The 64,145-nt window shown below is 41.8% G+C and overlaps 2 protein-coding genes across 3 annotated transcripts; one reads left to right on the top strand and one right to left on the bottom strand.

Moving 5' to 3' along the window:
- Positions 1-8,155: 8,155 nt before the first annotated feature.
- On the bottom strand, positions 8,156-29,895 carry LOC117350554 (olfactory receptor 5F1-like). 2 transcript variants are annotated; one of them, XM_033924872.1, is made up of 3 exons: positions 29,805-29,895; positions 13,633-13,859; positions 8,156-9,974 (listed from the first exon to the last, which is right to left on the bottom strand). In XM_033924872.1, exon 3 carries the CDS (start codon positions 9,949-9,951, stop codon positions 8,989-8,991), a length of 963 nt encoding a protein of 320 aa, XP_033780763.1. In that variant the 5' UTR covers positions 9,952-9,974; positions 13,633-13,859; positions 29,805-29,895; the 3' UTR covers positions 8,156-8,988. The 2 variants fall into 2 exon arrangements, with proteins under 2 accessions (XP_033780763.1, XP_033780762.1); XM_033924871.1 differs by lacking the exon at positions 29,805-29,895 and adding an exon at positions 14,663-14,847.
- Positions 29,896-31,264: 1,369 nt separating this feature from the next.
- On the top strand, positions 31,265-62,707 carry LOC117349652 (olfactory receptor 6J1-like). The gene is made up of 2 exons (XM_033923246.1): positions 31,265-31,373; positions 61,760-62,707. Exon 2 carries the CDS (start codon positions 61,775-61,777, stop codon positions 62,705-62,707), a length of 933 nt encoding a protein of 310 aa, XP_033779137.1. The 5' UTR covers positions 31,265-31,373; positions 61,760-61,774.
- Positions 62,708-64,145: the final 1,438 nt, after the last annotated feature.

Raw genomic sequence — 64,145 nt, 5'->3', positions numbered from 1 at the left:
TTTTAGAAGTATCTAAGGGCCACAAAGGTACCCAAACTGACGAGATGACAATTAGAAACATGAAGGTACAACCACACACACACATGCAATCACCCACTCATCACTTATCCCTTTCTAGCTCTAAAAATTCTAAATGAAAGAGTACATACCTGTCTTTAACACAGCAGCACTTGCTATGGGAATGGCTGGAACAGCATCTCACAGTCATCTTAAGTAACCTGGTGGGTAGGGTAGTAAACCAAAGAAAGGAGAACCCAGGCCCATAAGCCACTCTAACCACTACATTTAAGATGGAAAGTGTGAGGCCACAAAATCATCAAAGCCCTACTATACTGCTATATACTGTAGATGCCACCTGCAGCCATAAGGGCTATTGGGGTGGTAAACAGGTGGGTATAATAGGTTTTGGGGAATTTTGGTGGGCTCACCATAAATTATAAGAGGGTGAAGTATATTTCTGATACCCTTCATGTGAAGTTCATAGCAGTCCCCTCTGTGACTCACTGCTCTGGTGGCATGTCTGTATGGCTAGTCTATCACAATGATCACAATCACAAATGATCAGGATTTAGGCATTTTCAACTTGAACATTTCAGTAGTCAAAAACGGTGTTTAAAGTTAGGCATCCCAAGGATCAGATACCCTGTTGGTCAAGATGTCCAGCTAGGTGAATTAAAAACCTAAAAACCAACATTCCTCATCCATTAAAAAAAACAAAACATACAAATAAGGAAGTCTTCAAAAACGTTTTGAATTGCTGTACGAGGAGCCGCTAAAAAGTTCTCAGCCCAACCAGTAATTTTCCACTTTTTTCATTCCATTGCAAAATACAGAATGAAAAAAGTGGAAACTTGCTGAATTAAGTGTACAGCCCTCAATGGAAACTGCCCCAACTTTATTGGCATGGATGAAAAGTTTTCAGCAGCCCTTCACATAGTGTTCGTACAAGATGTGTGCTCTGATCTAATCTAATCTAATGCTTGGCTTTGTATATCGAGACATCAGTCCAAGAAAGCTCGACTCGGTTTACAATAATTAACGTAACAAATAAAAAACATAAAGAATAAGACTAAGTTTCAGAAGATTAATTTTCAAAGTGTTTAGCAAATAAAATCGTTTTTAAAGATTTACAAAAAAGTTGGAGTGAACCGGAACTCCTTAAAAGGGGTGGAAGATCATTCCAAAGTTGAGAGAACCTAAAAATCAGAGTCTGAGTAAAAATCTTGACTCCTTTTATCCCTTTCTTGGAAGGAAGAGATAATTTAAATTGTTGATTACATCTTGCAAAGAAAAATGTGTAAACGTTCCAGGATAAAGGAAGAACAGGAGTAAAGACACCATATAGGATTTTAAAAACAACACAAGCACATTTGAATTGAACTCTAAAATAAACCGGGAGCCAATGGAGACTCTGGAGCAACGGAGTCACGTGATCAAATTTACATTTCCCAAAAATCAATTTCGCAGCAGTGTTTTGAATCAGTTGCAATCTTTGAAGACAAGTTTTTGTGATACTGAGGTAAATAACATTACAATAATTGAGACGAGATAATATAATTGATTGAACTAATATGGAAAATGTCAATGATGAAAGAGATGTCTAACCTTCCTCAATAAACGCAGGTTAAAGAAGCATTTTTTGACTACAGAGTTGACTTGATCCTTAAAAGAAATAGAGGAGTCAAGAAGGACTCCTAAAACTTTAGCAGAAAACTCAATCTGTAGAGAAGGTCCAGAAACGTAAGCCACAGGAGGAAGACAATCCAATTATGGGCCTAAGCATAATAATTTGGTTTTGGTTGTATTAAGCTTCATCTGGACAGACTGTGCCCAGGCTTGAAGTTTTGATATACAGAGATTTACTTTAGAAACTAATGGCCTCTTTTACAAAGCCGCAGAGAAAGCCATGAAGCTCTTTAATTTTCTATGGGCTTCGGGGCCGTTAGCACAGAGCACCCGCTAGCACGGCTTTGTAAAAGAGGCTGTAAGTCTATAGTGTCCGAATATATCTCTATCAATATGAAAATGTCATCTGCATAAGTGAGTAAAGTTTCCCAAGATGACAACTTAAGGATGTTCATGGTAGTCATGTAAAGGTTAAATAAAATTGGAGAAAGTGGGGAACCCTGAGGAACCCCACAGGGAGACTGCCAGGAGTTAATTCACTGAATAAGAGCAGTACAGAAGAAATTTAGAGAGCATCATCTTTGCTATTTTTCATATCAAGGAGTCTTTTACTTCTAATTCTGTCCTCTATCAAAGATGAAACCCTTACTCACCTCTTTACAGTATTAATACTTTGTGTTGTTTAGACTTCAATTTTCCTTTTCATCGATTCCTTCGTGTCTTCGTTTGATTGAATTTCAGGGTTATCTTCTATTTCTAACCCAGTATGTTTAAGTTACTAATGGTTTAGATTTTTCACTGAAACATCTCAGTCATGATGGTCCTGATTTTAAACATCTCTCTGAACTTTTTTTAATGTGCCATTTAAATATGTCATATAGGTAAGTGTCTTGTTGTTAATAATAACATCAATCAGTTACTGTAACACATGTCTTGTCCTCTTCCACAAGTCTCTATCCTAACTTTGAGAAAACTTTACAATAATCTAATTTGTTACAGCAAATGTTACACCTATCTTTAAAAAGGGGTCAAGAGGAGACCCGGGAAACTATAGGCCGGTAAGTTTTACATCGGTTCCAGGCAAGATGGTAGAAGCACTGATAAAGGACAGCATCTGTGAGCACATCGAAAAAAATGGGCTGATGAAAGCGAGCCAACATGGCTTCTGCAAGGGAAGATCGTGCCAAACAAACTTACTGCACTTCTTTGAGGGGGTAAACAGCCAGTTGGACAAAGGGGAACCTGTAGACATCATTTACCTTGACTTCCAAAAGGCCTTTGACAAGGTACCCCATGAGCGGTTACTTAGGAAGCTGTGGAACCACGGGGTGGAAGGGAACGTACACAGATGGGTCAAACACTGGTTGGCAGGCAGGAGACAGAGGGTTGGAGTGAAGGGTCACTACTCGGGCTGGAGGAAAGTCACGAGCGGAGTTCCGCAGGGGTCTGTACTTGGACCGCTGCTGTTCAATGTATTTATTAATGACCTGGAAACGGGGACGAAATGTGAAGTTATAAAATTTGCGGATGACACAAAACTCTGTAGAAGGGTCAGAACTACGGAAGAATGTGAGGACCTACAAAGGGACCTAAGCAAACTGGAGGAGTGGGCGAATAAATGGCAGATGAAATTCAATGTAGGGAAATGCAAGGTCATGCATATAGGGAGAAAGAACCCGATGTTCAGCTACCAAATGGGGGGATTAGTATTAGAGGGAAGTAACCTTGAAAGAGATTTGGGTGTACTGGTGGATACAACAATGAAGTCAACGGCGCAATGCGCAGCAGCCGCGAAGAAGGCAAACAGAATGTTGGGTATTATTAAAAATGGTATTACGACCAGAACAAAAGAAGTCATCCTGCCGTTGTATCGGGCAATGGTGCGCCCGCACCTGGAGTACTGTGTTCAGTATTGGTCACCGCACCTTAAGAAGGATATGGCAATACTTGAGAGGGTCCAGAGGAGAGCGACACAAATGATTAAGGGCATGGAAAACCTTTCATACACAGAAAGACTGGAGAAGCTGGAGCTCTTCTCCCTGGAAAAGCGGAGACTCAGAGGAGACATGATAGAGACCTACAAGATCATGAAGGGCATAGAGAGAGTGGAGAGAGACAGATTCTTCAAACTTTCAAAACATAAAAGAACAAGAGGGTATTCGGAAAAATTGGAAGGGGATAGATTCAAAACAAATGCTAGGAAGTTTTTCTTTACTCAGCGGGTGGTGGACACTTGGAATGCGCTTCCAGAGGATGTAATAGGGCAGAGTACGGTACTGGGGGTTTAAGAAAGGATTGGACAATTTCCTGTTGGAAAAGGGGATAGAGGGGTATAGATAGAGGATTATTATGCAGGTCCTGGACCTGTTGGGCCACCGTGTGAGCGGACTGCTGGGCACGATGGACCTCAGGTCTGACCCGGCAGAGGCATTGCTTATGTATCTTATGTAAAACAGCTATCAAAAACAGTGAGGCTTTTTCCTAAATATCCTACTGCCTATGTACCTTTGACCTTACTGGACAGCATCAGCCTGGCTGGTTTTAGTCTATTGACACCAACCTGGTTATCCAATGCTCTGCACTGTCATTGTCTCATGCATCCATTGGCCATCCTTTACTCTCCATATAAATTCTCCTCTGGCTTCTGGTTATGAGCAATGCAATAATGCAAATATTTGGCTATTAGAGATTTTCCCCTTAGATGCAGATGAGAAAATATGAGCCAACTTTTTGTAGTCAATAAAGAAGCTTCCATTTGAAGATATGCAAAATCACATTCCAAGGTCAAGCACAAGGTACTCACAGCATGGAACAATGACAACCTGAGTAAACATACTGATAGTTTTAATTCTGGAGTAATATTACCTAACAACATGAGATGAAATGCTTAGTTATCATTTATATTTTAAGCTATCAGTTTGATACTGCTTCAAAGGTCCTCAAACCAAATCGCCATAGACAAAATGCATTCTTGACACATATGTTCCCTTTCATCCAATACTCATATTTATAAGTTATATTCACTAATGAGAGAGACAAGACAAAATTTATATACAGACATACAATCATAGCCTCCACTCCACCACTCTAGTGCTTGAAATTGTGCTCCTCCTTTCCAAATAAGACACTCATTAGAGCTTTTCAACATATCTCATGAGTGTTGATCACAGATGACTATACCCTTTAGATTTACTGAACTCCTTTACCAAAACAAGGCAGCCATTAATGAAGACACCAAAAAACTTTTCAGCATTGTAAAAAACCTCACAGATACCAAACCCTTCCTCGCCACCCAAGGAACCCAGACTCCAACAGCTTCACAATTATCGGACTACTTCAAAAATAAAATCACCACAATCAGATCTACATTCAACAATTCCCAAAATATCATTGAAGAGATACCAATAAAACCCACAAATGATGAAGCCATCTCAGCAGATAGGACCTGGACCAACTTCCCAACGACACAATGGTCAGACCTGGACCTGCTGTACAAAAAATACAGCAAATCCTCCTGTGATTTGAACAACTGTCCTCCTTACCTATTAGCAACAGCATCTACCAAATTCATTACTTGTCTCACGCTATGGTTGCAAACCACTCTCAAGGAAGGCCAATTCCCTCCGGAACTTGGAGAAATAATAATCACCCCCATACTAAAAGATCCCAATATATAATGTATAATGTATTCAAAATTAATTTTCCTATGAACTGTTTTCCTACCTTCTTCTACTCTATGTTTATAACCTAACTAATTTATTTTTCTCAAGTACTTTAGCAAGAATGTGAGCCTTTGGGACAGTCAGGGAACTCTAAGTACTCTCTCTTCATCTTAATTAATCTTACTTATTGCATTTCTTCTGTTTCTACTGTAAACCACTTAGAACTTCACGGTACAGCGGTATATAAGAAATAAAATTATTATTATTATTATTATTACTGATAGCTGACAACCAGTTAGTATGAGGAACCTTTAATAAACCATGTTATGAAAAGGACTTACCCCCTCTTTTACTAAGGTGTGCTAATCGAATTAGTGCTAACGCGTCCATAGACTAACATGCACGCGTTAGCGTTCAGCGCATACTAATTCGATTAGCGCACCTTAGTAAAAGAGGACCTAAATGCACCTTAATGTGAGACTTCCCAGCACAAAGGCCAGTTCTAATGAGGTAGTATTTTAGGCATTGTTCCATTTATTTTTCTTCAGGTCATATGCAAATGGTCACTGAATGCAATCTTTTCATTCAGTGTGTGGTGCAGTGGTTGGAGCTAGAGAATGACACAAGGGACAAATTTTTCCCCGTCCCCATGGGATCTCATTTTCCCATCCCGTCGAGTTCTTTTCCTGTCCCTACCCCGTTCACGCAAGCTCTGCCCTCATCTACACAAGCCTCAAACACTTTAAAATCATAAGGGTTCGAGGCTTGTGCGGTTAAGAAGAGCTTGCAGGCATGGGACAGGGGCAGGGACAGCGACAAAACTCACGGGAACGGGACGGGAAAATTGAGTTCCTGCGGGGACGGGTAAAAATTTGTCCCCTTGTCATTCTCTAGTTAGATCCACAGCCTCAGCATCTTGAGTTTGTGAGTTCAAATCCCACACTGCTCCTTGTGACCCTGCACTTAACCACTTAACCATTAAGCCTGCACTTAACCACTTAACCATTAACCACTTAATCCCCCTTTGCCCCATGTGCATTAGATAGAGTGTGAGCCTGCCAGGCAGATAAGGAAAAATGCTTGAGTACCTGAATGTACACTACTTAGGTTATAAATGGTATATAAATAACATTTCAGTCATGGTGACCATATCTGTAGTTTGGAGAGACTGGGCTGATTCTATTCCCTTCCACTGTTGATTGCAGGTTGTCATCATATGTTCCTATATAGTCAACCAGGTCCTATCACTCCTTGGTTGAGACCAACATCAATATACACTACGGATATACAGTGTTCCCTCGGTCGTTCGCGGTCGGCAGTTCACGGTTCCGGTCATTCGTGGTATTTCCTGACCACAAACCGCTGACAAGGAGAGAGCAGCCAGAGTGCCGGTGAGTGCGGGAAATCACTCGCGGTATGCTCCGACCGCCTCTTCCTGAACTAAGTCGGGCTTTATCCAATCAGGAGCTGCTTTGACACGCAGCTCCTGATTGGATAAGGCCCGACTTAGTGCAGGAAGAGGCGGTCGGAGCATACTGTGCGTGATTTCCTCCACTTGCGGTGCTCCGGCTGCTCTCCTGCTGCCCTCTTTAATCTCCCCCATGAGAAACCATATTTGTGGTTTTACAAGATTCACAGAGGTTCCTGGAATGGAACCCCTGTGAATATCTGGGGAGCACTGTACTATATATTTGTTTAAGATGACGTGGCAGTTGTTGTTTCATCTCATTTTTTCCCAAAATGACAATAAGAAAAACTGAATTTTTATGTTTTTCTTCCCTGTTTTGTAATAGATTTTATTTATAGGGGGAATACAATTTGACGAAATCTTTAAATTTTCAATCAGGTATCTTTTCAATAAGTCAAAAGGCATTATACCCGAAATTTTAGCATGTCACAGGTTCCAGTTACAAAATCACACTTTAAAACTAGACACAGCTAGCCAAACTGATTGTAGCACGGGAATCCCTGATCAGCTGAGCCAGCAAAGGCCTGCCGGATTATCCGATCAGGGAAAAAATACCCCTGCTGCAAACCCCAGCAGAATGGATGCCCACTCCTTCCTGCCGAAATCCCCAAACCCCCCACATGAATTCCCCCAGACGAGGAATGCTAACTCCCTCCTGCCGGAACCTCTTCCCCAGAACTTCTGAACCCCACCTAACTGTCTACACCCCTCCCCCCAGTCCCCATAACACTTCTCCAAGCCTCTAGATCCCTGAGCCTGCACCCCAATGCTCCCTGACACCCCTCATCTTTGTAGGAGAAAGTCCAGCTGGAGGAATACAAATTGGAGTCTTAGGCCATGCACATTGCATCCCAGGATAGATTTTCACCTACAAAGGTACAGGGGTAGGGGGTGTTGGGAGGGGAGCTTGGAAGTTCTGGAGGGGAGGTTCTGGCAGAAAGGAGTGGGCATCACTCCTATCAGGGACATCCTTCCTGGCAGGGGACTTTGTGGGGGGCGCGTGGTGGTTGGAGGTTCTGGCAAGAGAGAGTTGTCGTTCATCCTGCTGGGGGACTTCATGAGGCAGTGGTATGTTTGTTTGTTTATTTCTTCCCCGCCCTTATCCAAGGCGAGTTACATATTAACATACAAACTAAAACATTAACATTTATCGTACAAATCAATACTAACACATTAAAACAAATTACATACTTACATATTAAACCAAATTGCATCTGACATACTGTACACGTTGCATCAACGACGAATATCATTTAAGGCAAAATCTGGTGAAACTCTAACATACATCAAAGTATAAAATTGCATAAGGCAAACAAGATTTCTTAATAACAGACATCATTTTGCCAGATAAAACAGACCAGACTGTCGAACACTCAGCACTCAACAGTCATCACCCCTTCTCCCTCAGCCTAACTCAAAACCTATATTTCATCTTACAGAACAGGTGTTCATCCTGATCAGCTGAGCCAGCAGGGCTCTGCCAGCTCAGCTGATCAGAGATTCCCTCGCCACAATCAGTTTGGCCGGCTGTGTCTAGTTTTAGTTACTTTCGTCAGTATGTGGTAGAGGACCCTTGAAAACATTTAACTTTGTTTGGAAGTATCAAATCTAAATACAGATATCCTGCACAAAACACAGCAGACCATGACCCTTGTCATAAAGACATAATATTTTTTTAGATATCCATATCTGGTTTTATAAAATCAAGATTTGAACATTCATGAAATATGGACATCTAAATGCCAGTTTTCAGACATCCAAAACAGGAATTGAGCTTCTAAAATGACTACAATAGGCATCAAAGGGTCTTGGTAAAACAGTACCTGGGCAGCCCTCTTAAACCAGGCAGTTTGTTTTAAAATTACTGATTTAAAACATATATAAGTATACAAAAGCATTTATGAATCCAAAAATTTAACTAGTCACACAAGCAAAGAACCTGGTCCAGATGGAAGTGTGGGGAAAAAATCTACAGAATTGTTTTGAGTTTATGACCAGAACTAGATGCATTATTTAGGCAAAATATCTACTTAATTTTTTTTTTTTTAATTCTTTTCAGATAATTTTTTCTCAGAGTTGAGAAAATTGAAAAATTTTTTACAGACATTTCAACCATTTGCCCATATACAAAATTATATTGTTACAAGTTGCAGGACTGGCTATAACTGATTAATTATGTGACTCTTCAATTTATTTCTACTACATCTTAATCTGATCCCTTTCGGTGAAAGACTAGTGCACTATCTGACTAGGATGCCCCATAGTGATTTTTGTTCTTGTTATCAACTTTTTAAGGGCATTCTTTACTTCCTTATTTCTGAGGCTATAGATGATGGGGTTTAACATAGGAGTCACGACACAGTAAAACACAGCTGTCACTTTGTCCACATCTAAGGAACTTTCAGCTTGTGGCCTTACATACATGAAGATAACTGTCCCATAGTAGAGAATAACCACCATGAGGTGAGAGGCACAGGTAGAAAAGGCTTTTTTGCGGCCTACAGATGAGTTAATTTTCAATATAGTTGAGACAATGTGGCCATAAGACACAGCGATCAGAAAAAATGTTCCAACAACCATTACGATTGCTGTGATCATATTGAACTTTTGAAGTTGGCGGGTATCAGAGCAGGACAGTTGTACTAGGGGAGAAACATCGCAAAAGAAATGGTTAATGATATTGGATGAACAGAAGGGCAATCTAGATATCAGTATTGTTGGTGTCAAAATACATATGAAACCACTGAACCAGCAGCCAATAATCAGCTGGAGGCAAACTCCTTTGCTCATGAGAATGGCGTAACGCAAGGGATTGCATATGGCTACATAACGATCATAAGACATGGCTGTCAAGAGAAAAGTCTCAACACCCCCCAAAGATAAAACAAAATATAACTGCACAATGCACCCAATGAAAGAGATGGTTCCTCTTTCAGATAATAAGTCTGCTAGTATTTTAGGAATAGTTGATGTTGTGTACCAGAATTCTACGAAGGAGAGGTTGCTGATGAATAAATACATGGGAGTATGAAGACGGATATCAGACCTTATGACTGTGATAATGATCACATTACCCATACAGATGACTATGTAGATGAATAAGAAGGTTATAAAGAGGATAATTCGAGTCTTCAGGGTTCCTGTGAATCCAACAATGATAAACTCCCTTACTGTAGTGATGTTTTCTCTTTCCATTTGTACTGTTTGAATTACTGTAGCTGTAAATATATAATAAAAAATATAAAAGAAAAGAAAAAAAAACGAGAACCACATGATCACTGAAATTCTATGTACATATGTGGATGAACAATAAATTAAGTCCCCTTTTACAAGGCTGCGCAACCAAGTGCCGCTCGGCAAATGCTCCAATGCCCGTTCTATTCCTATAGGCTTCGGAGCATTTGACATGCCAGGCTCTGCTCAACTACAATTATTCCAGTCTGCATTTGCGATGGAAATGTGTTGAAAAAAAAATTAAGACCAAACTGAAACACCCATTGGGATCCTTTTACTAAGGTGCGCTAGTGCATCTTTGCGCGCGCTAAAGGCTAACGCGTGGCAACGCGTCCATAGGATATAATGGATGCGTTAGCACACGTTAGCATTTAGCGTGCACTAAGACGCACTAGAGCGCCTTAGTAAAAGGAGCCCTTTATTTACAACCATGTAAAGTGGACCCTAAAAACAAACCCGACATGGACCATGTTTTGCCTGTATCAGGAGTCATGAAAAATTAAAAATATAAATTGTAATAACAATAATAAAAACATTAATCAAATATAGGACCTTAAATGTATATACATAAATATATTAAGGGCTCCTTTTTCGGAAGCCGTGTTAGCAGTTTAATGTGCCTGCTAATTTGCCGGCCGTGCTAGCCGCTACCGCCTCCTCTTGGCTAGCGTGGGCTAAAAAGGAGCCCTAGAATTATGTAATAAGAAATTCAATGCATATTTCAACATAAATATAAAAATGATCCATATCACCAATGAGGTCTATAAAATAATAAATTCCCCTCCCCCCCATTTTACAAAACCACAAAAGCATTTTTTAGCGCCAGCCGGCATGCTGAATGCTGTGCGCTGCTCTGAATTCTATGAGCGTCGGAACAGCACACGGCTGGTGCTAAAAAACACTTTTGCAGTTTTGTAAAAGGGAAGGGTGGGGGGGATTGATGAAATTTACATTTAAAAACTGCAAGGGACATACCTTAAAAAATTCACTCAACAGATAGCCAAAAAACCCAGAACCTATCTAACCTGCCGTGACGCTATCGCGGCTGGCCGGAGATAAAAAAAACTAAAAAACTAATGCAGCTAATTTTTATTGAACATGAGAAAATACAAATAATATGAAAAATGGTACACACATATATATAATTATATAAACAAACAATCAATAATAAATTGAAACAATTTCAATCTTACAAACCCATTGATCACCAGCCATTCAACCACCCACCAAATGGAGGGTTAAAATGATTGCTCATGTATGTCTGTAAGATCAATGTGCTTTTCTTAGATTATTATAGATTTGTGTTTTGCACTGTTGTTGTTTGAAAAATCAATAAAGATAAAAAAAAAAACCCCACCAAAAAAGCCTAATGCAGCTTCGTAAAAGGGGGCCTCAATTAATTAAGGAAGTACTCATGATGGAATAATAGTAAAAATATTTAGTACATAAGGCCCTCATTTTTGAGTAGTAAAACATATAAAAAATACTGCGTAGGAATAAAAACCAAACAAATGTAAAGTGATTGCCTCATAAGAAAATAGTTAAAGAAAAATATAAATCAGATGCTTATGTAGCATTGTGATTGTCAGCCTTGCTGAGAACCACCTAAATAATTTCAAAAGATATGCAAACTCATTGCGTAAAACATTCTGAAAAACTATGAGCACTGGGATTGTCAGCATGATATATTTAGCAAACTAAAGTGAAAGGTGTCAGGTCAAAAGTGCGCCGGGACAAAGGCGCGCACAGACAATTGAGTGCAGCGCGGAGGCACGCGCCGCAGAAAATTACTGTTTTTAGGGCTCCGATGGGGGTGGTGTGGGGGGGAACCCCCCACTTTACTTAATAGAGATCGCGCCGCATTGTGGGGGCGTTGTGGGGTTGTAACCCCCCACATTTTACTGAAAACTTCACTTTTTCCCTGTTTTTAGGGAAAAAGTTTAGTTTACAGTAAAATGTGGAGGGTTACAACCCCCCAAACCCCCACAACGCCGGCGCGATCTCTATTAAGTAAACTGGGGGGGCTCCCCAACAAAAACCCCCATCGGAGCTCCTAAAAACTGTAATTTTCTTCGGCGCGCGCCTCCGTCTTGCACTAAGTTGTCGGCGCGCGCCTTTGTCTTTCACAGGGTTGTCTATGAACCAAAGTGAAGGGAATGTTTCAACCATTCTTAACTAAATGTAATGCCAAGTGTGTTTCTCTGTACTGAATGAATGTGAAACCATAGAAAGAAAATCAACTACTATTTACCAACTTATAAGTTTGAGCCTTTGATTCATACATATCATCCGCTATAATAATTCCCTTAGCGCGCATGCGCACTTCAAACCTGGTGGCTCCATGGCCGGCAGAGAAATTGTATTGTAAGAAGAAGAGAAGTTGGTAAAGCGTTCGGCGCGTACATTCGATTTGCTGCGCGTGGCGGTTTACTTTACTCAGCAGCAGTTATTCTGTGCCGTTTGCCGCTTGATTAAAAAAAAAAAGATAAAAAAAGGTAGGTGGGAGAAGGGGCACAATAATTGACATCCCCCCTAACATCACCAATATTCCCCCGACATCCCGGACCTCCCCCAACATCCCTCTGACATCTGCACACACACACAGAAGGGCAGGGGCCAAACAGACGGGACATTGACAGACTGACAGAAAAGGTGACACATACACAGAAGGACAGGAGGTCAGGGAGAGAGGTTGAAAGAAAATAAAACAGAGAGTGGACAAGGAGAGAGTGACACACAGAAAAAAAAGACATACAGCGGCCAAGGAGACAGACAGCAAAAAAAGACATACAGACAGATAGTGGCCAAGTAGACAGACAGCAAAAAAAGGCAGACAGCGGTCAAGGACAGACAGCAAAAAAAGACAGACAGCGGCCAAAGAGACAGACAGCAAAAAAAAGACAGACAGACAGATAGCGGCCAAGTAGACAGACAGCAAAAAAAGACAGACAGCGGCCAAGGAGACAGACAGCAAAAAAAAGACAGACAGACAAATAACGGCCAAGTAGACAGACAGCAAAAAAATGACAGAGAGCGGCCAAGGAGACAGACAGTAAAAAAAAGATAGACAGACAGCGGCCAAGGAGACAGACAGCAAAAAAAGACAGACAGCAGCCAAGGAGATAGACAGCAAAAAAAAAAAGAAGACATACAGTAGCCAAGGAGATAGTCAGCAAATGGAGACAGACAGACATACAGTGGCCAAGGAGACAGACAGCAAAAAAAGACAGACAGCAAATAAAGACAGACAGACAGCAGCCAAGGAGACAGACAGCAAAAAAAGAAAGACAGACAGACAGCGGCAAAGGAGCGAGAGAAAGAAAGAAAGACAGACACACACATCTAATCTAGCACCCGTTAATGTAACGGGCTTAAAGACTAGTGTGTAATAATAACTGTGTGAATGAGATATAACTGTCACTCCACGATGATATCGAGACAACTGAAGTGTACTGATGGAGTTACCAGGCAAAAAAAGCCTTTCTGCTAATGCAAACTCATGTGTGATTTAATTAAATAGTTAAACTTAAGTGTGAAAACCTTTCAGTGCCAAAAAGGAAGGTGTGTAGTGCTGTGTATAACAACAGATGGAATAAGAAAAAAGTGAAACTTCATACATAATTATAAATCTAAAATGCTTACTTGTATGGCGTCTTGACAGCTGTTACCAAACTGACATGAAAGCGTCTGGATGCATTAATTTTGTCGGACTCCTGATGCAGGTTTTCCAGCCAAAACACAGTCTGTGTTGTGTGCGGTTTTAGGTTCCACTTTACATGGTTGCAATTAAAGTGTATTTCAGCTTGAAGATCTGGTCTTCTCTGGTCCTTTCACACTTGCCTTGGTTTAGTGAAGAGCTTGTTAATTTTCTTTTGTGGATTAAAGAAAAATATGAACTTTTTGAAATGTTAACCATTTACATATTCTATTTGGCAGAAAATTCTAAATTACTATCCCCCTTACCTCATCAAAACACACTTTAATTATTTTATTTAATTATTTATTTATTTTTAATTACTTTTATTTGTTATAGATTATAATTTGATTGAATATAGGTGCTATTATAGTGTAATTTGATTGTATAATATGTTGCACTTATTTTTTGCTTCAAAATGAATAAAGATTTTTTTTAAAAATTCTTAGAATATGAAAACAGTATTTCTGATGAGATGGACTGTGTTGGGAGCTATTTTCTTTCTTTAGATTTCACTTCCTTCTTGTGCTTTAGCCACATAGTTGTCCATTCCAAGCTCCTTGAAGTATGGTGGATTGTCTTTACCAAGCAGCAACACAACGGGGAAACGAAGGATCAAAACAGTCGATGGCATTCAACTCCATATCTTTATTGTGCAAGAGGACTCAACATGAACTTGCTTTGCCAACTAGGCCTGCATCAGGAGTTGAAAAATATAAAATAAATTGTATAATATCTCTAACATACATGAAAATATATAAAACCAGCCCCTGGGGTTAAAAAACAACTAAGCTGACTTTCACTTTTTAGGCACATTAAAGAAATCAACAGTATTCTCAGAAATATGTACAGCATCCATATCTGATCTAAAGTGTCCAGAATCACAAATATGCGCTCTGATCATTATTATTATTTTTCTTATCAAAGAGTCTTTTACTTCTAATTCTGTTCTCTATCAAAGAGGAAATATCTACTCACCTCTTCACAATATTAATACTTTGTGTTGTTCAGATTTCCTTTTCTTTGATTCCTTTGTGTCTTCTTTTAATTAACTTTCTGGGTTATCTTCTCTTTCTAACCCAGTATGTTTATGTTATTAATGGTTTAGATTTTTCACTTAAATATCTCTGTCATGATGCTTCATTTTGGTATCTCTCTGAGCTTTATCTGCCATATAAATTTGATTGTGAAGGATAAGAACATTAGTCAGATACTATAAAACCCTGTCCTCGTCCCCAAGCCTCTACCATTTCTTTGAAAAAGCTTTGTAATAATTTCAAACAACTACCAAAAACAGTGAGGCTGTTGCCTGATTATCCTACTGCCTATGTACCTTTGACCTTACTGGACAGCATCAACCTGGCTGGTTTTAGTCTATTGACACCAACCTGTTTATCCAATGCCCTGCACTGTCACAGTTTCATGCTTCCATTGGCAAACCACATAAATTCTTCTCTGGCTTCTGGTCATGAGCAATGCAATAATGAAAATAGTTGGCTATTAGGGTTTTTCCCCTTAAGTGCATATGAGACAATATGAACCAACTCTTTGTAGTCAATAAAGACTCTTCCATTTGAAGATAAGCTAAATCATATGGCAAGGTGAAGTCCAAGGTACTCACAGCATGGAACAATGAAAGGCTGAGTGAACACACCAATGCTGTTTTAATTCTGGAAAAATATTATCTTAACAATATTAGATGAAATGCTTACTTATTACTTATATTTTAAGCTTTCAGTTTCATACTACTTCAAATGTTCAGAAGACAAAGTTCCTGAAACCAAACCACTGTAGCCAAAATGCATTCCTGACTCATTTCCTTAACTCAATGGTACTTTCCCTTTCATCCATTATATTCAGTAATGAGAGAAAGAGAAAGAGAGAACAAAGGTTATATACAGACATGCACACAAATCACTGCTCCCAATCCACAACTCTACAATAGTTCTTCAAAATATGTTTCTCTTTTCTAAACAAGACAATTACCGTAACCATTAGATCTTTTCAACACATCTCATGAGTCTTGGTCACAGATGACTATGTATACCCTATAGATTTACTTAACTTTTTTAGCAAAACAAGACAGCCATTAATGAAGATTTACGTTGTCGTCATGTAATGATAGTTGACAACCAGTTAGTACGAGAAACCTTTACTAAACCACATTAGGAAAAGAACTTTGGATTCTGTAAATACCGCATTGTCGATGGCCACCTTAAAAGTGGCTACTGATTGTGTTTCTTTTTTTTAATTCTTTATTGATTTTTAAAACTTACAATAACTGTAACAGTATATAACATCATTTTATACTTAAATACATCACTTAATAGTCTATCAAAATCTACTTCAGAATCCATATCCCTCCCTCCCCTATATTCAACTTGCATTCATAAGAAAACCAAAATACCCCCCTACCCCCTCAATCACGCGCCAATGAAAGAGAATTGTACCTCCAGCACAGACCGGCACTGAAAATGCAGGCCAGGGTTTTCCAGACCTACATTTTCAGCACCCATCTTTGAAATGAATTGCCTCCGTTGGTGCCTACCGACACCTAATGCCACTTCCAGCGTTAGCCATGCCTATATTGGCATTTCAGATGGGAAATGTAGGTGCCCATATCGCATCTACAGAGGTGCCTAAGTACAAATTAGGTGTGATTTTAGACACTACTACACTCAATTCTCCATCAAAACCTTGGCCTATATTACCAGTGTCTATGTTTGTTGGTAGCTGCAATTTTGGTAATGGTGCCTACATGTGATTGAAGTGTGGCTAGTACTATTTCTATAGGTGACGGTTGATAGAGGTGCCGTTTCCAGAATATGACCCTTAGTTTTATCAAGGGTCTTAGTGCCTATCAAGGTTATCTAAGCAGTTTTACAATCAGGTACTCAAGCATTTTCCCTATCTGTCCTGGTAGCTTCACAACCTATCCTAACACACCTGGGGAAATGGAGGAGTGAACGACTTGCCCAGAATCACAAGGAGCAGTGTTGGGTTTGAACTCACAACCTCAGGGTGCTAAGGCTTTAGCTCTAACCACTAGGCCACTCCCTCCTCCTTCTTAATGTGGTAGTTTTTTGGAGACCATATCTGTAGTTTGGAGAGCCTGACCAAATTCTATTCCCTTTCAATGTTGTTTGCAGGTTGTCATCATCATCATTACATTACATTGGTGTCTTCTTTCCCGCCAATACCTTTCAGTTCTAGGCAGTTTACAACAAGAGTTGGCCTGGGCATTTCCAGGGAGAATACATGGTTAATAGGTGTAGTATGCGTCAGGATCTGTGGAGGGTCGATCGGGTTTAGTTAGATCATTTGGCAAATTTCTTGAATAGAAAAGTTTTAAGTTCTTTCCTGAATGTTTTGTAGTAAAACACTAAGGGGCTCATAATCGAAACAGAAAAATGTCTAAAAACCGGCCTAAATCGGCACTTGGAAGATCAGTAACAAAAGACATCCAAGTGCTGATAATCAAACAGGGTTTTAGACGTATTTATAAACGACTTAGGCTTTCACAGTGCTGCTGAAAGAACAGACCTAAAAGGAACTTTTTAGGAGGAGTGGTGAGGGCGGAATTTGGGCGGGACATGGGCCATGCTAGACTTAGTCATACTGCATGTATAACCGAAGGTTTTCCAACACTGCCTAGACAGAACTTGGACATTGTGACTTAGGCCATCTAAAACCAGGTCTAAGTCCACAAAAGGTATCCAAAGTGACCAGATACGCACTGCAGACACAAATTACAGACCTCCACACACAGCCCGAGTGATCACTGACCTACCCCCATAAAAAACTTAATAACAACTTTACATATCTGCCTCCAGAACATCAGCACCTGGGAGCCTGGCATAGGAAAGCCTAGTAGAGCTGCACAGAGGTGGCTTAAGTGGTCTTGGGGGTGGGTTAGTGAACCATGGAGAGGAGGACCCAGGACCATAAGCCACTCTAATCACTGCATTCATGTAGCAACATGTGCACCCCCCCCCAAAAAAAAAACCCTCCCTTTTGTACTGCCATTTAAGTAGCTCCTGCAGTCATAAGGGCTATTGGGGTGGTAGATAGGTGGGTCTAGTAGATTCTGGGGGTGTTTTGGGGGGCTCACTATGACCTATAAGGGAGCTGTTGTGAGATGTTTATGTGGCACCCATTTTGTGAAGTTCACAGCAGTAAGGTGCCCCACTACTCTGTTGCCATGTCAGTAGAGAATAACACAGGGAAAAAAAATCTGTTCCCGTCAATGGCCTGTCCCCAGACCACCATCACCGCCATCCCCTTCACCGCCCCATCCCCGCTGTCCCCTTCACCGCTCCATCCCTGTCCCTGCCGTCCCCTTCACCGCCCCGTCCCCATCCCCGCAGCATTCATACAATCCTCAGTACTGCCAATATTTAGCTTATTCCTTCCTTATAAATCAAAGTTCTGGCTGTTGAACTAGAGAAAGAGATGTTCTGCTGCCAGGACTTTGTTTATAAATTTAATATAAAAAAAAAGAAAAGAAAAGAAATAAATATAATTTTTTTTCTACTTTTGTTCGGTTTCTACTTTCCTCATCTTCTCATTCAATTCCTTCCATCCACTGTCTGTCTTCTCTCTGCATCTTCCATTTGCTCTGTTACTGTGCCTCTCCCTTCACCCCCTCCCCCCCAATTGGTCTGGCACCCATCTTCTTCCCTCCGATCCCCCATAGTCTGGCATCTGTGTCTTCTTCCCTGCCAGCATCTTCTCCCCACTCTCTGTTCCCTATTTCCCTTCAGCGACTGTTCCTACTCATCCCCCCTTCCACAGTTCCCTTCAGCGTCTGTTCTTCTCCACCCCACCTTTCCTCTCTTTCTCCCTCCCTGCCCCTTACCTTTGTGGTGCTTTCACCCCCCCCCCCCCTGCAGCCATAGCTCCTGCTGCCAGAGAGGTCAATCTGCCTCTGACCCTGGTATCTCATCAAAATCCATATCTAGTTCCCCAGGGGACCCAGCTTGAGCAAGAGAGAGTCCAGGGTTGTAGGTCTGTACTCCTTCCTCCTCCTCATCATCAAAAACCACCCTGTGCTGTTGGCAACAAAAGACAATGAGAAAAGAGTAAAGGGAAAAAAAAAAAAAAAGAAAGCGTTCGACAATTTTCATTTAATCATTGCTACATGATTCTCCCCCATAGCTACACAAAATTCCTCCTGCATAGACGTCACTGCTATGCAATATTGCCATATAAAATATTCCCTTGCAGAGGGAACACCTCTTGGCCGCTTCCGCCATGCACGTGGTGTGCCCGCCCCCCCGACAATTTAAATACTTTGCTATGCCCTAACATATCGCATTCAACTTCTCATATTTATTATTTCTATAATGTTACCAGATGCACACTGCACTGTATATTAAAATTAGGTAAAAAAGTCAGAGAAAAAGAATGTTTTAAGATCTATCTCTTAAAGATATTTGTAACCTGAGATATGCTGATAGAAGATTCCAGAGTGTGGTGTTCTAAGCGGAAAAGTTAGACTAACGGGTGATGTCAGAAATCATTTCACAGATGGTATGGGGCTACTAGGTGGTTCTGATCAATGGGTCTAAGAATTCGGGGGGACAGTAAGATGTCAGGTATCTCATCAAATAAAGGGGAGAATAAAGGTATGGATTTTGAAAAGGAGAAGTAGAATTTTGGAGGTGCTCTGTTGTAAAATAGGAAGCCGGTGTGCAGATTTTAGGAAGGGTGTAATGTGGCCAAATTTGTAGCGACTGGTGATGAGTTTAATTGCTATATTTTGAATGTGTTGCAGTCATTTGCAGTCTTTGACCCTAAAGTCTTTATATAAAAAAATAGACAATAGTCTAGGGCAGGGGTAGGCAATTCCGGTACCTGAGAGCCACAGGCAGATCAGGCTTTCAGGATATCCACAATAAATATGCATGAGATAGATTTGCATCTCAAGGAGGCAGTGCATGCAAATCCATCTCATATTGTGGCCTATGGCACTTGAGGTCCGGACTTGCCTATCCCTGGTTTAGGTGGTTAATCATTTAGGAGTGGACTAAAACATTTACACACATGCTTTTTTACAAAACCACGTTAGGCTTTTTTTATTACCGGCTACGGAGGTATTAGCTCATATAATTCCTTTGAGCACTGGAGCTAATTCCGCCACAGCCAGCAATAAAAAAGCCTAACATGGCTTCAGAAAAGGGGACTTTAGTGCAAAGGGATGTAGAAGGTTATGGATGGACCAAATAAAATGAGCTTTTCACAAAAGATATTATGCATTAATTTAAGTGAAAGTGTTACCATTTATTATTACTGATTTTTCATTATATCTGAGTCATTTTGGCTTTTCACAACAGAAGACATTAGAGATGTAAATCTGAGTGTGAAGTGACCCCAAGTACTCATGCATAGGTATATCACAGAACATGATGGATAAGGATAATGTTCGATTCTGGTTTTTGCTGAAGAGCAGACTGAAAACCCACCTTTTTAATATAGCTTTCAATCCTTAACACTACACCTCTGATGTCATAATGCCTCATTCCAGCAATAAGAGCCAACCTCATCAGTGATGTTACAACGTCTTGATTGTCCTGAACTCCCCTCTGCCCTCCAACCCAGCCATCAGATTACCCATTCCCCTTAACTGTATCCATGACATCCTAGATTGTAAGCTGTTTCAAGCAGGGACTTTCTTACTCTTTGTGACACTGTGCAGCACTGCGTGCATCTGGTAGCACTTTATAAATGTTTAGCAAGGCAGGCATGACCTAGGATGATGTTTTGGCCCAAGGGTCCGTGAGCGAGATCGCGCGCTGACACTTGCTACACCTCTTAAAGCCTGTAGCAGGCTGGGACATAGGCGTAAAAATAGCTGCCGCAAATTCGAAGCTTGCAGGCTGCGGCCGAGTGGCCCGTCCCGGAAAACGAACGGAAGAAGACAAAATTTTTTTATTTTTTGAACTAAAATAAAAGAAACAAAATGAAACAGCGATTCATGAATAAAAAACCACCAACCGCGGTTGAGAGAAGGCAAAAAGTGAACGACGTTAAACGCAGAGAGTCAAAGACGGACTTCTCGGCTCCGCGGAAAACTGAGAATTGAGGAGACGCGCCCTGTGCTGGGTGGGAAGGCACTCACGCATGCATGGTGTGGGCGACTCAAAACTTTGAGTTTCTTCAAGCAAGTCTGCTTGTGAGGCGTCCGCATCCGGGCTCCGTCGGATGACGTCACCCATATGTGAGAATACCTGTCTGCTTGTCCTGGGATAAAAATATTTAATAGTAGTCCTAGTAGTAGTTGAAGTGAGTTTGATTTGGCCAGGTTAAGAAGTGCTATTATTAGCAAGCCATAATATTAGGTGTATGAGTCTGTTGTTGAAGGATGAGACGTGGACCGAATTAGAAGGATCTAAGGTGCATAGAATTTGAATGTCATCAGCATAAACATAAGTAGTAAAGTCCAGCGATTGAAGAATAATGAGTAGTGGTGATAGGATGGAACCTAGTGGGACACCTGAAGGTAGGGTGAATGGTGATGAAGTAGTAGAACCAAAGTAGACTGTGAATGAATGGTTAGTTAAGTTGTTTTGACCATGCATGCTCCTAATTTCCACAAATCATCCCTTTCCCTAATAAATTTCAAGTTAAAAAAATTGAAATTATATATATATAAGATCCCTCACAAATTGAAGGTATTTTAAAATACATATCACACCATTCATTGATAACTGAGTTCCTGCTGCCTACCCAAGTGGTAACTTTCTCAAGAAAGTCAAGGAGAGACTATCATCCTTCTCTGGAGTATTTTGTTATTGTTCTTAATAAAAAACATGACTTACTGTACTTCAGTAATTCCAAGAAGCAAATGTTCTGTATCTTTCAACAGACTGAGCTGCGAGCATCTTCCCTTGGTGATTATACTAAGCCAACGTAGTGTTGCTGCTTATATCGCTATCACTCCCCGATTGCTAGGGTGTGGTTCCTTCCTCTGGGCTATTATTATTATTGCTAGCTTAAACAAAAATCTACCGTGCTTTTAGTTACAAAAGTTACAAAGCTGACACAAATCAGCATAGACATGAAGAAATAAGAAGAAGAAAGAAAATACAATTATCAACTTGTAGATTTTCTTCTGATTGGAAGATTCATGTTGACATCAGTTTGGAAAGGTTTTCCAAATGTGAATCTTTGGAAGTTATTCCTTAAAATGGTTGATGAAAAGATTCACTTTAGAAAGTTCAATTTGCTTTTGTTAATTTAACATGCAAACACACAATAAACAAAGTGCTGTCCCAAACTCATAAGGAAGTTATACAATGACAACACAAGAATAAATGGCAAAAACAATTTTACTCTTTATAGAACTCAAATTGCCCTTGAACTTTTCATGAATCACAGTTGAGTACTCCAATCACAAGACAGGACGAAGAAACCCCCAACCTGCTGTTACACCATGGTCGGCTCTCACTCTGACATCACTTCCTGGACCTGCTCCTAGGAAGTGACATCAGAGGAAAAGCCGACGCTCGTGAGACAGCAGCTTGGGGATCGCTGCTCATGCCAGGAACATTACAGAGATATGAGGGAAGGGAAGCGGTATGTGCACGGCAGGAGGGGGCTGGGAAGGAACATCTGGAGGTGGGGCCACTGTCCTGGGTGCCTCTCACCTTCACTACACCACTGGTTCTGAAGTGGGCAATTATAGTCCTCAAGGACCACAACCTAGTTGGGTTTTAAAGATTTCCCAATGGATGAGCAAGAGGCTTGCCCCATGTTTTTTCAATAGCAGACTATGGATTTTTCCTCCAGGAAATTGTATAAACCATTCTTAAAACCAGCTACACTATCTGCTCTAACGACAATATCTGGCAATGTGTTCCAGAGCTTAACTATTCTTCGAGTGAAAAAATATTTCCTCCTATTGGTTTTAAAAGTATTCCCCTGTAACTTCATCAAGTCTTTGCTATTTTTGATGGAGTGAAAAATCGATTTACTTGTAATCGTTCTACTCCACTCAGAATTTTGTAGACTTCAATTATATCTCCCCTCAGCCGTCTCTTTTCCAAGCTGAAAAGCCATAACCAGTCTTCTAATTTCCTAAGGTCTGCCTGAAATTTTTCACACTCTGCATGCGTTTTAATAACTTTGAACATAGAAACATGATGGCAGATAAAGGCCAAATGACCCATCTAGTCTGCCCATCCACAGTAACCATTACACTCTTTCTCTCTCTGAGAGATTCCATGTGCCTAACCCAGGCCTTCTTCAATTCATGACACAGTCTCTGTTTCCACCACCTCTTTCGGGAGACTGTTCCATGCATCTACCACCCTTTATGTATAAAAGTATTTCCTCAGATTACTCCGGAGCCTATCACCTCTTAACTTCATCCTATGCCCTCTCATTGCAGAGTTTCCTTTCAAATGAAAGAGACTCGACTCATGCACATTTATATTACGTAGGTATTTAAACGTCTCTATGATATCTCCCGTCTTTCCTCCAAAGTATACAGATTGAGATCTTTAAGTCTGTCCCCATATGCCTTATTAAGAAGACCACACACCATTTTAGTAGCCTTCCTCTGGACCGACTCCATCCTTTTTATATCTTTTTGAAGGTGCGGCCTCCAGAATTGAACACAATATTCTACATGAGGTCGCACCAGAGTCTTATACAGAGGCATCAATATCTTCTTTTCCTACTGACCATACCTCTCCCTATACAAGTTAGCATCCTTCTAGCTTTCACCGTCACCTTTTCAACCTGTTTGGCCACCTTAAGATCATCACATACAACCACACCCAAGTCCCGTTCTTCTGTTGTGCACATAAGCTCTTCCCCCCTAAACTGTATCGTTCCCTCAGGTTTTTGCATCCTAAATGCATGATCTTGCATTTCTTAGCATTAAACTTTAGCTGCCAAATTTCAAACCATTCTTCAAGATTTGTCAGTTCTTTCTTCATGTTATACACACCATCCGGCTTGTCTACTCTATTTCAGATTTTGGGTATCATCCGCAAAGAGGAAAATCTTACCTTTAGCAATATAATTTACATTACATTAGTGATTTCTATTCTGCCATTATCTTGCAGTTCAAGGCAAATTACATATGAGTTGTCAGGACATTTAGGAGTACATTAGGAGTTGTGTGGACATTTTCGGAGATGCTAAAGGGTGAACTGGATTGCAAATGTGGCTTAAGATGGATCTTGCTGTGTTAGCTTGTCTTTATATAGTTTTTGAAAAGCAGGGTTTTTATTTCTTTTTTTTTTTAAGGTTTTGTAGTCTGCGGTCAAGATCAGTAAATTGGAGAGTTGGTGGTCGAGTTTTGCTGCTTGGGTGGCTAGTAGGTCATCGTACATTTTTTTTTTGTTTGACATTTTTGATTGGAGGGTGCATGAATGGTGCATGGGTTCTCCTATGTCTGGTTGTGGTGGTTTGAATTAGTCGGTTGTTCCAGTAGAATGGGCTGTCTCCGTTTATGGCTTTGAATAGTAGGCAGTAGAATTTGAAGAGTATTCTTGCTTGTATTGGGAGCCAGTGTGAGTCGAGGTATTCTGCTGTGATGTGGTCGTATTTCCTCAGTGAGTAAATAAGTCTTAGAGCTGTATTTTGTACTGTTTGTAGTTGTTTTATCATGGTTGCGGAGCAAGGGAGATTGAGGATGTTGCAATAGTCTAGTAGGCCTAAGACTAGGAATTGAACCACTAGCTGGAATTGTTTTCTGTCGAAGAATTTTCAAACTTGTCAGGTTTCTCATGACTGCAAATGATTTTTGTATTTTTTTGTTGATTTATGACTGCAAGGTACAGCCTTTGTCTATCAGCATTCCCAGAAGTTTTAGAGTGGGTTGAATGGGGTATGTGATAGAGTTTATTACAAGGTTTGTTAAGGTTGGGGATTTGCTATTTTCGAGGAGGATGAATTTTGTTTTGTCAGGATTTAGTTTCAGTTTGTGCTCTTTCATCTAGTGTTCTGTGCAGCGTGTCTGTCATGGAGGGCTCTGGTTGGTCAAAAGAAAGGAGGATGGTGATGTCGTCTGCGTAGCTCTAAGAGGTCAGGCTAGTTTGTCAAGGCAGGTGCCGAGAGAAGTAATGTATAAGTCGAAGAGTGTGGGAGATAAAGGTGATCCTTGGGGTACGCCACAGGTATTGGACCATGGTTAAAAAAAACAGGCCCAAGAACAAAACCTTGAGGCACACCATTGTTAATATCCCTTTCCTCAGAGCAATCTCCATTGATCACTACCCTCTGTCACCTTCCACTCAACCAGTTCCTGACCCAGCCCATAACTTTGGGACCCATCCCAAGGGCATCAGTTTATTTATTATACGTCTGTATGGAACACTGTCAAAGGCTTTGCTAAAATCTAAATACACCCCATCTAGTGAACATCCTCTATCCAATTCTCTGGTCATCCAGTCAAAGAAATTGATCAGATTTGTCTGACAAGACCTATCTCTAGCGAATCCATCTTGCCTCCAGTCCTGTAATCCACAGAATTTCAGAAACTTCACTATTCTCTGTTTTAAAAACATTTCCATTAATTTGCTTACCACAGGGTTCAGACTTACCTGCTTGTAATTCCCTACTTCTTCCTTACTTTCACTTTTGTGGAGAGGCATCACATCTGCCCTTCTCCAATCCTCCGGTACCACTAATGACTCTAGAGACTCATTGAAAAGGTCAGTCATTGGAGCTACCAGAACTTCCCTAAGTTCCTTCAGCACCCTCGGATGTACACCATCCAGCCCCATCACTTTGTCTACCTTTATTTTAGCTAGTTCCTCACGAACACAACCCTCTGAAAATCAATCAGGGTCTATTGCTACTCCATCCCTATTCATGTTTGTCTTCTGCAGTCCTGCTCCCGGCGCTTCAGCCGTGAACACAGAACAGAAATATCTGTTAAGCAATCTGTTATCAGCTTCTACAAATTCCTCCCCTTCACCTTTTAGTCTCACAATGCCACTTTTGCACTTCTTCCTATCACTAATATATCTAAAAAATGTCTTGTCTCCTCATTTTACCATGTCAGCTATTTTTTCTTCCATTTGCATCTTTGCTTTCCTGACTACACGACCAGCTTCTATAAACTTTTCCAGATATTTTTGCCTGTCTTCCTCTTTCTACAATCTTTTTTAATTTATGAAAGCTAACTTCCTCAGCTACTACGTTTGAAAACCAAAGCAGCCTTCTTTTCCTCTTACTTTTACTCACTTGCCTAACAAAACAGTTTGCCACCCTTACAATCACTCTTTTCAGTTTTGCCCGCATCTCCACTCCTTCCAGAAGTTCCCACCCAGTAACAATTTCTTGACGTAAACCCCCATCCGAACAAAGTTAGTTTTTTTAAAGTCTAGAACCTTTGCTTTTGAATGAGCCCTTTCTATACCCATCTTAATATTAAACCATACCATGCAGTGATCACTGGATGCCAGATGATCACGCACTGTAACATCAGAAACACTTTCCCCGTTTGTAAGCACTAAGTCCAGTATGACCCCATCCTGCGTGGGTTCCATTACCAACTGCTGGAACAGTTCTCCTTGTAAAGAATCCAGGATCTGCAAATTTGATCACCTCACTTGTTATTCCAATTTCTAGATTATATATAAATAAGTTAAATAGCACCGGTCCCAGTACAGATCCCTGCAGCACTCCACTGTTTACTCTTTTCCATTGGGAAAAATGACCATTTAACCCTACCCAGTTTTCTATCCAATAATCAATTCCTAATCCACAACTGATCTTTGACACCTATCTCATGACTTTTTAATTTTCTCAGGAGCCTCTCATGAGGAACTTTGTTGAAGAAGGTGTAAGAGATCTACCTGAACCGGAAATGGTTTTCAAGGATGATGATGATGCAGAGAAACTGAAATAAATCTTAGTGAATCTGGAAGATGTACTAAGTCAAATCGACAAGTTAAAACGTGAATAATCACCTGGACCAGATAGTTCTAAAAGATAGTTCTAAAAGTTCTAAAAGAACTCAAACATTAAATTTCTGTAACCTGTCACTGAAATAGTCTATAGTGTCTGAAGACTGGAGGGTGGCCAATGTTATGCCGATGTTTAAAAATGTTCCAGGGGAGATCTTGGAAATTACAGACCAGCAAGACTGACTTCAATGCTGGGTATAATAGTGGAAACATTATAATAAAAAATAAAATTGTGGAATTCTTAAACAAACATGATTTAATGAGACAGAGCCAGCATGGGTTCAGCCGAGGGAGATCTTGCCTCACCAATTTGCTTGACTTTGTTAAGTGTGAATAAACATGTGGATAAAGGTGAGCCAGTTAATGTGGTGTATCTAGATTTTCAGAAAGCTTTTGACAAAGTTCCTCCCAAGAAAATTAGAGTCATGGGATAGGAGACTGTTTAGTTGTGGATTAGGAATTGGATATCAGATAGAAAACAGAGGGTAGGGTTAAATGGCCATTTTTCTAAACAGAGGAGGATAAATAGTGAAGTGAAACAGGGATCAGTACTTGGACCAGTGCTATTTAACTTATTTATAAATAATCTGTAAATTGGAATGACGAGTGAGGTGATTAAATTTGCAGATGACACTAAAGTACTCAAAGTTGTTAAAACACATGTAGATCATGAAAAACTGCAGGCAGACCTTATGAAATTGGAAGACTGGGCATCCAAATGGCAATTGAAATTTAATGTGAACAAATGGAAAGTGATGCACATTGGGAAGAATAACCTAAATCATAGTTACCAGATGCTAGGGTCCACCTTGGGGGTCAGCGCCCAATAAAAAATCTAGGTGTCATTGTAGACAGTGAAACCTTCTGTCCAATATGCAGCGGCAGTCAAAAATGCAAACACAATGCTAGGAAGTATTAGAAAAGGGATGGTTAAAAAGACGATGAATGTTGTAATGCCTCCATGGTATGACCTCACCTTGAGTATTGCATTCAATTCTGGTCGCCTTATCTCAAAAAAAGATATAGTGGCCACTGTTCCCTCTAAGCTGAGCAGGTGTCCTCCAGCTGCATTGCTACCACTAGGGGGTGGAATATTTTCAGTCGCTAAGGACAGGTATGTTCCCTGGAGTCCTGCAGAACTTGCCTGTCCCTCACAATTGAAAAATGTGACAGTGAAACAGCACCCTCTATTGGTGAGACTGTGGGTGGAGGACTCCTGCTCAGCTTAGAGGGAACACTCGATGAAGTTACAGGGAAATGCTTTTAAAACCAATAGGAGGAAATATTTTTTTTCACTCAGAGAACAGTTAAGCTCTGGAATGCATTGCCAGAGGTTATGGTAAGAGCAGTAAATGTAGATGGTTTTAAAAAAGGTTTGAGACAGACACGGGGTAGCATGGAATGTTGGTACTTTGGGGGTGGTTTGCTAGGTACTGTTGACCTGGAATGGCCGCTGTGGGGACAGGATGATGGGCTAGATGGACCATTGGTCTGACCCAGTGGAGTTGTTCTTATGCACTTAACCTTTCTGTAAAAAATATTTGTTGATTTTAGTATGCTATCCTATTTATATTTTTTCTGAATGCACAGTCTTCAGAACTGTGCATCCATCCTGCTGGGAATGTTATTGTTGGTGGGGTTGCCAGCAGGAGGGAGTGAGCATCCTTCCTGCCAGGGATGTTGGGGGAGGGGGCGCCAGTAAGAGGGAGTGGGCAGGGTTTTCCATGCCTACATTTCTTGCACCTACCTCTGACGTGAATCAAGCCTCCAGCGGTGCTGACTAGTGCCTAATGCCACACCTATACTTGCATAATGCACCAGTAGGCGCCTCTGGAGACATGATTCACGTCAAAGGCAGGTGCCAGAAATGTAGGCATGGAAAACTCTGGCCTACATTTCTGGTGCCTATCTTTGCCAGAGGCACATTTCTCTAAATGGTGCCAAGGCATGATTGGCATATGATCGATGGCTGCTTTTAAAGTGGCCACCAATAGTGCCATTTAGAGATCTGGCAGTTCATGTCTTCACCTCTGAAATTAGAAGAACATATTCTCTGTTAGCTACTCCCCTGTTCAATAATTCCTAACCACTTTTAGCATGCCATGTTGGGCTAGAATAATATCTCTAGCAGTGGTCCATCTGTAACACTGCCTTGGAAGTACCCTGGGAAGATCATTCTAAGATGCTCACTCCAGAGCTAGAGGTGACAATCCCAGCTCTTTCTGTCCAATAATTGTCAATAGATCTGTCCTCTGGGAATTTGTCTGAAGCTTTTTTACACTCTGCTACACTATTAACCTAAACAATATACTTCAACAACAAATTCCACAGCTTGAGTGTGCATTGATTGAAAAAAATATTCCTGGTTAATTTCATGGAGAATCCCCCAGTTCGAGCATAATTTGAAAGAGTAAAGAACCATTCACTCTCTTTTAACTTGCTCGGTCTGTTCATGATTTGATCCCTTTTTCATACATCTAATAATAGAGTACACTTCTCCCTCGGTATTCGAGGGGATAGGGGTAGAGCTGGACCGCGAATTGAGAAAAAACACAAATATCTTCTCATCCGGCTCTGACCCACCCTTGCCTCCCTCCCCCCGGCATCCTGGCCTTACCTGGTGGTCTAGCAGGCTTTTGGGGCAGGAGCGATCTTCCTATGCTCCTGCCCCGTGCAGATCGTCAATAGGCAATGACTGCCGTGAGTTCCCGTAATCTCTCGAGACTACGACAGGAGCTCACGGCAGCCATTTCCTATTGGCGATCTACACGGGGCAAGAGCGTAGGAAGATTGCTCCTGCTCCGAAAGCCTGCTAGACCACCAGGTTATGGCCAGGATGCCAGGAGGAAGGCTGGAGAGAGGTGGGAAGATGCTAAACTATGGGGGGGGGGGGTTCCCCTCCCCCTCAAAAAAATCACAAATATGTGAAATCACGAGTGTCAAAACTGCGAATGGGGACGGGAAAGTGTATGTCATTTTCCAATCTTAACATTCTACCGGTCTATACATTATCAAACATTTTCTCAAATAGTCAGATATAGTTTTGTAAAAACTTTGAATTATTTTCAAATTATATTTGAAATGTAATTGGGATACAATGCAGTTTCAATAAAACTGGAGTAATATGCTCAAAGCGGGATTTTCCCATCAGAATACAATGCTCTTACTTTTCAAATTCATTTCAGCACTCTTACCTTTTTTATTCAGTTACTTAGTTCAATATTCTCGCCAGCTGGCTGGCTTTTTAAAGATGCTTTTCAATAAACCGGCTTTATTATACTTGAGGGTAGGAAGTGGAGGTTCACTGAAATAGGTGGAATCTGTTCTTTGAAATATGTGGGTACTTGTTTCCCATCCTGTGTATATTAAACCTATACCCGATTTTATTTACTGTTTTATTTTTTAATATTGTATTTTATACTGCCTTTTTCCCTAATGTATTAATGTCTAGTAGTATTTTATGTGATGTATGTGGATTTTATTATTTTTATTCAATATTGTTATTTGTTGTAAATCGCATCGAAATATGATTTTGCGATCAAATCAAAGAATTTATTAAACTTGAAACTTGCTCTTTACCTCAATCGCTATTAACTGTTTCTTCATTTAACCCCCTTTTACAAAACTGCAAAAGCAGTTTTTAGCACAAGTTGGCATAAGAACATAAACAATGCCTCTGCTGGGTCAGACATGAGGTCCATCGTGCCCAGCAGTCCACTCACGCGGCGGCCCAACAGGTCCAGGACCTGTGCAGTAATTCTCTATCTATACCCCTCTAACCCCTTTTCCAGCAGGAAAATGTCCAATCCTTTCTTGAACCCCAGTACCGTACTCTGCCCTATTACGCTCTCTGGAAGCGCATTCCAGGTGTCCACCACACGTTGGGTAAAGAAGAACTTTCTAGCATTCGTTTTGAATCTGTCCCCTTTCAACTTTTCTGAATGCCCTCTTGTTCTTTTATTATTCGAAAGTTTGAAGAATCTGTCCCTCTCTGCATTGCTCCAATTCCTACGAGCATTGGAAGCAGAACAGAGCATTCAGCGTGCAGGCCTGCACTAAAAAACACTTTCACAGTTTTGTAAAAGGGGGTGGGGTTTAGGCAGTTACCGTATTTTTTGCTCCATAAGATGCACCCCACCATAAGATGCACCCCAGATTTAGTGGAGGAAAACAAGAAAAAAACCCATTCTGAACTAAATTCTCCCTGCCAGACTCTGCACCTAACCCCATACTCCTTGCCAAGCTCTGCACCCTGTCCCCCCTCTGGTGGTCCAGTGGTAGGCCGGGACAGGGCAGGCAGGCCTAGTGGCTGGCAGGCAGGTAGGGACAGGGCATGCAGGCAGGCCTCCCCCCTCTAAGTAAGCAGGTTTTCCTCTCCTTGGCAGTCCCTCCCAGGCAAGCAAGCAGGCCTCTCCCCTCCAGGCTTCCCTGTAGGCAGACAGGCAGGCCTAGATTCTCCCTGCTCCTTATTTTTAATTTGGCAGGGCAGGCAGGAAGGTCCCAGCCTTTCCCTCCTCCTTCTCTGCCCCCCAGGCAGGCAGCAGGCAGGCCCCAGCCTCTTCCTCCTCACCCCCCAGGCAGGCGACAGGCAGGCCCTGGCCCTCTTCCGCCTCCTACGCGTACCTTTTTTTTTTTTAACTTCTGGATGCGGCGCCTCGCTGAGAGCAGAGCACCAGGCTGGCTGCCTGGTTCCCGCCACTTCCTCCGAGAACTACCAACTGCCCCCTCTTCCGTTCTCTCGCATAGCAGCACACCAGAATAAGGTAATGGGGGGGGGGGGCACGCTTTGGATATTCGCTCCATAAGGCACACCCTAATTTCCACCCACTTTTTGGGGGGAATAAAGTGTGTCTAATGGAGCGAAAAATACAGTATTTTTGGATTTCCATAGAAACTCTGCCTTTTAAGTAATGGCTCCTATTCTTTGGCATTCCCTTCCTTTATACCGTCACCAACCCAGCCTTCGCTAGGGTAGCCGTAGTGCCATGGCGGGTGACTTTACTGAGAATGGCGTACCTTTGAAAAGAGAGAATGGTCCTTCAGGGTGATAATGCCAATAAGGCAACACAAACAGAAAAGAAAACTCCCTAAACAGTTCTTACTTTCGGGTTTATTATATCTCCTTTCTCAAAAGGTGGACAGCTCAAAACTCTCAGGTAAGTTTTTTACAGTGCTAACAGTCCTCAGTGTTAAAAAAAAAAATAAAAAAAAACCCACTTGTTTCTAACAGTTCAGACAAGTACCAGTAAGTCACATTGCTGTGTCTGCTTTTAAATTACTTTTTTTTTTTTATAGCACAAAAAGTATCCCTTAAAAAGAAATTTTCCCACCCAGATGTCACAGCACACTCCCCACAACTTCATACACCCCCAGCAATGCTATCTACTTTGAGGCTCTGGTAACAATAAAGAAAAACAATGTTTGAGTCCCATAAAGGAAAAGAGAAAAACTTTATTTTCCCCAAAAAGGCAAAAAAAAAAAACTGTCCCAGCAGTCCTTTTTCTAGCAGCTTGCTGAAAACCCTATCAGCAACACAGTCCTTTAAACTGAAATGTGGTGGTTGTTTTTTTTCAAAATACCAGAAACAGGCCTCAGGCTGTCTTCAATTCAAAAGAGAAAAAACAAATAAACCGTTAGTTGCCAACCACAGACCAGTTCACCTCCATTTCCTCAGCAACAACCATGCTTTCCATCTCTTCACCTGGGGTCTGTGATTCCTCAGGACTCTAACATTCCATCAGGCCTTCTTGGCCTGGAGAGCTTTTTGTAGCAACTGCTCTGCTTAGCTTCTGTAAGCTGGGTTTAAGTTTCCCAGGGACACAGCCTAACATGGCTGAGAGGGAAGCAGGCTCCCCTTGTGGCCATCCAGGAGATCTTCCTGCTTTCTTATAAAAGGGATCTGTCTGAGTTCTGGCTGGGGATAGACAGCTCTGACTGCATTGGATTGATGTCTACTGTGTGCCTGCCTTTTCTTACTGCCTGGAGGTACTGTTGCTTTCTTTTTCTCGGTGGCAGGGCTGACTGCAAGGTCTGAACTGTCACAGTACGGAAAGGTCTTTTTCAACTGTTAAAGCTCAACTAAAAGCCTACTATTTCTCACAGGCCTTTAATACATAGCTTTTCTTTTTTGATTGAGATCATTTATTATCCTATAACCTTTGTTTTTGCTGTTCCCTTTAAAAAATTTTGTAATTTTACCCTTCACATTGTCCCTTATGTTTCCAGTCTTGTTTGTTTATAGCCTGCATTTTTTAGTTTGTGTCTTCAATCCCCTTACCCAATTTTTATTGTAAACCGCTTAGATTTTAACTTCGGCTTTATATTGGCGATATATCAAATAAATTGAACTTGAACTTATTTTGTCATAACTAACGGCCTCTTTTACAAAGCCGCGCGGCAACAGCCCCGAAGCCCTTTAAATCTCTATGGGCTTGGGGGCAGTTAGCACAGTGCAGCCGCCAGCGCGGCTTTGTAAAAGAGGCCGTAAGGTTCTACCTATCCCAGACTTTTTAAAAATTATTATTCTGTGACCCTTTCTGCCTTGAACGATATTCCCTATACTCACTTTCTGAGAACAAATATTTTCCAGTGTTTCTTCTGAGTTTACCCCATTTGAGCCTCTATCATGATTTCTCGTAAAATAACTTATTTCCAGTATTAATGGACTGTTTTTGTTGCATTGCTGTTAGCTGTGTGTATGAAAATTGTAAAGCAGATAATGACTTCATTCAGAACTTCCAAGGGAAGTGGCCCACTAACTGGGAGATTCTATAAACAGGTGCCTGGATTGTAGGTGGTGGAAGGCATCCTACCACCCTCTGACAGCCAATCAGCATACTTTTTTTTTTTTTTTTTAATGAGGCAGGGCCTCTACACTTTAGGCATTTATCAAGGGTCTAGAGAAACACTTAAGCTCGCCCAAGGTTGCATATGGGTGTGGTTTTGCCCTGAAATGGCTTAGGGTGAGCTTAAGTGGTCCTAGGCATCTTTCTAGGGCCGTGACAGCCACCTGAAATGGAGACCAGCAAAATGCTGGCCTACATTTCCAAAGTTAAAAGTAGACACAGTAGGCTGAGCTGATCGTGACAATGGAATCCCCAATCAGCTGAGCCAGCAGGCCTCATCAAAGTTACAGCTTTGAGGAGTCCTGCCAGCTCATCTGATTGTGGGGAATATGCCCCTGCTGGGATCAGCTGAGCAGGCTGCAGCAGGGGACCCACCCAAATGAACTGCAAAATCAGTAGGAGAGATGCCCTCCTGCTACCAACCCCCCAAAGTAGGGACACCCCAGAACTCCTGAACCCCCCCCCATTGAAGATTGGCAGAAGGGATGCCCACTCTCTCCTGCTGAAAACACCCAAAGCAGTGATACCACCCACAGAACCCCAACTCCCCCATTGAAAACCAGAAGGAGAGATGCCCACTCCCTTCTGCCAACACCCCCTGGAACCCCCAATGCCACCCTAACCCCCAATACCCCCTGAACATCAGGCCTCCTGATACCCCCCAGGATGCATCGAGAAGGGGAAGGCCCATCATTTTGAAGAGGTGGGCTTGACAGCCAGAGGAAGTAAGCAACCCTCCAGCCTGACTTTCTTCCAAAAGGTACAGGGGGTATCAGGGGGGCTTGATGTATATGGGTTGTTGGGGGTTGGGGGTTCTGGGGAGGTGTTGGCAGGAGGGAGTGGGCATCCATCCTGCTGGTATTCAATAAGGGGGTCAGGGGTTCTGGGGTGTTGTCAGTTCAAGGAGGTCAGTGGCAGGAGTGAGTGGGCATCCCTCCTGCCAGTTTCATGGTACGTGTTAGGGGTCTCCTGCTTAAGCCGGCTCATCTGATCGTGGCAGTAGTATTTTCCCCCTATTAGCTGAGTCACAACTCTGGGGAAGCCCGCCAGCTCAGCTGATCATGGGATCCCTCGATCAGGCAGGTAACATGCGCGCCAGTTACAGAATCGGGGGGGGGGGGAGGGGGGTAAGATGTCTGTTTTTAAAGGCAGGTACGTGTGCAATTCTCAGCCACTTCTTAGGTGGCTGCTGAGACTGGCGTCCTATACAGAATCAGTCCCTTAGGGCCCAACTCCAGCCCGCTGCACTCCATCCCTGCCCAATGCTCCACCCAGCACCGGCCATTGTCCCACCTAGCCCTGACTGTTGTTCCACCCAATTCCAACCATTGTTTCATCTAGCTCCACCCACTGCTTTACCTTTGGCACAGCTGATAGGCAGCCAAAGGCAAGAAGTGGCCTTCTCATCCAGCAGCAGCAGAAAATGTCTATAAAATGTCATCCCCTTCTACCACCGGATTAGCAGCAGCAAAAATTATGTTTCCTACAGACCTGGATGGGGAGACAAAATAACAGTAGAGTGAGAGACTTGGCAGGTCTGCTTCATTTCACATCCCTGCCCCAAACATTAATAAACAGGGGAAATAATCTAATGAAATGGCTAAATTCAATGGGACTAGGTTCAAGCTCTTACCCGGTTTAGAAGGGTTGACCAGGGCCTGACAGAATATCAGCAGTATGTACATGGACAGTTAGAAACATAGAAACATGATAGCAGATAAAGGCCAAATGGCCCATCCAGTCTGCCCATCCACAATAACCATTATCTCTTCCTCTCTCTAAGAGATCCTACGTGCCTATCCCAGGCTTTCTTGAATTCAGACACAGTCTCTTCCAGGAGACTGTTCCACGCATCTACCACCCTTTCTGTAAAAAAGTATTTCCTTAGTTACCTCTGAATATTCTGTCTTACTTCTGAGGTAGTACTTTGTCTGGGTTTTGAAAAGCTTCCTGACATAATCGTGTCGGGAAGGGACATCCGCGCATGCGCAATGTGGTGATGTCAAGCGCATTGCATCATGTCCGCGCATAAGCTGATGCCATCTGGGGGCAGGGCTGGGGCTAGAAGAGGGCAGGAAAAAGGCGGAACTGGGCTGTCCTGAGGGCGGGGCCATGGGTCCAGATTTTTCCAAAGAAAAATCTGTTAACCCTATCTGGGGATGGAGTCGGGGCAGAACTCGGACTCGCCACATCGTAGCGATATTCAGCAAAAAGACTGTCCTAAATGTATTTGGCTAGTTATCCCAGCACTGGACCAAATATCACTGCTACCCAGATAGCTTCTGTGTGTCACCACTGATTTGGAAATATAATTCTGGTGCCCAGACCAGCCTCATCATTCCTTCGGAAAATTGCGAGCCATGGAATCGAGTGTGAAATACTCACGTGGATTAAAAAAAACTGGCTGGATCATAGGAAACAGAGAATGGGGTAAATGGACAATACTGGGACTGGAAGAGCGTCACCAGTGGAGTGCCTCAGGGCCGTGCTCTTCAACATCTTTATAAACGATCTAGACATTGGTACGACGAGTGAGGTGATTAAATTTGCAGACGATACAAAGTTATTCAGAGTAGTGAAAGATTGAAACATTCAAGGTACTGAAGGGAATAATAATAACAGCTTATATACCGCAGGACCGTGAAGTTCCATGCGGTTTACAATGGTTAAGAGATGATACAAATTAATTAGAATTAACAAGGTTAGAAGCTAGTTATTAACAGCGCTAGAGATCAGTTATTGTGGAGTAGGCTTGTACAGGTTAGTTGCCTAAATACTTCAGGAACAGGTATGTTTTTAGGTGTTTCCTAAATTCCCCATAAGTAGTATGCATGAGCAATTGTTCCAGATCTTTGCCCCATAATGCCGCTTGATGTGAGAGAAGATGTTGATGGTGTTTTTTAAATTTACATCCTTTAACCGGTGGGGGAAACAAAATTTGAGTGTGAGCTTCTATTATGTCTGTTGTTTGAGAAAGAGAAGAGGTCAGTTATATATTTAGGGGCTAAACCGAATAGTGCCTTAAAGCAATAGACTTAGCAGATAAAGACAGATTGTTCACCCTCTCCAAGGTAGGGAGAACGAGAGAGCACTCTCTAAAGTTTAAAAGGGGATAGATTCCGTACGAATGTAAGAAAGTTTTTCTTCACTCAGAGAGTGGTAGAAAATTGGAACGCTCTTCTGGAGTCTGTCGTAGGGGAAAACACCCTCCAGGGATTCAAGACAAAGTTAGACAAGTTCCTGCTGAACCAGAACGTATATAGGTTAGGGCCGCCGCATGAGCAGACTGCTGGGCACGATGGACCACCAGTCTGACCCGACAGTGGCAATTGTTATGTACATGGGTCTAATTCAGCCTGCAGCAATCAGCTTTTACAGCAAAATCGAGTGGCATGGGCTGACTATTGACCCCCCCCCCCCAATGTTACAGAATTATTCATTGCTCTATTTATAATTCTCTTTTTTTTTTTTTTTTTGCCTTTATATTGATTCCTTTGACATAAACATCTGGCTAGCATGGAAGAATTTATCCTCAGGGTCACACAGCTGGGGGATCTTCACTTTCTCTCCTTTCACAGACCTGTGATCAATGCCTCCAAAGCACATCCCAAACCTGCCAGACTAGTCAGGCAGGAACTTGCAAATACAAGTCTCCTTTTCTCCATGAACATTCAGGTCTAGATTCACTAAGATGATCGATTACTTAACTTACTTAACTTTATTTTTCTATACTGCCTCAATCAAAAGAATTCTAGGCGGTTTACACAAAAGAGAAAAACTGGACAATTAGCAAAATACAAAATGGTAATGGTAAAAATACAGCATATTAACTAAAAAGACAATAAAAATATTTATTTTAATTCAGTACAATTATTATGTTAAGAGTCTAAGGCCCTGATTGGCTCAGTCAAGCCAACCAGGGCCTTTGACTCCTCCCACTTGTATCCTGGGATACAGAGAAAGGAGTCAAAGGCCCTGATTGGTGGCATCCTTCCTGCCTTTTTTTCAGGGGTAAAGGGTGAGGGTAGGAGATCTAAGGCCCCTTCCCACTTGACCTTGAGTGCAATGAACTTTGAGAAAATCTGGAACAGGTTTTCTTTGAAGAAGGTATGCCGAAGCGATAGCCTCCTTAATCCAGCATGCAATCATAGCCTTGGAAGTATAGCCCCCTTTACGAAGACCCGCTAACAGGACAAAAAGATGATCCATCTGATGGAACTCCTGGGTCCGGTGAGCATAACAGCGAAGGACCGTATGGACATCCAATTTGCGCAATTCTCTCTGCTGCAAAGATTCCTCCAAACTACTCAAGACAGGAAGGACAACGGACTGGTTGATATGAAAAGGCAAAAACCACCTTCGAAAGAAAGGAGGAAACCGGCCTACATGAGAAAGTCTGTAGTTTGGAAACACGTCTCGCGGAAGTCATGGCCACCAGGAACACCGTCTTAAGAGTAAGGTCCTTCAACATGCAGGAGCCAATAGGCTCAAAAGGAGGATGAACTAGCACAGAAAGAACCAGATTGAGATCCCAGGCTGGAACCAAAGGATGAACTGGTGGACGGAGAAATTTTGCCGCTTTCAAGAATTGAACCACATCCAGAAAAGTGGTCAAATGCTGACCATACAACAAACTGCAAAAGGAAGAGAGGACCATGCAAGGACCCGCTCCAGGCCATCCTGTAAAAACTCCAAGATATGAGGCAAAGACGCATGAAGGGGAACCATGTCACACGCGGAACACCTCCCTTTGAAAGTTGTCCCTTCTTATAGAGGAGAAACAGGTGATAGATATCGAAAATGTAGTTAGTACGGGCTCACAGGGAAATACTGCAGATAATTCTCCTTTGAAAGACACATAGGAACAGACCCACTGGGTTTGAAATTTCAACTCAATGTGTATCCTTTTTGCAGCACTCAAAAGAAATGTGCTTATCTAGAAACCATCATTGCCTTGGCCACAGAGGATCTCAGGGACTGTCAGATCAGTGAGAAATTGAATAGTCAGTATAAACCACTTTACACCACAATGTTGTTGCAGCACCCCTAGTGGTATGAAAGCCTGGTGGACTCATTTAGAATTTACTGTGTGTATTCCATTCCCCTGTCTTCCCACTGCCAGGCTTCATTCTGATCTTAAAGCTTCATAGTGTTCAGTGTCCCCGCTCCTTCTTGCCCCCCATTCTACATGCTCTCTTTTCCCTCATACCTCTAAATCTTTGCCAATGTGAGTGGCTTCTACAGCATGCTCCTCCTGCCAACTTTGAATTTCTTTCAAATGTCACTTCCTGGCCCTGTGACCCAGAAGTGATTCAGGGGGAACCAGGCTGGCATGAGCAACAGGCAGAAGAAGTTGCTCACACTAGTGAAGATCTAGAGAGGTATGGGGTGGGGGGATGGCACAAACGTGGTGTGGTGTGACAGGGTGGGGCAGAGAGATGCCAGCGCCCCCACTGACACGTGCCCAGGGCGGTTCCCTCCCCCTTACTACGCCACTGAGTGTTAACATTTTTCTAATCTAATCTAATCTAGTATTTGTGAGTCACATAAACCTAAATAGGCTCTAGGCGACTTGAAAAAGAAAAGGGTAAATAGGGCAAGGGGAAGCAAAGAGGAAGTGGGGGGGGGGGGGGAAGAAGGAGAAGACCTAATGCTATTAAGCAAAAGAATAGGAGCATAAGGTGATCTTATAAAGTTATCAAAGAGCAGAGTTTTCAGTTTTCTCTGGAATTGGGCATGGTTAGTTTCTCTTCTTGCATAATGAGACTCCACTCCTGGTCCCTCTCGGTACAGATGAAACTAAATGAATCAAAAACAAAATTACTCTGGCTCGGCCCAAAGTTAGAACACCTGCCCACCATCTTCGCACTACCCACAGGTGCTGCTCTGCACCTTGAGTTCTCAAGCAAGGTCCTTGGCATCACTATTGATTCTTCTCTCTCCCTCAACGACCACCTCAACTCCTTGGCAAAATCATGCTTTTTCAGCCTCCACATGCCGAGGAAAGTAAGATCCTACTTTCGCCAAAAACATTTTGCCGTCCTCGTCCAATCCATCATCCTCTCCAAACTTGACTACTGCTATGCCATTTATTTATGCCTATGCAATGGAGAGAACTGACTCGAGCTAATTAAACCTCCAAGAGAAGTACTCATAAAACTGTAACTTTGCTCAGAGGCTTGTAACTCTAAAGAGAGGGAGGAAACCCTCTCTTGAAACAAGAGTTATTATTTCAAATCATAGCAAGGTGTTTTAGTAAAAATGAGTCCAACTCTTGAGGGTAACAAGGCTTGAAAAAATGTTCAATACTTAAATGGAGTATTTTGCAGAATTTTTAAAAGTCCAAAAATAATGATGATTGCATTCAGGAAAATTGTACTTAACTTAAATGCAGAACATACAACTTCCAGGGTCCCGACGTGGCCCCGTTTCGGCGACTGCTTCAGGAGACCCCGCCAACCGAAAGTAGATAGTTTTTGCAAATATCACACTGAGTATAAGTGCTTCAACTGTAAGCTGAAATGCAACAACAAAAGGAAAGCAAAATGTAACATGCACAAGAAACAGGCACCGGGACTTAAAAGGTTACTGTAGCTGTGCAAAATGCTAAAATGTTAGAAGCTAGCAAACAGACAGGAGACACAATGTAACTTCATACCGGTTCAAAAACTGAAAAGTTCCCTGCAACGGGGAACGCCGACACCCGCTCTGGCTTATAAAACAGAGGGGGGAGGGGAACACCCGTGCGTGAACGTGATGACGTCATCCATTCATAATACAGAAAACGGGACATTGATTGAAGGCAAATACTGCAGAAAACCAAAAATAGAACCAAAAATAGTAAGACAAAATCAGAGAAAAGCTGCCCATTCAATTTCGTTGTTAAGGCCATCAGGGTGAAGGGAATGCAAATCAAAATCCACTTTTGTTCTCTCCTCCATAACAGTCGGGCAATGTCACCACCTCTGGGGCTGAATATGCAATCCAGCACTGTGAATGTTAGATCATTCAAAGAATGGTTAGCTTGCTGCCAATGCTGGACCAGAGGGGCTTCCTGAACCCCAGTCCGAATGCGGCTCATATGCTCCCCAATACGGAGTTTCAACTTACGGGTCAGTTCTCTCCATTGCATTTCAGCTATTTTCTGACTCTCAATTGCTACATTCTCCCTGTGTATTTGGAAACGTAGTTGCACTTAATTACAGGGTTATAATATGGCTGCAATAGGCTGGGAGGCTCATTCATATAATGAGCAACAAGCATCGGATCTATTATCAGCTTTTCATTTGTTCAATGCAGAAGACAATACTACTATACCTACAGATTGGGAGCATTTAGAGAATCTACAAAAGCGCACCGTGCGTGCTGAGTTACATGCAGCCACATTAGCTGAGTATTGTAGATTAAAGAGGATTCCTCGTGGTTTACGCATGAGGACAGAACCTAGGCTGTTTTTAGACAACACGGCTTTTTTGGAGAAATGGAACGCGATCCTTAACAAGTGTTCTTTAGATCTCATGCTCCTAATCATAGAGACTACCAAAATTGAATTAGATACGTACCAAGATGAATTTCAGCAGGCCAAAACTACTCTTCAACGTAATGTCAATGCTGATGAATACACCAATTCTCTACAGGAGATTAATTCCAAAATTGAAGCATTTAGAGAAGATTTGAAGAAGACCAAAATCAAGAAACTACGTCGGGACGAGATGGACTACACTAAAGGCTTTGTCTATGTATGGATGGATAAAGCACGTAATACCAAACGCTTTAAACGCCCTACATACACACATACCTCATCTGACTCTTCAGAAGATGATCAGAAATCACGGCAGGCATCAACCTCGAATCAGCCTCATAATGTCCATTTTCAGGGAGGCACAAAACCCCCCAACAAAAGACCGACAAGGTCCAGACCTACAAAAACACAGCCCTAACATCTAATATCTTCAATCTTTCACATCGTTCTTTGTCTCCTATAGAGGTTTCAGTTTTGAATAAGGGACTGTCTTTTGTCCCTACAAGTCAGTATTACTCTTTTGATACTAGAGTTGCACTGTTTAAATTCATTAGATCCTGTAAACTCAAAAAATTTTTTTACACGGAGGAAGCTACTATAGAATCATCTCAGGATAACATACATACTTTACATGTTAAATCAACCTGGTGCCCTCCAGGCACAGTTGACCCACACATCCAATCCTTTGAAGATTTGATTTTGCGGGACATCAGCCGTTTAGAGGGTCATCCCCCTTCTATTCGGTATAATTTATCTAAGCCACAACATTTAGCAGTGACATCTTTAGCTAACGACACGAGTATTGTGATTCATTCTGCTGACAAGGGAGGGGGCATAGTCATTCAAGACACTTGTGATTATGTTAGGGAAGCTCATCGTCAGCTCAGTGATTCCACATATTATGAGCTTCTTCTATTTGACCCCACACAGTCTATATTGGATATCATTTCCCATCTTTTGGTACAATCTTTAGAGAAGGGCGTCATTACAGAGAAGGAATTTAAATTTTTGAATTGTCCATTTCCTCGGATACCAGTTATTTATTTTGTTCCTAAAGTGCATAAATCGTTGTCTAACCCTCCGGGTAGGCCGATTGTATCCGGGATTGGATCTCTTCTTGAACCTTTGTCTGCTTTTGTTGATTTTTTTCTAAAAGATAGAGTCCCATTAGCCCCTTCTTATGTTTTGGACTCCACCAGTATCATCCAGTTTTTGTCATCTTTTCAGGATGTACCCAAGGATGCGATTTTACTTACCTTTGATATCACCGCCTTGTACACCAATATTCCACAGCAAGAAGCTATTGAAGTCATTAGAGAAGAATTGCAATCTCTGGAGCTATCTGACACACGAATTCAGTTTCTACTAGATGTAGCACATGTGGCACTCAGCATGAACTATTTTCAATTTGACCAGAACTTTTATAAACAGATTAAAGGCACGGCCATGGGGTCTAAAATGGCCCCGTCTATAGCCTGCCTGTATGTTTCTCAATTTGAACATAAGTTTTTATATCCATCTGAGTACTGGCCATTTTTTCTTTTCTGGAAGAGATATATTGATGATGTGTTTGCAGTATGGATTGGCACAGAGTCTGGGTTGATGGCTTTTTTTGAATGGCTTAATGGGTGTGATTCTAACCTTCAGTTCACGATGACCAAGGATCGACATCAGGTGTCCTTTTTGGATATTAATATTATTTTGCATCGTGGATGTTTTCAGACGTCTATCTACCGGAAGCCCACAGACAGAAACAACTTACTCCAATATGAGAGTTTTCATCCCAACATCTGAGGAATAATATACCTACAGGTCAATTCCTGCGTCTCAGGAGATTATGTTCCACGGTAGAAGAATACGTGCATAAGGCAGAGGAAGTAAGGCACAGATTCTTATCTAAAGGTTACCCGTCATCAGTCCTTAAGAGGGCGTATAAGAGAGGCCTATATGCCAATCGGACTCTGTTGCTGCAATCACAGGCTAAAACTGAATCTCGGTCTCTTGTATGTGTCATACCATATTCCATCCATGCTTTCCAAATCAAGAAAATTATTAAACATCATTGGCCCATTATGCAATACCATGAAGCTTTTTCTGATGTCCCTAGGTTTGCCTTTTCCAAACCTTCGAATCTCAAACAGAAACTTACTCACTCTCAGTTTGTCAGTCATCGTCCTCCACAAACTCTACAGGGGCACCATTCCCCATGCGGCTGTTGTAAGGTATGTCAACATAGTGTCACCATCCAACAGATGTCACTTGCTCCCCACTTGAAGTATACGCGACATGACACGAACTGTAACTCTGTATGTGTAGTATATGCCATTTCATGCCCATGTCATCTCATCTATGTAGGATGTACTACCCGTAAGTTGAAACTCCGTATTGGGGAGCATATGAGCCGCATTCGGACTGGGGTTCAGGAAGCCCCTCTGGTCCAGCATTGGCAGCAAGCTAACCATTCTTTGAATGATCTAACATTCACAGTGCTGGATTGCATATTCAGCCCCAGAGGTGGTGACATTGCCCGACTGTTATGGAGGAGAGAACAAAAGTGGATTTTTGATTTGCATTCCCTTCACCCTGATGGCCTTAACAACGAAATTGAATGGGCAGCTTTTCTCTGATTTTGTCTTACTATTTTTGGTTCTATTTTTGGTTTTCTGCAGTATTTGCCTTCAATCAATGTCCCGTTTTCTGTATTATGAATGGATGACGTCATCACGTTCACGCACGGGTGTTCCCCTCCCCCCTCTGTTTTATAAGCCAGAGCGGGTGTCGGCGTTCCCCGTTGCAGGGAACTTTTCAGTTTTTGAACCGGTATGAAGTTACATTGTGTCTCCTGTCTGTTTGCTAGCTTCTAACATTTTAGCATTTTGCACAGCTACAGTAACCTTTTAAGTCCCGGTGCCTGTTTCTTGTGCATGTTACATTTTGCTTTCCTTTTGTTGTTGCATTTCAGCTTACAGTTGAAGCACTTATACTCAGTGTGATATTTGCAAAAACTATCTACTTTCGGTTGGCGGGGTCTCCTGAAGCAGTCGCCGAAACGGGGCCACGTCGGGACCCTGGAAGTTGTATGTTCTGCATTTAAGTTAAGTACAATTTTCCTGAATGCAATCATCATTATTTTTGGACTTTTAAAATTCTGCAAAATACTCCATTTAAGTATTGAACATTTTTTCAAGCCTTGTTACCCTCAAGAGTTGGACTCATTTTTACTAAAACACCTTGCTATGATTTGAAATAATAACTCTTGTTTCAAGAGAGGGTTTCCTCCCTCTCTTTAGAGTTACAAGCCTCTGAGCAAAGTTACAGTTTTATGAGTACTTCTCTTGGAGGTTTAATTAGCTCGAGTCAGTTCTCTCCATTGCATTTCAGCTATTTTCTGACTCTCAATTGCTACATTCTCCCTGTGTATTTGGAAACGTAATTTATTTATGCCTAACAAAAAAAAGTCTTCAAAGACTCCAGCTTATCCAGAATACTGCAGTCAAGTTGATCTTTGCAAAACACAAATCTGACCATGACTTCCCACTCCTGTCCAATCTTCACTGGCTCCCAGTGATTTCCAAAATCCATCTCAAATGCTCCTGCCTGGCTTTTAAGATCATTCACAGCATCCTTCCTCCCCTAATCCCACTATCCTTTAACTCCTCGAATCCTGACTCCACCAGACCCGCCCAAAGATATAACTTATTGACTCTGCAAGATCATTCCAGATTTTGACTCCCAGGAAAGTGAACATGGTTTAGAACAGGGGTGCCCACACTTTTTTGACTCGCGAGCTACTTTTAAAATGACCAAGTCAAAATGATCTACCAACAATAAAATTTTAAAAAAACACAACGCACACTGTACGCATAGAATTGTTAATTATCATTCTTATTCTGAGTTTTTTTCAAAGAAGTCAAAGCAGATGACTCTATGCACTGTCACCTCAGTAACAACCATACAAAAATAGACAAATTCCCACCCCCCTCCCTTTTTACTAAACCACAATAGCAGTTTTTAGTGCAGGGAGCTGCGCTGAATGCCCAGCGCTGCTCTCGACGCTCATAGGCTCCCTGCGCTAAAAACCACTATTGCGGTTTAGTAAAAGGGGACCATATTGTAAAATATAGACAGCAGATATAACTTCAGACACATTTTGATCACTAAATTTAAAATAAAATCATTTTTCCTACCTTGTCTGGTGATTTCATGAGTCTCTGGTTGCACTTTCTTCTTCTGACTGTGCATCCAATCTTTCTTCCCTTCTTTCAGCCTGTATGCTTCCTCTCCTCCACATCTCATTCCCTCCCCCAACTTTTTCTTCCTCTTTCCCTGATCTTTCTTTCTTTCTCTCTTCATGCCCCCTTTCTTTTTTTCTGTTCTTTCCTTCTGTCTCCCTGCCTGCCCCCTTTCTTTCTTTCTCCCTGCCCTTCCCCAAGCCGCTGTCATCTGGGAACAGGACCCAAACCGCCACCAATGGATAACAGGCCCCAAAGCCGACGCCGCCGACGCCCCATGTTCTCCCTGCTTCGGGCTGACCAGCATTCCTCTCCCTGACGTCAATTCTGCCGTCGGAGAGGAAGTTCCGCCCAGCCAGGCAGCGATTGGCTGGCCCGAACTTCCTCTCCGACGGCAGAATTGACGTCGGGGAGAGGAAGACTGATCGGCCCGATAGATCGCCAAGGCAAAGTGAGACCTGGGTGATCGACTCACTTTGCCTTGGCGAGCTACCCATCGATCGTGATCGACCTATTGGGCACCCCTGGTTTAGAAGATTCTTCTGTACTTGAGATTTTTCGTTGAGGGGATGTTCAGTTGGATCCTGTTGAGTAATCTGCGAGAGGTTGACCATGCATCAGATAGGAGACATTTGCAAAGCAGTCACATGGTCCTCCATTCACGACTTCACTAGGCACTAACTTCCTTGACCGCCCGCTATGGACTACAAATGGCTTTGGCTTGACAATCCTCCAGTCAGCTGGAACACCCCAGATCGTTAATCCGAGCTGGCCGAACAGGCCACCTCAAAGACTTGGACAAGGGGGAACCAAAGCAGGATTAACATGTAGCTAATGGAAGGTGAAATGATGTTACATAGACACACGAATGTAGACATATACTGTATGTACAGGCTGTGTTGTGTACTACAGACAGACTTGTCAGTTGTGCTATGTCAGTTAAGTTATTGGTTATGTTATTGTCTGTTGAATTATGATCATTAAGTTATTGGTTATGTTAGTGGCTAAAAGTTAAGTTCTAAGAGTAAGCAACACCCACCGTTCTTACATGGGGTCATTAAAGCGGTTTGCTCCTTTTGTACGAAAATGGGGTCCTTAGTCTTTATTCATCAACACATAGCCCTCATCCGCCCTGAGCCTATTGGCAGGGTGTGGAAAGGGCCCGAGGGGAGGGACACAATGGTCATTCTTGGTCCTTCCCACACCCTTCAGCTTGGGAGTCACCAATGTAAGACCTCAGCAGCTGCGTGGAAGTAGGAAGTGTGGGCGGCTGAGGCAGGCAAAGCAGAGGAGAGAAGACAGAGGCAGGCAAAGCAGAGGAGACAGAGGGAAGAAGCCGGAGAGAGTCGGAGGAACCAGGGGTCAGCGGCAGTGAGCAGTGGGTAGCGGCAAGAGTTAGCTCTGCCCACCCGCACCGCGTCACCAGCGGCTTTGGAGCCCGGACTCCCCCTTAAAAGGAGGTGCCAGCAGCGGTAAGATCTCAGCAGCTGCGTGGAGGTAGGAAGTGTGGGCGGCTGAGGCAGGCAAAGCAGAGGAGACAGAGGCAGGCAAAGCAGGGGAGACAGAGGGAAGAAGCCGGAGGGAGTCGGAGGAACCAGGGGTCAGTGGCGGTGAGCAGCGGGTAGCGGGGGAGATGGACCTTGTGGAGGAACCAACCAGACAGAGGAGGCAGAGACCACCAAAACCCAGAGGGAGATTTCGCGGACCGCACCAAAGATACAGACCAGAGACCAAGGAGGAAGCTGAAGAAGGGGAAATCTGCAATCGTAGTGGGAGACTCAGTCCTGAGAGAGGCGGACAGTCACATAGCAGGAGGGAGAGAAGACCGGCTAGTGACATGTCTCCCGGGAGCAAGAACGAAGGACATCACCGACAGAATCGAGAGGATCCTGGAGGGAGCTGAGATGGAGGAGACAGCAGTGATAAAACACGTTGGAACCAACTATGTCAGCAGAAGAAATTACAACAGGACTACACTAACTGAGCAATTCAAGATCCTGGGACAGGAGCTGAAGCTGAGGACAAGGAAGATAGCCTTCACAGAGATCCTTCCAGTACCGAGGGCGGATACGAGGAGGCAGACCGAGCTGCAAGCAATACATGGATGGCTGAGGAGATGGTGCGAAGAGGAAGGTTTCCACTTTGTACGGAACTGGACAGCATTTTGGGGAAAGAACAAGCTCTACAGGAGGGACGGGCTGCACCTGAGCATGGCAGGAACGAGAATGCTGGAAAACAAAATCAAGAACGAAATAGACAAGGCTTTAAACCGAAGAGAAGGGGAAAGCCGACAGTCGATCGGACAACGGCGCTTCGGACAAGAGTATCAAACGAAGATACTGAGCGGGAAAAATGTGAAGAAGGACCTAAAGATGAAATGTAGGGGTCCAAGGAACAGGTGAAACTAGAGAGCAAAAGGAAGAGGGAACAAGTGAAACTAGAGAGCAAACGGAAGAGAGAACAGCAGGAGCTAGGGGGACATGCAAAAATGGGGATGCAGGCTGAGGACGAAGAAGACACACCACGGGAGGAGGGAGAACAAAATGAAACTCAGGGGCTAGCAGGAATGACAAACCACGAGAAAAACCAGCAGGGAAAGTAAAAAACCGAGTCTTAATTTGCCTATACACAAATGTAAGGAGCCTAAGAGCCAAAATGGGAGAGCTAGAAGTCATAGTCAACAAAGAGGACCTGGACATAATTGGAGTCGCAGAAACATGGTGGTCTGAGGACAACAAATGGGACGTAGTACTACCAGGGTACAAACTCTATATGAGAGACAGGACGTACAAGAAGGGTAGAGGAATAGCGCTATACATAAAGGACTCCATTCACTCAACCAGGATGGAAACAGCAGTAAGGGCTGACTGTTTGGAATCACTATGGGTTAAGCTACCAGGAAGAAATAGAGCTGACATAAAATTGGGGCTGTACTATCACCCGCCAGGACAACCAGAAGCAAACGACCAAGACCTGGAGGCTGAATTGAGGCAGGAATGCAAAGGCAGAAATGTGGTGGTGATGGGGGATTTCAACTACCCTGGGATAGACTGGAGTATTGGACACTCAAACTGCGCAAGGGAGACAAAGTTCCTGGAGGCTGTGAGAGACTGTTTCATGGAACAGCTGGTCACGGAACCAACGCGAGGAGATGCCACTCTCGACCTAATCCTCAATGGGCTAGGGGGACCTGCAAAGGAGGTGGTGGTACTAGCGCCACTAGGAAACAGCGATCACAACATGATCCAGTGAAAATTAGAAATAGGAACATCAAAGGTGAAGAGAACCACCACGACAGCGCTCAATTTCAGAAAAGGGAACTACGCTGCTATGAGAAAAATGGTGGCACAGAACCTCAGAAGCAGCTCAGGGAAGATGGAGACCATAAAGACAGCCTGGTCCCTACTCAAGGACACGGTGCTCAAAGCACAAAACCTGTACGTCCCCAGGTTTAGGAAAGGATGCAAAAAGAATCGAAAAAAACCCCAGTGTGGATAACAAGTGCAGTGAAGAAGGCGATAGATGACAAGAAAATATCATTCAGAAAATGGAAAAAGGACCAAACTGAAGACAACCAGAAGTAACACAAAAAACACCAAAAGGAATGTCACCGAGTGGTTAGGAAGGCAAAAAAAGAATATGAAGAAAGGCTGGCGGGGGAAGCAAGAAACTTCAAACCGTTCTTCAGGTACGTGAAGGGGAAGCAACCGGCAAGGGAGGAAGTGGGACCGTTGGATGATGGGGACAGAAAGGGAGTGATAAAGGAAGAAAAAGAGGTAGCTGACAGGTTAAACAAGTTCTTCTCGTCGGTCTTCACAAGCGAGGACACATCCAATGTTCCAGAACCCGAGGAGAACATAAGTGGGGATCAAGATGAGAAACTGGATCAAATAGAGGTAAGCCAAGAGGATGTCCTCTGACAGATAGATTGAAGAGTGATAAATCACCAGGCCTAGACGGTATCCACCCAAGAGTACTAAAGGAACTGAGAAATGAAATAGCGGAAACGCTCCAGCAAATATGCAACCTATCCTTAAAAACTGGGGAGATCCCGGAGGACTGGAAAATAGCAAATGTCACGCCTATCTTTAAGAAGGGATCGAGGGGTGACCCGGGAAACTACAGGCCGGTGAGCTTGACCTCGGTTCCGGGAAAGATGATAGAAGCACTGGTTAAGGACAGCATCTGCGAGCACATAGAAAACAATGGACAGCTGAGGGCGAGCCAGCACGGCTTCTGCAAGGGAAGGTCGTGCCTCACGAACTTACTGCACTTCTTTGAAGGGATAAACAGCCAGATGGACAAGGGGGAACCCATAGACATCATTTACCTTGACTTCCAAAAAGCCTTCGACACGGTACCCCACAAGCGACTACTTAAAAAGCTGTGGAACCACGGGGTGGAAGGGGATGTTTACCGATGGATCAAACACTGGTTGGCAGGCAGGAAACAGAGGGTTGGAGTAAAGGGCCATTACTCAAACTGGCAATGGGTCATGAGCGGAGTCCCGCAGGGGTCGGTGCTGGGACCGCTCCTGTTCAATATATTTATAAACGACCTGGAGACGGGGACGAAATGTGAGGTTATTAAATTTGCAGATGACACCAAACTTTGCAGCAGGGTAAGAACCACGGAAGACTGTGAAGACCTGAAAAGGGACCTACAAAACTGGAAGAGTGGGCAAAAAAAGTGGCAAATGAGTTTTAATATAAAGAAATGCAAGGTCATGCATGTAGGGAAAAAGAACCCGATGTTCATTTACAAGATGGGGGGATCATTGCTAGGGGTAAGTAACCTTGAAAGAGACCTAGGGGTGTTGGTGGATACAACAATGAAAGCATCGGCACAATGTGCGACAACCTCAAAGAAAGCAAACAAAATGCTGGGTATTATCAAAAAGGGCATCACGACCAGGACGAAGGAAGTCATCATGCCGCTGTATCGTGCAATGGTGCGCCCGCATCTGGAGTACTGTGTCCAGTACTGGTCACCGTACCTCAAAAAGGACATGACAATGCTTGAGGGAGTCCAGAGAAGAGCAACTAAATTGATAAGAGGTATGGAAAACTTATCTTACGCTGACAGGTTGAAAAAGCTGGGGCTATTCTCCCTGGAAAAGCGGAGACTTAGAAGAGACATGATAGAAACCTTCAAAATCCTGAAAGGCATAGAGAAGGTAGACAGGGACAGATTCTTCAAACTATGGGGAACCACAAGTACAAGGGGGCACTCGGAGAAATTGAAAGGGGACAGGTTTAGAACAAATGCTAGGAAGTTGTTCTTTACTCAGAGGGTGGGGGACACATGGAACGCGCTCCCGGAGGTTGTAATAGGGCAGAGCACGCTACTGGGGTTCAAGGAAGGTTTAGATAAATTCCTGCAGGATAAGGGGATTGAGGGGTACAGATAGAAAGTAGAGATAGGTTATAGGAAAGTCAGGGACCACTTAACAGGTCATGGGCTGCCGCGGGTGCGGACCGCTGGGCACGATGGACCTCTGGTCTGACCCAGTGGAGGCAATTTCTTATGTTCTTATGTTCTAATGTGTGGCTGACTGATACTGATGTCTCATTCTGCTCTTGTCACTGTTGGCAATTTGCTTTCCTCTCTTAAATCAAGTTCCTCATTGCCCTTATCCTTCACACTTCCTAGGAAAGAGCGGCCCAGTTTTCAAGGAGACAACTTGATTAATTAGTCTTTATCCACCATCATCTAATATATTTTCATATTTTCCCAGGAGCAAACTCGTGCCTTAGGAAAGTTCAAATGATTACCTAGGTGACATGTCCCTGTAGCAAGGACATAATGACCTCTGGGTGATAGATATATACTTATAAGAGTGTGCATTGTCACTGCCATCCAGAAGCACAAAACAGAATAGAAATTAACTTTTCCTGAACACCCAAAATTTGACTTGAAAGGAGCATCTTTGCAGAAGATTAGGTACTGTCTTTCTTGTTGTTCAACTTCTTGATTGTGCTTTAATAGCAGTAGAATTAGTAACCTGTACTAAAATAATGGATTAATTCTGATCAGGAAGGTTACAGAGCTTTATAAATTTGGCCTATGAATATAAGTTGACTAAACTATGCACAATGGTATCCTATCTCTGGTATTAGAAATACTATCTGAAATGAATTTGTTGAAGACTAGGGTTGGGCAGCTCTAATATTTTAATGTTGCTTCATTTCTCATAGACAACCTTAAGATATCAAATTTCTTCAAGTGTTCAGAGTGCTTTAAACTGCGAGTTATGAGTTGTATCTATTTCATTTTTCAACTTATGAATCCATCTATCTTTATTTTTAAAGTACTTATCTTATAATTTAATGATCAGGAAAACTAGAATTCAACATGTTTCACTCTTTTCCAAGGATCGTTTCCCTCAATCATTCTGTCGCCATCCAACCATCCGTGTTTATGTGTCTAAGAAGTTCCTTGAGAAAACCCTCTCATTTCAGGCCGCCAAACTGAATTTATGGCTTGGAAAAATAATGTAATAGCTCTGCTTGTTGTGAACCGCCTAGAACTTTTTCGGTATGGCGGTATATAAGAATAAAATTATTATTATTATTGTTATAAAGATCACTTTACAAACAAATGGTCGGATGGCGACAGAATGATTGAGGGAAACGATCCTTGAAAAAGCGAAGCACACGTGAAACATGTTGGATTGTAGTTTTCCCGATCATTAAATTATAAGATAAGTACTTTAAAAATCAAGATAAATGGATTCATAAGTTGAAAAATGAAATAGATACAACTTATAACTTGCACTTTAAAGCACTCTGAATACCTGAAGAAATTTGACACTTTAAGAAAAATTAAGACCAGTGAAGAAGCAGCCCGTTAAGCTGGCTGCTATGATTATTCTTTGAGCAGCGAGTTGTGCTTTTGAGGTCTGGGATATTCTGAAAAACTACAGCAGGTAAATAGAGTATAAGAAGAACTGAACTATGTTATTGGCTTCATTTCTCATGCCATTTGGAGCATTATTTGGTTTGGTTTGTCTTCATTTTCATTTCAGGGCCAATATCAATAGGAGTAGGTACTGAGTAAAATGCTGACCTCACAGACCTCAACCGCATGCCCTTAAAAATCAGCTTCCACAGCTGTGGTTTCAGCTTACAATTTCAGTCTGATAGAGCTTAAAGCTGTCCCCTTCTCTCCTGCAAAGGCCATGGATCTGATGATTTAACAAACATTTGGCCTTTATCTGCCGTCATGTTTCTATGTTTCTATTAACATGAAGAAAGACCTGGCGAAGCTTCAAGAATGGTCTGAAATTTGGCATCTAAAATTTAATGCTAAGAAATGCAAGATCATACATTTGAGCTGCAAAAACCCGAGGGAAAGGTACAGTTTAGGAGGTGAAGAACTTATGTGCACAAAAGAAGAGCGGGACTTGGGTGTGATTGTATGTGATGATCTTAAGGTGGCCAAACAGGTTGAAAAGGTGACGGTGAATGCTAGAAGGATGCTAGGTTGCATTGGGAGAGGTATGGCCAGTAGGAAAAAGGAAGTATTGATGCCCCTGTATGACTCTGGTGAGACCTCATGTAGAATATTGTGTTCAATTCTGGAGGACGCACCTTCAAAAAGATATAAAAAGGATGGAGTCGGTCCAGAGGAAGTTCTACTAAAATGGTGTGTAGCCTTCATGATAAGGTGTATGGGGGACAGACTTAAAGATCTCAATCTGTATACTTTGGAGGAAAGGCAGGAGAGGGGAGATATGATAGAAACGTTTAAATACCTACATAATATAAATGTGCATGAGTCGAGTCTCTTTCATTTGAAAGGAAATTCTGCAATGAGAGGGCATAGGATGAAGTTAAGAGGTGATAGGCTCCAGAGTAATCTGAGGAAATACTTTTTTACAGAAAAGTCTCACGGAAGAGGTAGTGGAAACAGAGACTGTGTCTGAATTCAATAATCCTTCAGGACTTAATTTTTGCTAAATATGTTCCCTAAATATTGTAATTTTATTATGTTCATCGCTTTGAAATATGATTAAGTGATCAATCAAAAACCTTATTAAACTTGAAACTTGAAGAGGGTCTGGAAAAGGCACGTGGGGATCGCTCAGAGAGAGAAAGAGATAATGGTTACTGTGGATGGGCAGACTAGATGGGCCATTTGGCCTTTATCTGCCGTCATGTTTCTATGTTTCTATTTACCCCTGCAAAACAGGTTACCTTGATTTAGAACCCAGAAGACCAGAATGTGAGGCAGTGATGCTAACCTGTAGGCTCTGCCTTAACAGCACAAGCCTTGAACACTTATGATTTTAAAGTGTTTGAGGCTTGTGCAGATGAGGACAGAGCTTGCAGAAATGGAGCAGGGACAGGAAAAGAACTTGCTGGGAAGGGATAGGAAAATGAGTTTCCACGGGGATGGAGAAAAATTTGTTCCCCTATCATTCTCTATGTCACAGCAGATCATTGGGGCTTGCAGGGGGGATGCACTGAGGTATGTCAGAGTTAAATTAACCTCAGAAAACCATAGCTATCAAAATGGAGGGAAGCATGTTTGGGGGAGAGGGGGACATTGAGGTCCATGAAAAGTACATCGTGGGGTCTTCAGGGGTGAGGCATTGAGGTATTTTCAGTATTAAATTAAAATCCCAAACTCAAAGCTACCAAATTTTTAAGAATTTGCTTCTGTTTGAAATGTTTATTTAATCTGAAGTAGTTATATTAGAAAGGGGGACTGGGTGAGAACACAACCAAGATGTAGCCTAGAGGTTAGTGTCATTGCCTCAGAGCCTTGGTGTTCTGGGCTCAAAACTGAGGTAACCAGATTTTCAAGGGGAGATGTTGTAATCTGTCAAATCAGATTCTGCTCTCTATAGGAGGGAGGGGAATGTTTTAAGCTCTGTCCGAGCTAAATTGTAACCTGAAACCACAGCTGTCAAATCTGTAGGAAGATAAGAACATAAGAAGTTGCCTCCACCGGGATCAGACCAGAGGTCCATCGCGCCCAGCGGTCCGCACCCGCGGCGGCCCATCAGGTCCATGACCTGTCAAGTGTTCCCTGCCCTAAAAAACTTATCCTTACTTTTATCCGTATCCCTCAATCCCCTTTTCCTTCAGGAATTTATCCAAACCTTCTTTGAATCCCTGTAGTGTCTTCTGCCCTACCACAACCTCCTGGTGTGCGTTCCATGTGTCCATGGTGATTTTTAAGGGCATGTGGTTGAGGTCTGCATTTTACCCTGTCCCATAGGAGTGTACATCCTTCAAAATAGTATATCTTGTTTAAAACAATGTGCACTGTTATCGGCAAACAACTTCCCTCCCACCCACCCACACACACACACACACACACACACACACACACAAATATGCTTTGTCAGCTTATTTTTATTAGATGATATACATCAACATGAAATAAATTGTCAACATTACCCCCATCATTGCAAATGGGGGCTCATTCCTATTAGAGACAAGGTGTGATGATAATATTGTTCAAACATTAGGGGGAAAACTTAGTTAGGCCATTAAGTCCGATTCTGGATGTTTCTTTTTTTTTTTTTTTTATATTCTTTATTCATTTTCAAAATTACATTAAGTGTTAAATATATTCATTCAGATTAACATTACCTACATCACTTACAAACAATCATTGATATATTACATAAAAAAATATCCCTTCCCTTTTCCCACCCCACTCACCCTTATATTCCATTATCATATAAAACATGTAATAATAAAATTCCCCCCTCCCTACCCTTTAAATCGATAAGTATAAGGGAAACAATTTCAAATTAATCTTTACAATACTTTGTTAATGGTTTCCACACATCCTGAAACTTCTTAAAGTATCCCCGTTGCAATGCAATAAACCTTTCCATTTTATAAATATGACGTAAAGAGTTCCACCAGAAGTTATAATTTAATCTCCTCCAATCCTTCCAATTATATGTAATTTGCTGAATGGCAACACCGGTCATTATAAGTAGTAATCCAAAGTCAGAGATGGAGAAACGGCCATTTTCGAAACCATCAGAACTGCTAGACATTCCCCCAAGTTTTTTTTTTTTCAAAAATGGTCTCTTTAGACATCTTGGCCTCAAGACAGCCAACCTTAGGATGTTCACCATTTTCAACCACAAAAAAATGGACAAATCCAGACCATGTGGACATGGGAGGGGCCAGCATTGCAGTGAAATGGTCACACAGACATACTAACAGAGCAGTGGGCACCTTAGACTGCACTGCTGTGAACTTCACATAAAGGGTGCCAGATATACAGTACATCTCACCATAATCCCCTTATAGGTTATAGTGAGCCCTCAAAAACCCACTATACCCACCTGTCTACCACCCCAATAGCCCTTATGGCTGCAGGTGAAATCTATATGGCAGTATAGCAGGGTTTTGGTGGGCTCACATTTTCCACTATAAATGTAGTGGTTAGAGTGGCTCATGGGTCCGGGTGCTCCTTGTGTGCAGGTCTAGTTGGCTTTCCCATACCAAGTGCTGCTGTTCTACAGACAAGTATGTATTGTTTCATTCAGATCTTTGTGGGATGGCAGGGGGAGTATGGGGGGGTCATTACTTTATCCCTCCAGTTTGGGTTCCTGTTTGGCACTTATCTAGCTCTGGACATCTAAGTTCCATCCAGGATGTCTTGGGAAAGTTTCTGTTATTACAACAAGAAGTCCAAGGGTTAAACATATCAAAAGCCCATCCATAACATACCTCCAACACCCCCCCCTTGAACTTTGAATGCATAGTGGGCAAAATGTCTAGAAATATGGTTTCAAAAAGCAACATTTGGACTTGCTTAGCAATTAGGATGTCCAAATGTCAGTTTATGCTGTCTTTTGGACGTCTTTCTGGGTTTTTTTTTTTGTTTTTAAAGAGCCCAATAGGCAACTTGACATCATATCCAAAGCTGATCCTCAATTTCCTTCTAGATTTTGGCAGCAATCCATTTCACACATGGGCTATGGTTCTGATTTCTCTCAGGCAAAATCAGACTTAGTTCAGCCTATCCCAGCTGCCAAAAAACCATCTGAAAATCAGTTCCGGAGAATGGTTTTTCTTAGATTTGGGCAGATCTGCAATAGGAAATCAAACTTCAAAACAACATAAACACCCATTTTTCCTAGTTCAGATAAAGCTGAAATTAACTGTAGCAAACTGGACCATTTTGCACCAAAGGAGAAATGACATATCCTGGAACTATGGCCATCTATTGTATTTATTCAGTAGGGTTATTTTCCTCTTATATGAATAAGATTAAAGTTTGTTAAATTGCAGATCATCCTAATGGGTTAACAAACATGATCTCAGTGCTGCAAATATTTGGGTAAGTGAAGAGATGAAAATGATCTTTTTGGATGCACTAACCCTGAATTTCTGAGGATGTGCGAGGGGGTGCTAAAAAGTTCTCAGCCCAGTCAAGAAGAGAATGATGTGGATATGGTTCAATCAATGATCTGAAACAATGTTAAAACATAGAATTTCATTTCTGAAAATTGGCACTTAATGAAATAAAATAACCCTCTTTTCAGCTACAGTGGCAAAATAACGCTCAAAATTTAGGAAGTTGGTTGGTTGGACTGAGAACATTTCAGCCCCCCTCCTCCCCCCCGTAACTTTCAACGAGGGAAGTGATGGAGAGAAAAATGGTGATGGAATTCAAAAAAGTGTGGGATAAACACAGAGGATCTCTAATTAGAAACCAAATGGTATAAATTAAAGAACTAAGGCCGGTATTGAACAGACTTGTGTCCTATATATGGTGATTCGGTGTAGGATAGGATGGGGAGGGCATCAATGGGAATTCTACTGACTTGGAACATGAGGACGTTACTGGCCAGACTTTACAATAGATATCCTGCAAAGAACGGGATGGTTGGATAGGCTGGAGTGAGCTTAGATGGCAACTTCAGGAGTTGGAACCTAAGACAATATCAGGTGCACTTTAGTCTATGGCCTATAAATATCAAAAAAGAGACAAGTTAATTTAATCATGTATTTTTTAATGAGAACAACTATTGGACAGACTGGATGGACCATTCAGGTCGTTATCTGCTGTCATTTCCTATGTTACTATGTAATTTCTATTAGCTTCAGTGTATTTGGTGCAGGAGAATCACTATCATGGCTTTGTAATAGAAATTGAGATATGGCTTTTAAGACTAAACCTGGTCTCCCAGTGTTCTTCTAGATTTTGGTAGCATTTCATACATGGATTATGGTTCTGATTTCTCCAAGGCAAAGCCAGAAATGATTCATTATATTCCAGCTGCCACAATACCAACTGAAAACAAGTTCCAAAGAATGGTTTATCTAAGATTTGCCCCAAAAATATATACTGTGAAAAAAACTTATCACACAAGGGTGAATCCAAAAGTACAAAATAAGCCAATCATATTAAAAAGGTCACCCGACACATTACTTCCATAATGCTCACCATGTAACCAAAAATGCTCAGTAGACAATGGCACAGGTACAAATTTTTCACCCATCCCCATGAGTTTTGTCACTGTTGCTGTCCCTGCCCCATTCCTGTAAGCTCTGCCTTAACCGCACAAGTCTCGGACTCTTATGATTTTAAAGTGTTTGAGGCTTGTGCAGATGAGGATGGAGATTGCAGGAATGGGGCAGGGACAGGAAAATAACTCATGGGGATGGGATGGGAAAATGAGCTCTTATGGTGACGGGGAGAAATTTGTCCCCGTGTCATTCTCTAGTGCTCAGAACCTTTCCGACAGAAAAACTACAACATGATGAGAAGAATGTGAGACGAAACATTAGACTGCTTGGTTATTTAAGCTGTTTTAAGAGTGGATTCTCTGAGGAAGCCAGTCTGGTGAAATGCTTCAGAACCCACAAGTTTTCCATGAATCACTCTCAGTTAAGTACTGTATATATACCAATTTTTAATGGATTAAGTTTTTGTATGGCTGCCTTAATAAGAAATCTTTAAGTGCTGTGATTGACCAAGAGAGGCACATTTAGGGGTGTGACCCCGGTTGTGGTTTTTCTACCATCGTAAAGGTTCTGAGCACTTCTGTTTACATGGTGAGCATTATGGAAATAATGTGTCAGGTGATCTTTTTAATATGATTGGCTTTTCTCAGATTTGAGCACTGAGCTCTGGAACAACCTTACCTCCCCTCTTCGGAACTTGAGCTCTCTCCAAGTTTTCCGCAAACATCTGAAAACCTGGCTTTTCTCAAAAAATGTAAGTCTCCCTCCAACTTAGGAATCAAGGAAACTCTTATATCTTGGCATCCCAAGTCCTCTAAATTTTCTTCACACTTCTACCTCTAACCCTCTGTTGTAGTTCCTTCCTATTTCTCCTACTGTAAACCGCGTCGAGCTCTACGAACGTGGAGATGATGCGGTATACAAACCTAAGGATTAGATTAGATTAGATTAGATTAGATCTGTATCCAGATGAGGTCATTTGTAGCTAGGAAATCAAATTTCAGCCTTGCATTAATTCCCGTTTCCCAGTTCAGATAAAGCTGAAATTAATCATAGCAAAATAGATCATTTCTGCATCAATAGGGTATTGTCATATTCTAAAACAATGGCCATCTTCAGTATTTATTCAAAGGGTCATCTCTCTCTTTCCTCAGACTTAATATTTCAATGGAATATTACAATATTTTTGAACCAAATTGTGCTACAATGCAGATGGTCCTAGGGGGTTCACAGACATTTTCTCAGCGCTATACATACATTTGTGTGTGTAAGTAAACAGGTGAAAATGAACTTTTGGGATGCACTAGCCTTAAATGTCTGAGGGTGTAACTTTCAACGCATTTTGTTTTTATGAGGAAGCAATGCATTATATCACAACAGTAAAACCATTTATGGACTATCAACCTTAACAGACTTCTGAGGGATCTTGGCTTAAATCCTCAGTTTAGTTAATAGAATGCAATGGAAATCTCCCTGGAAGACTTGATCTCAGTTGTTATAAAATAAGGTTGAGATAATGTTACTACTACTATTTATCATTTCTGTACTGCAGAAAACAGGATCCTCTATTGCATTCCTACTGATTAATGATCAACCTTCAGTGCTGAACATTTTTTTAATGGGTCATATCTAGCTACTGGCCTGAATATCTAGAATAGCCTCAGAATGTCTTGGATAGCCTCAGAAGTTATAAAGCTACTGCCAATATTCAACGCTACATCTAGATGGCTACCCAGATAACTCAGGACAACCTTTTTATCTGTCTTGTTAGCTGGTACCTTTCTGGACGCCACTGCTAAATGTCAAGGGTGCCTGAATAACATCCAGCTCTACCCTTGGATGGCCCTGGCACTAACCCAATAGTGACAAACAAAAAACTAAACAAGTTGAATATCAGGAATTACTAAAATTCACAAAAAAACATTCAATTATATACCAGAGAAAGGGACAAAGGTATTTGTAGGAACTAATCTAATCTAATATTTCTGCGTCGCTCAAATGTAGGTAGGCTCAAGGCGACTTAAAGAGGGTGGTGAGGAAGGAGAAGGGGGAGGAGGGGTGGAATAAGAGAAGAGGTGGGGAGGGAGAGAGGTGGAGAAGGGAGGAGAGAATACAGGTGATTAAGTGTCAAATAGATGAGTTTTCAGTTTCTTCCAGAATATGGTGTGGTTAGGTTCCATCCTGGTCATTGCAATAAGGTCATTCCAAGTTTTTATGCCTAGAAAGGTGAGCATGGAATAGAAAACATGTTTGTATTGCAGATTTTTTGTGGAAGGGAGATTTAGAAGTATTCTGTTGAGGGTTCTGCGGGAAGACCATGCCTTGGAGAAGAGCTGGATGAGAGGCGCCGCGGAGTTTCTGTAAAGTATATGGTGAATCATTCATGAAGTTTTGAAGGTTATTCGTGGTGGGATGGGTAGCCAGTGCAGTTGCCTAATGAAGGCTGTAATCGAGTCATATTTTCTCAGGTTGAAGATTAGTCTGACAACGATGTTTTGGATGAGTTGCATTTTGTGAATCAGAATGGTGTTGATTCCCTTGTAGATGGAGATGCAGTAGTCCAGTTGTGGTAGTATCATCAGTTGTACAACTAAGGCAAAGTGGTGTTGGTAAAAGTATGGTTTGAGTAGTATAGAGGGATTTCTTTCGGAGACTGGAGATTTGTGGTTCCATGGTAAGTATGGAATCCAGGATACAACCTAGGATTTGGGAGGATTTTTCTACAGGGAGGGTCTTGCCCAATTGAAAAGTGATGCTTGTTTGTGCCGTCTGTTGGAGTGTGTGGAAGTATAGAACTTTGGTTTTAGTTGTGTTTAATTTTAGTTTGTTGGTAGTCGCCCAGATTTGGATTCTTTCAATATTATGTGAGACTTTGTTGATGATGTCCGAGTGATTGTTGGTTATGGGAATAAGGAGAAAGATGTCATCTGCGTAGGATAATATGCTCTCGTCTTCAAACTTGATGTTACCGAGAGAGCTCATGAAGAGGTTGAATAGCATAGGGGAGAATGGGGAGCCCTGTGGCATGCCACAGAAGGCTTTCCAGGGGTTGGAGATCTCTCCGTTCAGTTTGACGATGTATTCCCTATTGTGCAACAATTGTACAGAATAATAGAGAAAAAGACGTTAGTATTTCCAGGGATAAATATCTTCTGGATGCCTCTACGTCATCTTCAAAGCTCTCTTATCTTTATTGACATTTTCAAAATCTTATAATTTAATCTGTTCACTTCAAGCTTTAAAAATCATTAAAAAAAGATAGTAAAACACTTATCTGTAAAAGAGTTCCATCTCTAGTAGCAAAAGAGTCATAGCAGAAATCCATGTCTTAAGAGTATATTCAATATTAATCAATGTTCACTCTCTGCTATAAACAGTGTTCCTGAGAGAGTGAATATTGATGGATACTGAATATACTCTTAAGACGTGGATTTCTGCTATGACTTTTTTGCTACTAGAGATGGGACTTTAATATCACTTTATTATCTATCTATCTATCTATATTGTTTGAATGATTTTGAAAACTTGAAGTGAATAGATTCAATTACAAGATTTTGAAAATTTCAATAAAGATAATGGAGTTTTTTCTGACCAAGGATGTATTTCCTATAGCAGCTTTGAAGCTAACATAGAGACATCCAGAAGATATGTATCCCTGGAAATACTGAAGCCTTTTTCTCCATTATTCTGTACGATTAGTTCCTACAAATCACTAACCCAATAGTACCATGATGATTTGCCAAGATTTTTAGTGGCACATTTGATTGCAGTTGAAGTCCAGATTAAAACTGTTAAGTGGGAGTTATCTGTGTAGTTGTTGCTTCTCTGGAAGGTGTGGCCCACTGGTTGAACTGCTGTCTTTACACCCAGAGATTGTGAGATCAAATTCCTGTGCAAATTTCTTGTGACCCTAGGTAAGTCACTGAATCCCCCAGTGCCCACTCCGCAACTTTGGAGCACTTTGCCTCAATATATAAAAGAGGGAAATTATCTCAGCCATTTTAAAAATAACTTAATGTTTCCTTTTTAAAGATGCTTTTAATCCACTATTTCATTCCCAAGATAAAGTTATATAAAATGTTCATTGTATATTCTTTGCAGAATGACATTATATCAATGGACCAAAGGAACAGAACTACTGTAACTGAATTTGTTCTTCAAGGATTCCAGGTAAATCCTGAAATGCAGATATGCCTCTTTGTGATCTTTCTCCTTATTTACCTGATGACACTGATGGGCCATCTTTTAATAATTATTGTAGTCTCCTGTAATCACCATCTCCATACGCCCATGTACTTCTTTCTTTGCAACTTCTCTTTCCTTGAGATTGTTTCTACCACGACTATTGTTCCTAAAATGCTAACCAACCTCCTGTCAAAGAAGAAGACCATCTCTTTCATGGGCTGTGCGTTTCAAAGCTTTATATTTTTCCTTGCGGGGTCTACAGAGATGTTTGTGGTTGCAGCTATGTCATTTGATCGGTACATGGCTATCTGTAAGCCTTTGCGTTATAACACTATCTTGACATGGAAAGTGTGCCACGTTCTGATCCTTGGCTCATGGCTTGGAGGTTTACTTTCCGTCAGCATGACTGCGTTTCTCAAACTTCAATTGCCCTATTGTGGCCCTAACATTATAAACCATTACTTTTGTGATACAGTACCCTTAATAAATCTAGCATGTGCAGACACTCGCTTAATTCAGGTGTACGACTTCTTCCTATTTTGCTTTGTACTGCTGAGTTCTCTGACAATAACCATGTCGTCTTATATATATATTGCAGTAACAATTTTCAGAATCCCATCCAGCAGTGGACGTAAAAAGGCCTTCTCTACTTGTGCTGCCCACCTCTCCGTTGTTGTACTAGGCTTCGGTACCGCCATCTTTATCTATGTGAAACCCTCTGATGTGTCTTCACTAGAAACAAATAAGCTGGTTTCTATCTTAACTATTTTTATCACACCTTTTGCAAGTCCCTTTATCTTTACTTTAAGGAATGACAAAGTGAAGGAAATCTTGAAAACTGCTGTAGCCAAAAGGTTAATGTGAATTTGCTGATTTGAATGAAAGTCTTTTAAAGATGATATCCATAGACCAATTTTTGCACAGAACTTCCAGCTTTGTACATAGGCTAGGGCCAACAAATTTCAGGGTGGTCAAATGTTATGGCAGATCAATGAAGTGACATGCCAGTCCCCTGTCAGACTGCAGTGGGATGAGCAAGAGAAAAGGTAAAATCAAATATTTTACTCCTTCTAAACTATCTATAACTGGTCTTTTGATTAACATCTATTACACAAGACACTGCCAACAGTACAAAATGAAGAAACATCCAGGACTTTATTGTGCTTGGATGGTTCCTCTGGTTCTAGCCATAGTTCTATCTCACCTAAGACCTGATGATCTTGGAATAGAGAATACTTCAAGACAGGCTAATAGGACCATTAGGGATTTCAAACCCAGATAACTTTTTTTTCCTAAAGTGTCATTAATGAAGGCTTTGACTCCTTCAATGCTTTCTACTGATGCAGTTATGGATGAATGTTTTGTTACTTTAGTTGATGTATGGAGTGTGATGTCTCATACAGAACTATTATTGCATAATACTGTCACTCAGTTTTGTCATTTCTCCAAATAAACAATGCCCAGGCTTGAGGACATTATCCTCTACTAATATGTGCTTGTCTGCATTAAAATATCTTATCCTATTACAGGCTACTCTGGAATTAAAGGCAGTCATTGCTCATCTTAAACTAGAAGTTCTGGAGAATTTGGCCATTACAAAAAATTTCAATTTCCTTAATTTTCTGTTTATGTACAGAAAAACCTTGGATTGCAAGTAACTTGGTTTGCAAGACAAGCAAAACGTTTTATTAAATGTTAACTTGATATACAAGCAATGTCTTGCAATACAAGTATATACAGTATACACACATCACAACTGAGCCGATGGTTCTTCTCTCTCTGACGCTGCAGAAGTGTAGTGACTGTTCTAAACAAGCAAAGTCTTGCAATACAAGTGCGTATAGTATTTTGTATCAAAGGTTTTGGGTTGTGGAACAAATTGTCTGAGTTTCCATAATTTCCTATTGGGAAATTTGCTTTGATATGAGTGTTTTAGATTACAAGCATGCTTCTGGAACAAATTATGCTCGCAAACCATTATTTACTTTCACCTACACTGCTTTTGGAACAATATTTGAAAGATGCTTTAGGTATTACTTTATTGGAAGATGTGCGGCTGTCCAAATGTTATGTACCAAGAATGACGATTTTCTCAGATGAGGATTGCTCCACTGGACATCCTTAACCTGACCATATTGTTGGGAACTTCATAGAACAGAGTGCCCATAAAAACATGCCTTGATTTTAAATGGTTACAAAACCATAATTTATTGGAATATTCTTTCACGCCTAAAGTTTCGTATGGTATCTGTTGATTACATACACTCGATGTGTGCCTCACCTGTTACTTGGCAAATATTGA

The sequence above is a fragment of the Geotrypetes seraphini genome, chromosome 16 (genome assembly GCF_902459505.1).
Source record: "Geotrypetes seraphini chromosome 16, aGeoSer1.1, whole genome shotgun sequence".
NCBI classification, from domain to species: Eukaryota; Metazoa; Chordata; class Amphibia; order Gymnophiona; family Dermophiidae; genus Geotrypetes; species Geotrypetes seraphini.
The sequence above is the reverse complement of the archived record's forward strand: the minus strand, read 5'-3'. Positions and strand labels throughout refer to the sequence as shown.

Bases quoted from the DNA above. Each gene is read 5' to 3' on its own strand.
- LOC117350554 (XM_033924872.1), bottom strand. From the start codon at position 9,951: ATGGAAAGAGAAAACATCACTACAGTAAGGGAGTTTATCATTGTTGGA.
- LOC117349652 (XM_033923246.1), top strand. From the start codon at position 61,775: ATGGACCAAAGGAACAGAACTACTGTAACTGAATTTGTTCTTCAAGGA.